This window comes from Chenopodium album, chromosome 21, assembly GCF_948465745.1.
Source record: "Chenopodium album chromosome 21, dcCheAlbu1.1, whole genome shotgun sequence".
In the NCBI taxonomy this organism is placed as follows: domain Eukaryota; kingdom Viridiplantae; phylum Streptophyta; class Magnoliopsida; order Caryophyllales; family Amaranthaceae; genus Chenopodium; species Chenopodium album.
In genome coordinates, this window is record NC_137854.1 from 12,243,755 (window position 1) to 12,313,787 (window position 70,033).

At 34.2% G+C, this 70,033-nt stretch overlaps 10 protein-coding genes and 1 long non-coding RNA gene across 14 annotated transcripts in view; 7 read left to right on the plus strand and 4 right to left on the minus strand.

Annotated features, from left to right (window-relative positions):
- The window catches only part of LOC145602003 (piriformospora indica-insensitive protein 2-like), a 3,363-nt gene extending 961 nt beyond the window's left edge, over window positions 1-2,402 (minus strand). The window contains exons 1-2 of the mRNA XM_081658112.1: window positions 1,801-2,402; window positions 1-463 (exon numbers count right to left, since the gene is read on the minus strand). The exon at window positions 1-463 is cut by the window's left edge and continues 961 nt beyond it. Of these exons, the coding sequence (XP_081514238.1) occupies window positions 1-463; window positions 1,801-2,019 (682 nt within the window). The 5' untranslated portion in view covers window positions 2,020-2,402. The remainder of the gene's footprint in view (window positions 464-1,800) is intronic.
- Window positions 2,403-6,013: 3,611 nt separating this feature from the next.
- On the minus strand, window positions 6,014-14,840 carry LOC145601513 (nuclear matrix constituent protein 1-like). Its single transcript, XM_081657544.1, has 8 exons — window positions 14,373-14,840; window positions 12,849-13,058; window positions 12,282-12,535; window positions 11,875-12,145; window positions 11,711-11,794; window positions 8,740-10,832; window positions 6,597-6,777; window positions 6,014-6,516 (listed from the first exon to the last, which is right to left on the minus strand). The coding sequence occupies exons 1-8, from the start codon at window positions 14,664-14,666 to the stop codon at window positions 6,226-6,228; spliced, it is 3,678 nt and encodes a 1,225-aa protein (XP_081513670.1). The 5' UTR covers window positions 14,667-14,840; the 3' UTR covers window positions 6,014-6,225.
- A 1,303-nt stretch (window positions 14,841-16,143) lies between these two features.
- On the minus strand, window positions 16,144-25,716 carry LOC145601235 (oligoribonuclease-like). Of its 2 annotated transcripts, none has more exons than XM_081657207.1 (9): window positions 25,580-25,716; window positions 25,256-25,369; window positions 23,639-23,782; window positions 21,857-21,933; window positions 20,021-20,102; window positions 19,756-19,811; window positions 18,795-18,881; window positions 17,822-17,912; window positions 16,144-16,743 (listed from the first exon to the last, which is right to left on the minus strand). In XM_081657207.1, exons 2-9 carry the CDS (start codon window positions 25,344-25,346, stop codon window positions 16,631-16,633), a joined length of 741 nt encoding a protein of 246 aa, XP_081513333.1. In that variant the 5' UTR covers window positions 25,347-25,369; window positions 25,580-25,716; the 3' UTR covers window positions 16,144-16,630. The 2 variants fall into 2 exon arrangements, with proteins under 2 accessions (XP_081513333.1, XP_081513334.1); XM_081657208.1 differs by having other exon boundaries at window positions 25,256-25,374.
- Window positions 25,717-25,751: 35 nt separating this feature from the next.
- LOC145601234 (uncharacterized) lies at window positions 25,752-29,866 on the plus strand. Of its 3 annotated transcripts, XR_014104366.1 has the most exons (6): window positions 25,752-26,127; window positions 27,332-27,406; window positions 29,107-29,191; window positions 29,292-29,382; window positions 29,479-29,583; window positions 29,804-29,866. XR_014104366.1 is itself a non-coding variant. In XM_081657205.1 (3 exons), exon 3 carries the CDS (start codon window positions 27,772-27,774, stop codon window positions 28,759-28,761), a length of 990 nt encoding a protein of 329 aa, XP_081513331.1. In that variant the 5' UTR covers window positions 25,752-26,127; window positions 27,332-27,406; window positions 27,769-27,771; the 3' UTR covers window positions 28,762-28,997. The 3 variants fall into 3 exon arrangements, 2 of the variants coding, with proteins under 2 accessions (XP_081513331.1, XP_081513332.1); XM_081657205.1 differs by lacking the exons at window positions 29,107-29,191; window positions 29,292-29,382; window positions 29,479-29,583; window positions 29,804-29,866 and adding an exon at window positions 27,769-28,997; XM_081657206.1 differs by lacking the exons at window positions 25,752-26,127; window positions 29,107-29,191; window positions 29,292-29,382; window positions 29,479-29,583; window positions 29,804-29,866 and adding exons at window positions 26,137-26,458; window positions 27,769-28,997.
- A 65-nt stretch (window positions 29,867-29,931) lies between these two features.
- Window positions 29,932-31,388, plus strand: LOC145600416 (uncharacterized). Its single transcript, XM_081656314.1, has 3 exons — window positions 29,932-29,937; window positions 29,986-30,832; window positions 30,931-31,388. Exons 1-3 carry the CDS (start codon window positions 29,932-29,934, stop codon window positions 31,386-31,388), a joined length of 1,311 nt encoding a protein of 436 aa, XP_081512440.1.
- A 40-nt stretch (window positions 31,389-31,428) lies between these two features.
- Window positions 31,429-34,278, plus strand: LOC145600417 (uncharacterized). The gene has a single exon (XM_081656316.1). The coding sequence runs from the start codon at window positions 31,429-31,431 to the stop codon at window positions 34,276-34,278; it is 2,850 nt and encodes a 949-aa protein (XP_081512442.1).
- A 576-nt stretch (window positions 34,279-34,854) lies between these two features.
- On the plus strand, window positions 34,855-36,492 carry LOC145602933 (uncharacterized). The gene is made up of 3 exons (XM_081659075.1): window positions 34,855-35,132; window positions 35,610-35,871; window positions 36,086-36,492. The coding sequence occupies exons 1-3, from the start codon at window positions 34,948-34,950 to the stop codon at window positions 36,431-36,433; spliced, it is 795 nt and encodes a 264-aa protein (XP_081515201.1). The 5' UTR covers window positions 34,855-34,947; the 3' UTR covers window positions 36,434-36,492.
- A 2,113-nt stretch (window positions 36,493-38,605) lies between these two features.
- Window positions 38,606-44,605, plus strand: LOC145601995 (replication protein A 70 kDa DNA-binding subunit B-like). The gene is made up of 11 exons (XM_081658102.1): window positions 38,606-39,909; window positions 40,016-40,076; window positions 41,458-41,628; window positions 42,410-42,683; window positions 42,791-42,893; window positions 42,989-43,116; window positions 43,197-43,275; window positions 43,361-43,472; window positions 43,586-43,764; window positions 43,852-43,972; window positions 44,466-44,605. Exons 2-11 carry the CDS (start codon window positions 40,065-40,067, stop codon window positions 44,493-44,495), a joined length of 1,209 nt encoding a protein of 402 aa, XP_081514228.1. The 5' UTR covers window positions 38,606-39,909; window positions 40,016-40,064; the 3' UTR covers window positions 44,496-44,605.
- Window positions 44,606-51,496: 6,891 nt separating this feature from the next.
- LOC145600418 (uncharacterized) lies at window positions 51,497-53,412 on the plus strand. The gene is made up of 3 exons (XM_081656317.1): window positions 51,497-51,535; window positions 51,855-53,312; window positions 53,374-53,412. The coding sequence occupies exons 1-3, from the start codon at window positions 51,497-51,499 to the stop codon at window positions 53,410-53,412; spliced, it is 1,536 nt and encodes a 511-aa protein (XP_081512443.1).
- Window positions 53,413-53,466: 54 nt separating this feature from the next.
- LOC145602918 (uncharacterized) lies at window positions 53,467-54,266 on the plus strand. The gene is made up of 2 exons (XR_014104644.1): window positions 53,467-53,735; window positions 53,933-54,266. It is a non-coding gene; the product is annotated as an uncharacterized LOC145602918 (long non-coding RNA).
- Window positions 54,267-57,550: 3,284 nt separating this feature from the next.
- On the minus strand, window positions 57,551-58,237 carry LOC145600419 (uncharacterized). Its single transcript, XM_081656318.1, has one exon. The coding sequence runs from the start codon at window positions 58,235-58,237 to the stop codon at window positions 57,551-57,553; it is 687 nt and encodes a 228-aa protein (XP_081512444.1).
- Between the last annotated feature and the right edge of the window lie 11,796 nt (window positions 58,238-70,033).

The window sequence follows — 70,033 nt, forward strand, 5'->3', positions numbered from 1 at the left end:
TCCTGCTCATATCAAGGATCAAGAGCTCCTTCAGATTGCCAAGAGTCTCAGGAACTCGGCCCGTAAAGTTGTTCCCAGAAAGTACTAGTCTCTTCAAATGCACCAAGTTGCCTATATCTGTTGGCAATGTCCCGGTAATTCCATTTTCGATCAACACCAAGGATTGCAGCTGTAGGAGATTACTAAAAACAGTAGGCATTGGTCCGGTAAGGCTAGGATTCGAGCGAAATTCCAAAGATTCAAGTCTTGAAGCCAACTTCTCCCAGTTGTTACTAGGTAAGGTGATCAAATTATGAGGAGAAATGAAGCAATTGTAAAAAGATAGAGATTTGAGATACTTAAGCTCAAAGATTTGTGGCCTAAATTCAGGGTTTTTGGTACATGCTAGAGAATTGTCATGAAGAGGTCCAATACTTAGATCAGTAACATACCAAAATTCATTGATGAGGTCACATGAAACACCCTGCAGAATAGAATATCAGAAAAAATTTACCAAAAAAATGCATATGTTTGAAATTATTTCAACATTACCATATTTGTATAGCAAGTTCAATAATGTAAAATTGTAAATGTAACCACCACAAGAAATTGACATGTTTCACAAGAATAGAATAAAAACTAGAAATCACCTTTAACTATATAATGAACCAAACTTTGGAAATTTGCATGAACAAAGTAATGGATTTTTTTGAGTTTCAAACTTAGTAAAGATGGAAACTTTTGAAAAATAGCAAATTTTTTACTTTTTTTTTCAAAGATATGAAATAATCATTGCACAATATAATACCCAAATGATGAAAAAATTTGATCTTTTTATGATGATAATTTTGTACCTTAGCAACAAAATTGGCATAAGAGACTTAACAAAAGAAATAGAAAGTAGGGACTCAAATAATATGAACAAAATTGGAAAATGAAAAAAGCATAATCAAGGATGCAACTCCATGTTACAAAACATTGCACATGCGGCATCCATAAACCTTATAATTGGGGTAGTAATTTATTGCCCCTTGTGCATGTCACTATTCTTATGCATGTCACTATTCTTGTGTTACTCAATATCAGCTTCCTAACCACTTATTAAAAGTTAAAACCCTATTTTTTTTTTTTAAAAAAAAAAAAAATCAAATTTTGAAATGGTGTAAGTTGGATTTATTGCGTAGGGATAGAAGGTACTAATCCGAACTTGTTTGATTAGAAGAGGCTATTAAACTCGGTAAAATTAAGGCTAATTAGGGAATGGTTACCCCCATAGGCTCCATCGTAATCGAACTAGTTACACTTTTAATGAAAACCCACTATCAACTTGATAATTAATTTCGGATAAAGTGGTAGTAACATTTGAAAACTCCAAGACACTTTGGGCTTTTGAGATAGTTTGATACAATATTACAATATTTCTATCATTTACAGGAGGAACAAAGATTTAACAACATTTCAACTTTATATGTAAATAATCAAGTGAATGCAGAATTTTCACCCCAAAATTTTACATGATACTCGAGATTATTGAACAAGCTTTCAATAACCTTGCACACTATATGTTTTAGTAAGACCACAAAATTACTCAAATTAGTGAACAAACTACAGTGTTTTACTATTCTAACTCTATTAATGTACAGAAACCAACACAAACTTATCACAACACAGATAAAATCAAGAAAAAATAGCAAGATATGACAACATTGAAGTACAATAATACACATACATATATTTAGTAGGTAAAAGTACATTATACACTTACTGTAAACATAATAATAATGCCATAAAATTTACACAAAAATATGAGAAAAATAATACCTGAATAGGAGTCCAACCACAAGGATCAGGATAAAGATCTGAACCATTCCACGAATTACCCACAAAACCTTGAATTGCATTGTAAAGTGCTTCTTTCTCTGTTTTCTCCATTATTGCTACTTCATCCCCTGTTTCTTCTCCATTGCACCACTCACCTTCCATGGAAAATATTAGGAGAGAGAAAATTACAAACCATAATTTTCTCAAATTCTTCTTCATATTTTTTTTTTACTAAAAACCCAACAAATTTATGGGTTGAAAATTCAAAAATAAATAATTTTCCTCTGTTTTTTATTATTTTGGACCTATTTTAATGCAAGATTAAAAAACCCACATGGGAATTGAAAAAAGTTAACATCTTTATGAAATGAAAATGGAAAATAACTCACTGGAGAAAGAAAAATGCATATAATATGGTTATTATTGAATAAAATGAGGGAAGAAAAAAAAAATCAGAAATTCAGAAAACAGAGGAAGGAAAAAACAGAGGATGTTTCACAAAATGATGTACTCAAATAGAAAAGGTACTGAAGTGTAAGGAAGAAGAAGGCTAAAAAGCAAAGAGAAGAAAAAATGCACAGTTTTCAAAGGATGAAAAAGAAATTATAGCAAATAAATGATAATTACTTTGTAATAAAAAGGGGATAATTAATAGGGTAAAAGAGGGGGTTGGGGCTATGAAAATGAAAGAAATGTGGTTTTTGAGAAATGGAAAATAAACTTTAAAAGTGTACTACAGTGTTGTTGTTTTCTTAGGGCAGACTTGTGATCTTGTTTCAGAATGCCATTTTATCTCTTCATTTATGTTTTGTTACTATTCTCCCAAGAAAATTAATAAGGAGGAGGACAGAGAAGTTGAACTAATTGTCTAATTTGTACGAGAATAGTTAGTATGTATAATTATTTTGTTGACTAGGATTTAGTGGTTGTTATCTTGCAAAGTTATGACTTAAAAGTAAATACAAGTAATTTAAGGTATACAGCTGAGAGTAAGTATACTTTGTTGTATTCTTGATTGTCAATAAAAAAAAAAAAAAAAATTAAATTTTTTTTTAAAAAAAAAAAGTATACTTTGAAGTAATAATTCTTACAGGATTAGATAAGTAGTAACATTGATCGACACGTGATTTTGTGATATAAGAGAAGGAGAGTACCTAATCTTATACAAGTATTCTTATACCAATGTTAATTAGAAGTTTAGAACCAACTTTCACCTTATCTTCTACTGTATGATGTAGTAGAAGTATTAAGGATGATATTTCATTACATTTTTAAGCTAGATCATTAGTTGATTGTTTTAGTAGAATGAGCTTTATACTTTGTTTCAATTTGTAGAATGAGATTTACAAGACAATTGTATACTCATATTTTTCTGCCCAGCAATATTCAACAATTGACCTAGTGATAAGGGTTTGATCTCATAACTTGAAAACTATATACTTCAAAATCAATCTCCTTTACATTAGAAAAAAAAGTAAATTCTTACCATTTTAGCAATAAGTATTATACAGTTGTGTAAAAACTGTACACTAAAGAGTAATCACAATTTAGATTTACATTAATGCAAATTTAATTGTATTAGGGGAGTAGGGAGGTTGTGAGGGGACCAATCGGACCACTTGGTTTGTTTGCCATGCAAAAACAAGGAGATAGATGCAAATGTAGTTATTAGATCTAACACAGGACAAACGAGGGATTTAAACAATGATAAAGATGGGTATTTTCTTTCATTTTGGGCCGTTTGAGTTATTTTAAGATATCAAGGCAGCAGTGAAAACTTTTGGAAACCAGAATCTGGGCATAAGTTGTAAGGATATGGTCCAACCAAACTACGTAGTAGTTTTTTAATGTTAGGTTTTAAGAGTTTTAGGGTGTCAACTATATTCCAACTTCAATTTTTATATAACCATGAAATTTAATTTTGGACCAAAGATATGGTGTGGATACTGTGGAATGTGGACCAAAGGTATGTTTTTTAAGGAAGATTGACAAGAATAATTCTAAATTTAATATATAAATAATTTTAATATATTTGTTAATTAAAAAAGATCTAATAAGCCGTCAAAAAAAAAAAAAAGATCTAATAAAAGATGATTTATTTTATGTCACTTTTCTATTACCTAAGAGACTAAACTACGATTTAAGAAATCATTTTTATAGATGTCAACTAGTTTAGTTGGTAAAGTCTTATGGTTGTTTCTCAAAACCCAAGATCAAATCCCTTTATGGGGAACATTAATTATTACATACTACTATTGGTTGTGAGTTTGTGACAGGTGTGATATATGAAACATGTAGTAAAAAGAAATACTATGGACTGGATCTCTTCAACTTATTTCACATCAAGCCCCGGAAATGGACTTGTTAAACAATGACTAGAGCAACCAGACATACCAGATCAAGCCAGAGACATTTGGACCAGATTAGACCATATCTTAAAATATTCAAACCTAATCATCTTATTTCAGGTAAAAAAAAATATGTAGATATTATTACATACTTACTCATCTAATTACTCCTCTAGTAGTGGTAAGAATTGTACCTTTCAACCTTAAGGTTGGGGGTTCAATCCCCACTAGTGGCACTTTGAGGGTGGGGGATCCCATACCCTTCCTCCCTCACTCTCAAAGTGTCTGACCCGTAAATACCGGACTAAAAAATCGTAAAGATTGAGGTTTGGTCAGGATTCTCCATACCATAAAAATTACTCCTCTAGTAGGTTAGTCTCACTTTATACCAATAAAAAATAACTACTCCGTAAGACCGTAACACATTAACTACATCACAGTTGAGAAAAATTAAAAGTAAATAAAGAAAACTAAAGAAAAAAGTAAACAAAAGTTGGTGTAGTAAATGCAATGTATCGAAGGCTACAAAAGAAAATTAGGCGCAACAGATGGAGGTACTACTAACTAGGACCACGTACGGTTGTTACTATACAAAACGGCATGGCATCGGCGTATGGAAGACGGCCACTGTCACAGGCACAGCCCACACTATTGTCTACTGCTTGCTTAGCAGGCCTATGCTCGTTGACATGTCTTTTTCTTGTCATTTACTTTCCTAAGTTTACATTAACAACTACTCCTCATTCATGTACCTTCTTATTTTGCTTACTTCTTTTTTTACTTGCCCATTTTGATTGTTTTGTGTTGTACTAGATTTTACCTCTTTCTTTACCTTTTAGGGCTGGATTTTGTATTTACCACATAATTGGCTAATTGCACATGAAATGCTTAGTGTTTATAGTTAGCTTAAGCTTGGTTTTGATAGGTGGATTTGAAGATTAGTCATTTCTTTACTTATGGTTATGTGGTTAAGAATTTTGATTTGCATCCTCTCTTGTTGCTAACATGGTTGTGTCAAATAAAAGTTTGTCTAGTTTGTCAATCATGCAATATAGATCTTTGAACAATCATTAATTAGTCATAAAAGTGACGGGTGAAAAGTTTCTTTTTTTTTTTTTTTTTCTCAAAAAAAAAGAAAAGTTTCTTTTTTCTGCTGTGTGCTGATTGACTTTATTTGTTGATCATTAAAATGATCCTGGATTTCGTTGAATAGTCATCAATTTCTCTGCTCATTGAACAATCAATTTCGAGTGAGATAAACAACTTTGCACTCTGCAATCATTCTGTAGGAGAAAGTAATTAGCTTTAGCGATTTGAGGCAGTTGTGCGTATTTTCCAAAATCTTTTATCGTATGCTGTTGAATGTTAGTTATTCGCTATGTCTTGATTATCCTATACTACAATGAATATTATGATCCTATTAGTTAATCTATGTATCTAAGAAACATAAATGACATCTAGCTAGGTCGGTTGTGACCAATTCATTGCATAGATTCAACTATAAGGTGCCCATTTCATATTCATGTGGTTAAGACTCCTATCAATATCTTTTACAAATAAGATACATTAATACAAATTTCCTTGTTGTGATTCATTTGATCAATCAATGTTTTAAAGTTTCTATATATATTAGTATTAAGTAGTAAATTGTAGGTGAACTCTGTATAGTAACAGTACTCTAGTCTTAGGATGTATCATGACATTAGTTCAAATGACTTGAAACCAGCAAAAATGATGAATCCCTTTTATATCCTACCAACACAAGCGCCGAACGGCCCAAGACTCATCATCCTTTGCCTTGTTTTGCCTGCTAGAGGATTGAGAAAAGCTCGTTATACTAGTACTTTTTACCATGCAAAAGGCAATTTGTAAGCAAGAATTGAATGGCTTATGCCCTATTTCACAATATGAACTATAAACCACAGGTGGAGGAATAGCCAAGTATCCATGTTTTATCACAGATTTATGGGACAAAAAGATTGTCAGACAATACCTACTGATAATTATGGTACAATCCAACTAAACTAAGCTGCATGGATTTTGTAATTACAACTAACAGCTACGGACGACATGTGAATCATGATGTAAGGAATTTCCATAGCTTCTTTCCCACTGAGGCTTGACCTGGATGATCATCTTCATCGCCATCATCGTCGTCGTCGTCATCATCATCCATATCACCATCACTGCCATACTCATCTTCGTCATCTTCGTTCTCATTGACCATGCTTCTGCTATCTTCTTCTACATTTTCTGAAGTTCCATTGACCTCATTCAACAATGTATCTTCAGCTGTCTTTTCTTCTACATTCTCAGCCGGTTTTGCAGCATTGACATGATTTTCAGCAACATTGATCGCTGCATTACACTGCATTGAAAAATATATATGAGCATATAAGACTGGCTACACGTGTCGGTCAAATTGAGCAACAAGAATAATATCCTCACCGTATAAGATGAAAACTCAACACTTTTAGTGGTTGAAACTTGCACAAAATGCAATCTTCTGTCACTCTCAGCAGCAACATCCAATGATTGAGCAGGTGTTTCATCACGGTTTTGCTCTGCTTGGTCGGCGTCTTTATGGCTAACCACATCATCATTATCAGGTTTACCACTTGAGGCTGGACTGTTTGATGTTACACACATGTCAGAATCAAAATGCAATCTAAAAAGTGAAGCTACTAATCACTACAAGAACAGTGATACAGTACCACTGGCTACTTCCAGTTTGCATATGTATAATTTTATCATGAAACCTACAGTAACATGTCAAACTGCAGCCGATGACAGGCTTTCAAATGTTTACATACCTAGAATAAAAAAGAAAACCCCTATTAAGGCTTCCAAATGTTAACTTCAGATAAGAGTTAATAAGGACTACCCAAGTTCAATTTAAAACGAAAACAAGGTCTAAGAGTTCATATAATTACCAAGCTAAGTTTGGTCTAGTGGGAACTGGGAAGATTGCACCTTCAACCTTGAGCTTGGGGATTCAATCCCCACTAGAGGCACTATGAGGGTTGGGATCCCTTACCCTTCCCTCACTTTCAAAATGTCTAACCTACAAATACTCGACCAATATAATTGTGAAGGTTAAGGTCTCTGGTTAGGGTCCTTTTATAAGTGAGAATCAAGTAAAAATAATGCACCCTATGAGAAAAAAGATGAGAAACTTCCGTCAAATAAAAAATATAAAGGGGGGGGGGGGGGGGGAGGGGGTGGGGGCTCGCCTATCAATAAATTAAACGGCAAATCTTAATAGATATGCATATTGAAAGCAACTTTTGCACCGTGCAATTGCTCGAATTTGAATTAAAAAAAAACTACCATCTTTTTACAAGTTCTTACATCCTTTTCTTTATGTTTTAGCACTATTCACAAACTCCGCTTTGACCATCGCAAGTAATAATGTACATATGTAAAAAAAAATATAGCCAAGCTTGTCTTGTTGGATTCATCTCAGCATGTATTATCAAAATATCAAATCATTCTAATTTATTAGTTTTTACTAATTCAGAATTAGAGATATACATGCTCAAAGTTTCACATTGGCACAAAGTAACAAAAATCTGTTGAGAACATCATTAAACAAAGGTTGCAATATAAAACTGCATACTAAATCATAATAGCACATTTGAGGTTGCAGAATCCAGATAAAGGCTGGAAAAATTGTTTGGTTTCATGAGATTAATTCTATCAATCAATCAATCTTTCTTTCATGAGACTTGTTATTTTACCAAAAGAATATCTATAAACAAGCATTTTAACCAATTGGTTGTCAGTGTAGTGGTGATTGGGACTACACTTGGTAGGGAGGACTCGTGTTCGATCCCCCTGCAACAACAATTGGGAGGGAACTGGAATCTAACCACCCAGAACTGATCCCCGAATCCGGATTAGCCCAAAGGGTGAATCGGATGGAACACACACACACACACAAAAAACACCAAGCATTTTAAAAGGCAATAGTTTGTTTGGTACTGATAAAATAGGGGTATATACTCTATATAACTGTTGAAAGAAATATCCAATTTTCTGTTTTATTTATTCATAAAATAGATAACACGAAACCAAAAAAAAAGTATACTTGAGCCACCCCCTCATTGATTCATTGCTGATTGAAAGGTCATCAACTCACTCCCCTCACCTAAAGTATACATATGTTTCTCAATATTAAATATAAAATTCTCTTCCCATATGTCTACACAACTCTTGGGAATTTACTTTTCAATGACAAGATTCTTCAACACAAATCAAATAGAAAAGATAGCAATGATATATACCCAAAAAGTCTTAAACCAGTCACTTGTTCATCTATTTGGGAAAAAAAAAGAAAAGATAGGAAAAAGGCGAGCTTTGCTGCGATAGAGATATTTTTACGCTAGAATCTATGTCATACTTTTTCAAGGGCTTTCTTGAAATTACACTCATATGTAAGATTGACATTAATCCCTGGATAGAAGGAATATTAAACTTCAAAGACAGATATTGGAACAAGAAGGTTGCACTACTTAACATCATCACAGGTTTAAACAAGAATCCAGTTGTCAGTTGCTTGCAAAGGAAACAAAAAGTGATAAAGGCTTACACTGCATGACGCCTAAGATTGTATCTCCTTTGACCAGGAGTGGGTAAAGCAGAGTCAACCATTTGTCGCCTCTTCCGCCGACCACCAGTTGTCACACTATCAGCATTTCCCTCACTATGTTCAACATCCTGCTCACTTTCAGTCACTTTAGAAGCCTGAGAGCGACTGCGCTTACGAGCACTGGTAGAATGTGTCATGTCAGCATGAAGAATCTTTCCTTCGTTGTTCACATTTGCAGCCACAGAATCATTTTGCTTCACCTCCATCTTTCCTACTGAGCTATCCTTTAATATAGCCTTCGCTTCTTCAACCACTTCTTTAACAGAATGTGTCCTTCGTACTCCAGGACCACGCTGCCTCCCAGGTGTTTTGCGCTGTCCGTTCTTTAAACCAGATTTCTCAGGTTTCGAAATGTCTTGCACTTCACTGCCATTATCAAACTCGTCAACTGTCTGAGAAATTTCAACGTTATCATCTCTAACATCAGATTGGGAAATATTCATGGCATCGTATACTTTTGCAGCTGCTGGACCCAAATCTTCAACAGAAGAAGTTCCAGCCCTCACATTTACTTCATCAGTAGAAATTTGTTCCCTCACATGCTCATTTGCTTGCATATGTGTAGCAGATTGTGAGGTTTCTTCCATAACATGATTATCAGAATGTTGAATTCCCTTTTTAGGAGATAAATTATAAAATATTGAAGCACACTTCCGGAGCACACTCATCTGCCCACCTAAAAGGGGAGGAGACTCTGCTTTTTTTAAATCTCTAATAGAAGCATGTTCATCCTTAGCATCTTTCTGATCATCACGAGAAGGCCTTGGGATATGAGAAGACTCCTCCACAGTTGGTAGCTGCATATTACCACTAAGAAATGCTTGAGCAGAATCTCCACAGCTTTTGCAACATCTGATCTTCTCAATTATAGAGCCAAAAAGTACCCTCTCACTGACCAACTGTTCTCTCTGTTTCTTCAGCTTTTTACTAAGATCATCAAGAGCCTTAATATCCTTAGATATCTCAATACGAGTTTCTTCAAACTGTTTTTTGTTCAATTCCAGTTCCTCTTTTTCCTTCTCCATGCGACGCCACTCAATTTCCATTTCTCTCTTATTTTTCTCAGCATCTTCCTTTAAAAGCTTCAGATTACTCATATCTCTCACCCTCGTTTCTTCCAAAGCTCTCTCCTTTCCTTCCATTACCTTCTCCCACTCTTCCCTTCTTTTCTGCAAGTCATTATAAAGATCCTGTTTCTGCTGCTCAAAATCTTGATACATGAGAGCCTCCTGATTTTTAGCATCTTCAACTAACATTGACCTCTCTTGTTTCATCGTAGCTTCAAATGATTCAATCTGTAATTTAATGCTCTCTGACTCCAAACGCAGACGTTCCTCATTCTCAGCTCTTTCCCTTTTCAATCTCTCTTCTTCTGAGTTTCGTAACTTTTCAAAATTTGCTTTCTTTTCAGCTAGCGTTTCAAGCTCATTATCCACAATAGATCGTTTCTCATCCAAAGCCTCCCAATCTTTCTCGAACTTCTCCCTTTCAAGCTTCAAATCCGCAGCTTCCTTCTCTATGAGCTCACTCTGACGCCTCACATTGTCTATCTCCTGCTTTAAACTTGACTGCAAGCGAAGATACTCTAACCTTTCTCTCTCTGCATCTTCCAAAAATTTTCGTTCTTCCTCAATATGCAGTTCCTGTTCCCTTGTGTTGATTCTCAACATTTCAATGTCCTTTCTTAAAATTTCCAAATTCTCTTTCTCGGCAATAACTTGTTTCTTCTCTGTCTCCAGACTTTTGGCTTCAGCTTTTAGACATTTTTCTTGTCCCTTCAAATCTTTATTCTTTACTTCGATGTCTTTTTCTTTATCTTTCAACCTCTCAGCCTTCTTCTCCAAAGCTTGTTCTCGCTTACCAAGCTTCTGCTCAAGGTGATTGATTTCACTTTCCTTTTGATCCAATGTCTCCTTTCTGTTCTTTATTTCCTCTTCAAGAGCTGATTCTTTTTGTTTTATCTCTAGCTCAAATTCATGCATTTTGTTATTTAGCATAACCTTATGCTCACTAATAAGCTTCTCTAATTCAACCTGTGACACAAAAAAGACAATGACAAAATTTCAAGGATCTGGCCCATAAACTAGCATAATTATTGAACATGCCTCAAAATTAAAATTACAAGTTTCAGATGTATCCATTCTATCAACAAAAGCAAGCATCACAAATGAATTGGACAGAGTCTCTTATCACAATATCCCCATATTCCCCACTACAAATCTTCCAATAATTTGCATATTATATGTGTGGAACAGTATTCCATTTTATGTACGGATAAACCCAAAAATCTGGAGAGCAACACTTCTGAACAATACACATAAGTTTCTGTGCAAAACTTAATTACAGGTCTTTAAATAGTACATAGCTAAGTAACCTCTGTGAAAGGCACAAGTTTGCAATCTCATAACACTGTGACACTCCAGAAAAATGCCCCTACCGTTGCAAGGAAACAATTATACTCCAACGAGGTGGCTATAACAAAACGGGCAAGATTGCGATTTCTATGGAAAAGAATAACTTCTGAATTTGTTAGTGAAGCAGAAAATAGAATTAAGAAATTTAAGTGTGATTTCTGTGGTTAGAAGCATCTGGGAGAAATAAAAAGGTGTTATTTTCATAGATATCAGGTATGAAACCTGTGGCAGAGAAGAATGTACAAGGATAACTGTTTAGATGAAAGAAAGAATGGGAATTGCCCTCAAAACTTCAAAAGTAAGCAGTTTTACCCCAAGCAATATAAGAGAGGCCATTAAAAAAAAATGACAATTTATCAGACATGCAAAGTTCCCTACTTCAAATGTATACAAAAATTTAATGAACGAGTATTTCTCCTGGGGACTTCATTGGAAATGGATATTATAAAGCAACCAAGATGATAATACAAAATCCACCATTAGAAGTTACAACTTACATTTTCTCTTGCATTTAGCCTTTGTTCCTCTTCTTGCAGCTGTTTTTCCTTTGCTTCCAATTTGCATTTTAGAGCTTCAGCTTTCTGCAATAATGCAGAAGATGAAAATGAAAATTTGAGGATGTCAGGCGAATACAAATATGAATAATGATGATGAAATCCACCTTCTCCTTCATATCCAACTCGGCTGATTTATTCTTTACATCATTTTCTACTTTTTTCAAAGTTTCATTGGCCAAGTCAATCTTTTTTTGCAACTCCTCAAAGTTTGACTCCTTAACTTTGCTAGAGATATCAATTTCATGCAATTTTTCTTCCCTCTCATTAAGGATTCTCCGACTCTCACACAGCCTTTGTTCCCCTTCTTGCAGTTTCTTCTCCCACTCAAGCATATCTTCCTTCTGCTTCCGAAAGTGTAACTCATGGGATTCTCGCCTGAAAAGTTTCATAAATTTTTTTTTTTTAAAAAAAAAGTATCAACATGGACAGGAAGACACAAACCCATCTGGGTGAACTAAAAAAAAAAAAAATCAATTCAAAGCATACACCATCCATTTATTAAACTGCATACTCTTGAGTTAACGATAATTGCTCTCTCTGAAGAATGTTTTCACGAACTTCCAAGTCTTGAAGCTTTCTGTTTAGCTCAGAATTCTTTCTATCTGACTCAGCCAGCTTAGCATCCACTGAGCGAGATCTTTTCTCAACATCCAAATTCAGTATTTGAAGTTCCTCCATACGAGCATTTAAATCAGCCACAGTAGTCTCAGATGTAGCTTTGCCTTTTGCAAGTTCTTCATTCATATCACGCAAAGCTCTCTGAAGCTGGATTAGAAATTAGACAATTGCAGGCCACCAATGTTAGATGCATGATGCAAAAAATTATAATGATGTGAAAAGAGGGTAAAATAAGCTATAAGCTTACAATACACTATGAAAATTAAAATTACAGATTTCACTTGGTCACATTGGTTCTCCATTTGAACTAATAGCTGTCTAACTACAAACATAATCCATCAGAAAGATCCATAAACTAGTATACATATCTTTGGGCAATGTACAACTTCAACCAAGAAAATTAAAACGTCTACTACTTACATACAAGAAAGAGGTAGAGATAAATAAAGGTAGAACATACATCAAGCAAAGACCGTCTTTCAACTTGTAAAGCCTTCTTTAAATTTTCCTCTCGCTTCTCAGCTTCGGAAACAGCAATCAGATGAGCACCCCGTTCGCGCTTAAGAATCTCCACAGCTTCGGAAACTTCATGCCCTAATTCTTCGGTTTTGGAAATTAAATCTTTTTTCTCCAAGAGCAAAAGCCCCATGTTGTATTGGTAGTCAAAAAGCTATTCACAAAAAGTAAAACAAATTAGAAGAGACATTCACACCAAGAATAACACGCCTTCACTAACAGATAGCAAAACAATGACATAATATTTGACCATTATATGCCAAACGTTAAATCAAAAGTATGATGCATTGCTGTCCTAGGTTCTTTCTAAGGTGATTGGGCTTTTTTTTTTTTTTTTTTTTGAGGTGCTAATATCTTTTTCAATTTGTTTTCTTCATCAACTAAATAATAAAATATCAGAAGGTAAAAAATGCATCATTTTTCTGTTTAAATTTTACTTTTTAGTGTTGATTATTTATGATTTTAAAGTTAGTTTTCCTAATTATTCCGTTGTTGAGAATAAATAGAAAATAGTATATAATTACTACGTTTCAAATCAAAATTATAATTTCTTCTCAAACAACATAGAGGATTTAAAATTATGGACTTAGGATTCTTGTTATTTTCAAATAAATTATACGGCATTGAATGTCACAATTAGAAATCAGGTACGGAGTAATTACCATGAAGAATTTGATGTATCCAAACACTACCTTAAACTTCGTATAACAATAAATGTCATATTGTAAATTGTCATTGGATTTACCTCAATGAAGGTTTCCCATATCAACGTCTCATTTTTCACTAACACATAATTAAACATATTTATGGCAATGTGGTGAAAGTGAAACAACTCTTGATAAAAGTACTCGTAGTTTCAAAAATAGCCACCTTTGTCCCCTTCTAAGATGAATTCCAAACTCGATTAATTTGTTGGATAGAGGATACACAATACACATCAAGAAAACCAAAAGCAATACTAAATCACTTTCAAAATGCTACCAAGTACACCACATTTGCCTGTCATGATTATGCACTGAGTTACAATACAAAAATGTAATACTTTCTACATTTTGATAGATATTCACTTAATCTTATCAGTTATCACTTATACATCCTGCCTTAGCCTCCAAGCATTGGCAACAACAGGGTTACTCTCGTATCGTATATTCCTATGGGCGTAGACCACCAGTAGTTTGTTATAGTTATCCATTCATTCAAACACAGTGAATGCTTCATCAACAAGCACAAGTTCAAAACTACAAGCATAAATAACCAAATACCCAGCACTAACAATGCTAATTATTAGCTCATAATGGAGATAAAGCACCAAAAATCAACAAGTTTCAACAAAACCCCAGAAATTCAAAACCAATAATCAAACTTCAAAACACTTAAATACCCAACAAAAATCAACATTCATCAAATTAAAAAATCAACAAAATCAGAAAATCTAAACCAACAAATAAAATTAAAAACATAAATAAACCTCTTTTTCAAGGCGAGAAATCTTGTCAAGCATAGCTTGATGATCCTTCCTCTCCAAAGCAGACTCATCCAACAAACCCACTTCCTTAAACCTCCTCCAATCCTCCATATGACACCCATCAAACTCGACACTTTCCTGCGCCGCAAGCGAATTCGTCGGCGGAGGCGCATCCAAGAACGACGTCGTTTTCCCAGTAAAAGAAGGGTTAAAAGAAGGGGTTTGAAGGTGTCTTGGCTCTGTTCTTGGTGTCGATGTTGACGGCGTCCATGGCGCCTTACGTTGAGGAGTGAACATTGGGGGAAATTGTTTTAGGGTTTTATTTTGTATTGGGATTCAAATAAAACCCAAATTTAATTTCTGGGAAAATTGCAGAAATTTGTTGAAGTGATTTGAATTTGAATAAGAGAGAGAAAGTTGACGGCGATTAAGGGTGGGTTTTAACGGCTAGCCGGTGGTAGTTGTGCAGTGATGAAGTGTGGAGAGAGATGAGTGACCGAGTGTTCAGAATGATTTTGAATCAGGAGGGTTTTTTTTGTTTAATATTTTGCTCGTGAAAATGAAGCTGTTTTTTTTAAAAAAAAAAATTATTTTTTTTAAGGCAGGTAAAGGATTAGTCGAATACTCGAATTTGATCATAGGACCTCCTATCCAATGAATCTGATCATCTAATAACGTTCCATATTTTAATCAACTAAACTATGAATTCATGGAGTAGTTATATTTATTAAATTAAATTAATAAGAACATGTTTTTCCGCATTTTTTTTGTGAGCAAAGAGAGATCGAAATCCAAAGAAAAAAGATATATGCATCCCATAAAAAGCTAAAAATGAAAAGAATTGACAATAAACAAAAGTTATTACACCGATCTACTCGTGAATTGTCGATAAATTCCAAACTTAATACTAAAAAGGAAGTATAGAAAAAGCTCATATGCAGACAATGCAGTCCTTAGGTTGCATATAGCATTACTCATCTAAGAATATAGTATGAAATATTACTTTTGTACTTGTATATAACTTCTAGATGTGTACTAGATATAGAAAAACTTGCATGCATAATGCATTGTTCCATAATTTCATCTCATTGTATGTACTCCCTCCGTTTTTAAATATTTACTCCATTTCTCTAAGTGCGGAATTTTAGGAGAAATTGGATAGTGTAATAAAATATGAAGATAGTGGGGTATTTGAGAAAATAAAAAAATGTAAAAAGCAAAAGTAGTAGAAGAATAAGAGGAGAGAGAGTAATATGTAGGGTCCACTAAGTGTGAGAATTGAATTAAATATTGTAAAAGCTTTCCAAAAAAGAAAATGGAGCAAGTATTTAAAAACTGCCGGAAAAGGAAAGTGGAGCAAGTATTTAAAAACAGAGGGAGTAATACTCGTATTAGGCAATGTTCTCTTCACTTTATTTAGATAATATCGAATTCAATAAAAATAATTTTTATCAATAAAATTAGTGTCTCTAAAGATCAAATATAATAGAGAATCAAAAATTTAATTTAATTAAATTTTTAAATAAGCTGTTTAATTAAATACCTTGTTATGAAAAACTTGGAGAAATAAAAGCTTGATCATGAATTTGTTTTCTCCTTTTCATTTTAGTTGACAGAAGTCTTTAATTGTGCTCGTTGGTGCATAATATAATAGTTGATACTTTAATATTTCAAAAAAAAAATTTGATACTTTAAAATCACAAATAAGCAAAAACAATGCAAAATAAATAAAAAAAACAAGTATTAGTTAAATACAGACCAATCTAACTAAACCTAAATCCTAAATGGCTACGGTTTTTACTCTCAAGTATAATGTAAAAATCAAAAATACTTCTTATAGAGCATATGCATAGTGTCAAAATCAAAATATTTCAAATAGAAACAAAGGAAAATATACGAAGCATTAAAACTTATATCTTGCAGGAACAAGTTTATCTGTTATTGAATTAAAAATCTGTCTTTAAATTACACAGCATACAATCATGTCCATCACAACGGTTCAATACTATCTGGTCCTCCTGAACAGATGAGAGAAAAAAAAATGAGAAAGAAGGCTCAACTCTTTAGTCCTCATAGCCATCTTCAAGCATTATGCAGCAATCATCTCACAGATAACCGTACGATTCAACTGATGGGATCAAAGTCCTTTCAAATATGTGTCTACTCATGTCTGTCAAAAAGCTGGTTTCGAAAAGAAACAGCACTCCACCAAATTGTCTATATGCTTATACTTACATAAACATGGTTCAGAATACAGCTGCTCATTTCCTAGATTTAAATATGGCATCTTTGTAGTATTTGAGTTCAAGTATGCTCTCTCTGATATCATCCAAAGCCCTGTGTTTCTGCTCCTTTGAAGGTGCCTTTCTGTGAGCTGGACAAGCAAAAGACACCGTAAGAACAAATTGTATTACAAAGACCAAATTGTTAATGATTAACCTGAGTTGTTGTCCACAACATAATTATAAGTACCCTAGATCCTGTATATTGTGGGTCAAATCATGATTTGACACATTAAAAACATAGGCTGCTCAGTAGTTAGTTAATGCCAACAGTGAATCTACTGCCAGTGGCACCGCTTATCAATGATGGGCCTGTGACACTACTACAACTAGCCCCCGCACCTCTTTACCTCTTAGGCACTTCTTATCAATGATGGGGATGTGAACCTACAGTTAGCCCCCATGCCTATTTCCCTCTGTATTTTATTGTGTCAGCTGATTTGATTTCCTTTCAAAAAAAAAAAAAAAAAAAAAAAAAGAGAGAGAGAGAGAGAGAGAGAGAAAAGAAAAAGAAAGAAAATTGGTTTGATTTTGGGTAGATTAAGCTACATCTCTCCCTCTCCAGCAAATCACAAGTTAAGTCATCAGGCTTTGAATGCCTAAATGATATCCTTATTGTATTCCGCAATACAGAGTTAATTAGTAAAGTGGCCTAGAATCTAGAGCTACATACAATGATGTTTAGAAGGATTTGTTAAGTGGATCAAGGTAATTACAAAATTACCTCCCTCTTTTATAAACACTATCCTGTCAAAATTGGAGAGCTTTAGAGGAATATTGAAGCTTCACCTACACCCTCCCTTCCTCCTCTTTCCCTCCCCTTCATTTCTCTTCTATCTTGCTATCCAAAGTAAAAGCTTCTTTCTGGTAAAAAGATCAGAATTGATCTTCCCAGAAGGTATGTATTGTGTACTCAAACTACATATAACCCGTACAAATGGTATATTAGGAAACTGAGGCTACTTCTCTTTTTAAAATGGTTACAATTTTGGGTTTACAAATTTATCTTTTCCCTTCAAAGGAAAATGACTGCAAGGCAATTTGATACCAGCACCCAGATAAAACGAAATTACAAGAACATGTTAGTACGGGATCCCAAACCACCATGTACAAATATTAGTTTACTGCAAAAGATGAGCAATTTATTTGAAAATGCAAAGGAAAATTTACCTTTAGGATACCACCGAACGCATAAGGCCTTCACACTGCTAACGTCTACAAGGACATGAGAAAACATACTTGCCAAGTCTGGCATATATTTCTGCAAAGAGAATCAGGTTAGTATGGAAGATGTTTGTAATAAAAAAAAGCCAAGAAATTTGAAAGAAAAATGTGTGCTACAAATGTTATTTAGAAGTAATATATAGACTCTAATGGATACAAACACAGTAAAATGCTCGTCTAAAATACACACAGACACATACACATACACATACATCTCCAAACCTACATGAACTGAAAACTTTGAGCATAGAAAGAAGTATGATTTCTGATGATTCTCCAAAGAGTACCAGAAACACAATGGTATAAATTGGGAGACATATAACAATCATCTCCAATGAATGCAGTATGCTAGGTCTAATATCTAGTCACTACTTACTATCAAAATTCTTATACTACGTAAAATTTCCTAGCTTTTTAAAAAAGATGTTATGCAAGGGTTAACCTGGTATCCTGTGACTACTTATGTCATTATTATCCTGGTTCAAGAGCCACTATATTTGCTATATTCACTCTCAATGTCAAGGTTGGTGGTTACCCTCAGTCGGATTGACAGATTCAACTCAATATCTAGGCTCAAATTATTCTACCCTTAATTTAATTTTGTTCCTTGTCAGATGGGAAATTTAAGTCAAATCCATAAAATAATAACCATGTGTTGTGTAACTAACTAAATCACGATCAGACATTCAGTGGATACATAAAGACATACTCTATAATTCCCATCTACATTAAAAAATTACCATTGCATATTGATAACATTAACGGGAAAGACAATTAAGGAAAATAAAAAGAACCATGCTTAATCATTGATAATATATAGTTGATGATAAAAGGGATGGTAAAATAACATGTTTTATACTAATTCCTTATACAAACAGAGCAAGGTACAAGTGTTTACAGTAAAACCATATCAGAATACCTTGAGAAAAATAAAATCTGTATAAACTGAGTTTCCTGCAAGAAGGGGTGTATATGTACCAACATGTTTCTTGACAAATTCTATAACCTGCATAATTTGTAAAAAATCAACTATAAGCTTCAATAAGGAAATACATAATGCATATTGTGAACAATCAGAAGTAGTACAAACTTGCACTGTTTACTTTGTACAGCTCACCAAAATGTTTTTAACACATTCAATTTTTTTATTCTTAGGTATATTTCTGGTCATGGGATGATCTCATGAAATCTGTAAGCCTTCATACAATCTAACATGCAATGTTAGATTACTGATTACAAGACTAAAGATACCATAGCAAGAGCATGAAAAAACTAGTGGCATGAAATATACTTGTCAAAAAAAGCCCATATTTCGGTACTACTTTCCTAGGTAGAAATATAAATGATATAGCCATTCCTACTCTTTACACCTAAACTTTCAACGATTACTTCATATCTTGGTTTAAAGTAATAGACAAAGTCCTTGCAAAATAAAATTCTCGTATTAATTACTAACATTCAAAAGAAGAAGACCAGTTTTTTCATTCTAAATATTGTGAAGTTTTATGTATTCTCAGGAGTTTGATATACTCACATGAAATCCACTCCACTCCTCCCCCCCTTTTTTTTTTATAAAAAGACCAAACCACATTTTGATGGCTATGCATTGTTCCAACCCCACATATGGGTGAGGTAATTTCAGGAGAAGGGGGGCAATGGAGTTGGGAGAGTTTATCCAAAAAGCTTGTATGTATAGGGACAGTTTACATTTCCAAAAGAAAAAAAGTTATATCCAATGAACCGTCAGTCAAGTCACAATGCTTCCCAGTTCCAAAAGTGACTGTAATCATAATGTACTTGACCCAGTCTAAATATCCAAAGAAATAGCAGAAAAGAAGACAAAAAGAAACATGCTTTACACAATCGAATTTTAATCAAACCTGTTGCTCGGCTTCATGTTCAGTGACTGTACTCTCAAGAACCTTCTTTGTCAACCCTGAATTCAATTTTGTGTCAGTCAATAAGCCCAGCAAATCCAAGCGAGCATTTGAAGCAATATAACTAACTATAGTTGGAATGGAAAATACGATACCAAAAATGGACAAACAAAATGAGATATAATTGACACATAACGAATTGCAATAACATTTCATGCATTACAAGATGGCATATAGGATACAGCTTAAAGGATGAAGCCTATTGTACCACTAGCTGCATGGTGATCTTGACACCATTCGTTCATCTTGTCCAAACATTCCTGTGATTGATGGATAACAAATTCTGGTCCCTGCATAAGTGCATATAGAATCAAGAACAATGAGAAGAGTACATCTATATTCAAACATATTGTGCTGCATACTAAACATTTACATTAAGCAATAAGCCCATTTAAGTACCATAGAATCATAGACAAACTTCTACATGTGAAACTTTACATCTATCTATACCAAAAAGTAGTAATTCCTTGGAAGTTCTAACTAAAAACTTACAGATATTGTTAAGAGAAATCCGGATATGAGCAGATCAAAGTTCAATTAAATAAGTTTTGACAGCAGCCTATTATCTTGAATACTTCGTAAAATATGTAGTCTTTCATTTAGGGGCGGATGGAATACTAATTTATTAAGCAAATATCAATGAATGCATTAAGCACAGAATCGCGGTCCAGAATACAGAATAAGATATTATTAGCAACATTCAAAGAACAATAAAGGCAGGTGGCAACATCAGTTAAAACTTTAAAGTAAATCACATATTCTTGAAATTTGGTCAAAACAGCTAATTGAGGCCAGTATGTTAAACACAGGTTCTTCTAAAACCCCCCCATCCTACTAAATATAAAAAACGATAAACTAGACATTAGCAATATATAAGCCCAGGAGAGCTCTAAGTTTCCACCAAGGATCGATGCAAAAGCCCCTGACAGGCTAAAGCAACTACAAACTGAAGTTAAAAGAAAGACTTAATGAAGAAAAAGAATAAAGAAAAAAAAACCCACAACAATCGAGGCATATATCAAGGTATATAAGAGTACAATGTACAAGATGTTAGATTTTAAAGGCAATACTAAATCAGTCAAATATCATAGTCAATGTCCTGTTCATTGTAGCGAAGTAAAAAAGTACAAAACTATAAGGACCAAGAGTCCATGACTGCATAAAGAGAAAATCTTCTACGCAAAAATTCAAATATTTTGCAGCCTATGTTACCTCCGATCTTTTATATTTTTATTTCTTTTTATCTTCCTACTTACTATACCATGAAAAAGAGAGAGTAAGTGGAAAGTGAGTCTCTTTTTTTGACTTGTTATGCAGAAAAGAGAAATTTAAGTAGAGACAATATATAGTATAATGTGGATAATGTGGTGAAATAAGGATTAAGGAGGGATAAAAATGAATTTTTTTTTCCATAGAAGGAATAAAGCAAAAAGTAGGAAGATCAAAAAAGAACATATCTACACAAAAAGTAGGAAGGAAAAAAAAAAAAAGACAAGAGGGAGTATACAATAATTTTACAGTTTCACAACATAAAGCCTCCATGGTACAGCTAGAACTAGAAGTTTAGAACCCATAAAATGGTGCACTTCACAATAATGCATACAGAGTCACATTCTGACGCAACAAAGAAACAGCCCTACAAACCACAGACAGACAACAGCAACAGAGTTGTTGATTCAATAAAATATCTTTCACCATACAAGGAATCGAACCACAACAGAGGCTGTGTTGTTGTAAACTCCCAGTCACAAATTTATCCCAATTAAGAAGCAGAGAAGGAGAGGGACAACTATAATGCATACAACAATACCTCAACTCAAAAACAAAAAAAAAAAAAAAAAAAAAAATACTTGTAATAAAAATAAAAAATCGAACAGTTAAGCAGGAGCCAAGTACACAAACATACCAAACCACCACCCCCTCCCAAAAAAAAGCGAGATAGAGAGAGAGATGCCCAGCAAGTGGAGAAAAGCAGTTCTGATTATGCAAAAGATGCTACTTAACACAATAATATGAGAGAAAAGACAAACCAAAAAAGTCCTACCTCCACAGATTTAGACAAGTTGCCATCTGTTATGATACAAGCTATCTCTAATATTCGATCAACTTCAACATTTAAACCTGCATAGAAGCAAAGACAATAAAGTCGTGACATTTTGTTATTGGGGAGTGCTACTAAATTGAAATCCAACTTATGCTTATTTTAGGTCTTATTAAGTTGAAGTCTATAAATTGTCATTAGTACTGATCCCCGTAAAGTACACTGTCCAAAGCAATGTATATATATGATCAACGGCTCAACGCGCACCAAGGCGTTTCAGAGTTCCCTGCGCCTTGTTGAAGTGAACCACATATAATATACGATAAAAAAAAATTTGTGAAAAAATTCTCTTGCCTCAAGGGGGTGCGCCTCAATGCGCCTAGCGCCTTAGCTTCGCTTCATCAATATCACTTTGCCTAGACCACAAAAGGCGCATGACCCCTAACGCAGCGCGGTTTTTCAAATACTAGCTCAGAGAAAGACCTTTGCATTCTCAAGGAACTTGGAGTTGCTATTGCAAATAGTAAATGTAAAAGGAGATGTTGATGCACAGAGCCCTTTTTGACTTTTTGTTCTTCACTTTAGGCATTAGATGAAAGGCACTCTCTCCATCCCATTTTCCTCTTATTGCAAGTGTTTAAATAATGTTTCTAGTCTTTTCCCCATAAGCTATGATAACTTCAATAATGTTTCTAGTCTCTACTCCCTCAAACAATAATATATCCAGGTGTTAAGAAGTAATTGATAGTTCAGTATCATGTAAAAGCACTTTTCTTTTCACAGGTCTACTTCCTTTCTTTTCAAAATAATTTTCATAATCCCTTAAGAAAGTCTTTCTATCTTTCTATCTGTCAAAGATAAGCTTGCATAAATCTATCTACCCACGTCTGGGATATCATGAGATTCATATCATGCGCTGATTCTTAATTCTATTTAACATATCAATTAGTCATCTCCCATTGGTCATCATTCTAGTACTGAGTTTGCTAATAATTATGAGAGAGAGACTAGCCTATATGAGATACTGAAAGTTATCTACAAAGAGAGAAAACTCATTTCCTACAAAAAATTTCCATAATGTCTACAAGGACACAACAATTTCTCACGGTCTCACCTTCCAAATCCACTATAAAAACTAAAGGTATGTGCCCGTGTCTGGACTAGGGACTGAATAGTCTTGTGCTTGTCTACATTGTCTAGGTAATACTGGATAGCAGCTTTTTCAGTATTGCTTTACAATGAAATAAGCTTTTTATTTCCTTTTAATTAAGACCGGAACGATAAAATAATAACAACATTATTATCTCATTTTGCATAGATCAAATGGATCATGGTAAAGGAGACAGAAAATAGAAACAAAGAAACAGCACCTAGAAGGCTAGAAGATTTGGAGTTGGCAAAAGCTTCCTGTCCAGAAAACTGGCTACAATTTACTGTGGCATTAATCTTGAGCCTATATATCTTAAAATAATGAATATGAAACCCAGCATTATTCTTTCAGCTCTAAGTCCTTTTTTTAATTATATTTATGCAAAGGCTGTTTGTCAATTTAAACTTTTAGCAAACACCTACAAAGTTTTTTTTTGGAAAAGATATGACTGCATGCAGTTTGACAGAAATGAATAGGGGAGAGGAATTAAAGTTGAGACATATAATATGTCCTAAATCAATGCGTTCTTTGTGCAGCTTCCACACGGAAAGCAAGTTGGATGTACAAAGGCAGAGAGAAAAGTGAGAAACCAAGAAAGCTGCAAAGAAATAATTAGATGCGTCATGGAAGCTTACCAGTCATTTCTAAATCAATCCAGACAAGGGGTAATCTGTAATCTGATACTACACCTAAGTCATGTTCTTTGTTATTTCCATTGTCCACCACCAGCTTGTCATCTGCGCTTTTGCTTTTACTTTTACTTTTTTTACCACTATCCCCTGCATCATAATACATTTCATCAGCAACAAAATCCATATTATGCAATAGGTATAGCATATCACTTTTGTGGTTCTTACATCAGAAGCACTAAGGCCCTGTTATTTCAGACAATCTCACTTGCATATAAGACAATTTCAAACAAAAATAACTTTTTTTCCAGGCAAGTAAGAAAAAAAAAGTTCAGGGAAAAATAAAAGAATCTCAGATGAGTTAAGATAATATAAATCCATAAAAAAAAAAATATGTTAAATCAAAAAGAGTTTACCCTTTGCTAATTTTACAACAATATTAAAGACGTACTAGATGTGAGACAGCAATTGGCATTGATCTAAGCGATATCATTTAAGAAGATAAATCACCCTAATAGATATTCAGCCTCTATAGACAAGAAGAAACATTGCAATTAATTCATTAGCTCTACATTTTAGAAATTATACAAGACAGGCAGGGAGGAAAGATAAGTGTAGAAATTGAGAAAGATCAAGCAAAAGGAGAGTGAAAGATCAAGATATGACAAAGGAGAGGATGAGGAAGAGATAACACATACACGGAAAAGGAGGGACAGAAACAATTTAGAATATTAGCAAGAAAGAAAAGGTCATAGAAAGACAGGCTGCAAAGATGGCTTCGGGAACTTTCAGTAGACCTCAATTTTCAGCCATACAGCCAATCAAACACAAGATGAGTACACAGGACGATCCCTCGAATAAGCCATAGCTCATTTATATACGTAGAATCTGGAAGTCCATGAAACACCAGCTTAGTACTTCAGGAGCTATACAGACTCACTTTCTTGGAGCCATGCATATAACTTCAAGATAAACTAAGGGGGGAGAGAGGAGTATTATCTTTCATCATCTACAAGAAGACTTCATAAATTAAGAAACTTTACAGTTTTCATCAATGAAAGACAAAGACCATTATCACCACCACCAATCCTTTACGCGAACTGAACACTAGTTACAACCCTCATATAACCTCATGTTCAAGATGCGAGATATTTGGTCAGCCAAGACAAAGGTAATTGACCAAGGAGACATTACCTAATAACATTAATGTAGATAGACCCTTTAAGCTCATTCACCGAGTATCATGATCTCAGAAGTCTCAAACAGAAATGGAAGTTGATACCGTAAATGTTCTAGTAAAAACAACAAATCCCACTACCAATTAACTCTAATATAATTGACAAGAATCACAACCTTGAGCACAAATTTAGTAAAATTAATTACATGGAGACAAATGGGGGTATGCACAAACCGATCCAGACCTAAATTGGTCCGGGTTTAGACCGATTTTAGCAAATTGTATCACACAAGCCATAATCTTTGCTTTTCATGGTTCACCATTTTATACTAATACCAAGTATATCATTACAACTCACAAACAAGTAAATATTAAACCCTTTGTTTTACAATTAACCCCTATGAAATAATTAAAAAGCAAGTGCTTTCAAGAACAAGAAAAGCTACCTGCTTCGGAAACGCTAGCCGCAAGCAATTTAGAAGGATCCTCGCCATCATCAAGCGCTAAAACTGAGAAAGCATTTGCAACAAGGTCCATTTTGTAATGCTTTTTCAAGTGAACTGTTCTTCAATTTTACAAGAATTAAGTTAGGTTTACAATCAAATGTGGCATGAAACTAATAGTCCAACAAAATAAAACGTATATGAAATATGAGTAATAATTTTATGCACAATTAGTATTTATAATTGTATCAATTGCGAAGAAAAAGGTGTGCAGAATTGTAAGAAGCTAAATAAGTGAAATTCTTGGAGATGTAGAAGTGGGTTCACCTGCTACTATTTCCTCCTCAAAGAACCGGAGGTCGTTGATAGAGTGCTGGTTCCGACGGAGAGGTCGCCGGTGGTGGTGGAGGTGGACAGGTGGTGGTTTGAAGAAAGGATTAGTACTCTTGGTAACTTGTTAAGCGCAATTTTCCTTTTAATATGTCCTTTAGAAAACAAACCCTTTTTCGCCTATAATAATAATATAATAAAAATGCAAAAGTTGCTACTATTCCTTATGAATAGTGTTTTTTGGTGCTATTACATAGGTGCCCTTAATTTTAATGAATTGCCTACTTTGCCCTTGCTTAAGCATTTGCGTTTTGTTTGCCATGTGTATTGGGGAGTACAGCTGGTCTTTATGCCTTTTGTTGTAGTGATAGCTGGGGTAGCATTGTTCTTGCAAGAGATGGTGCTGACTTTTGGGGATTCGGTTTGTTTTATTGAATTTGGTTTGGTTTGGGCTTTCTGTCGCTCTGGTTTTCGGAGGCTCTGGCTGGGATGATGAGGTCTGGAAGGAAGATGGCTTCGTCTGGGTGTTTGTTTGAGAATGGCTGGTATATTTTTCTACTCTTTTCGCTTTTCTGGTTTCCTATTTTACATTGCATGTTAGCTTTGGTTAGGATTGCGATTAGTGTTTGATGTGTTTGAACTGGAGTAGCTTACTTGGGCGCTACTTCAATGTCCTTTTTCAGCAATTTTAAAAAGACTTGGGGATGACTTTGATGTACTTAGTTTGTCACATATTTCTAGGGTTATGAATGAGTGCCCTGGTTTACGACTGCCTATATATAGAGTAAGGGGGGTTCGTTTTGGGATGTAGCAGCCTGTTCATCCTCAATGTCACTTTCTCTCTGGTTGTGAATGATTTGAGTTTGCTCTGCAGAGGTATTCGTTTGAGAGTTGGTGCTTTCTTTTAAATACCATTAGGTTGCCTATTGTACAATCTTGCAGATGTAATTTTGGACTACATATTTCAGATTCCCTGACAAATTGAACTCTAAATTCATAACTAACTACTAAATCAAGATAATTAAATTGGGTCAATTTAAGAGTGTTTTTTGGGTGAATGAGTTGTGCTCTTGTGAGCATATATATGGCGATTCCATTTAGAATTGAAGTCAATTATGATTTAAGTTCATATAATTGATTAAATTATTTGCATGATTCATTACCTGTTCGTTGTATTTTGTTTATCATTTGACAGATACTTTATATTCTGTTTATCATTTAGAATTGAAGTCAATTATGATTTAAGTTCATATAATTGATTAAATTATTTGCATGATTCATTACCTGTTCCTTGTATTCTGTTTATCATTTGACAGATACTTTATATTTTGTTTATCATTTAGAATTGAAGTCAATTATGATTTAAGTTCATATAACTGATTAAATTATTTGCATGATTCATTACCTGTTCCTTGTATTCTGTTTATCATTTGACAGATACTTTATATCTGCTTTGTACATGCTCTAATACAATGACATTGTAAATTTTATCTACACAGCTCTGACAGCTATTCTAGAATTAGGCTTTACAATTTTTATTACTTAGAATCCATTTTGTGTGATAATTATAATGGAATTAATGAATATTATTGTTGATCTGATTTGGTTAGTTGGTGAATTGCCTTTGCATATAATTTCCTTTGGTGAATTGGCTGTGTATAATGTTCATTTTTGTTCTAACAATGGTGAATGTAATAGCTAGATAGATGGATTTATATATTTTTAACTTATTTCTTCTTGGGGTTACAGGTTTGCTGGTAGCATTGTTTGTGGTGTTGCTATTGGAGTTTTTCCTGTTGTGCTGTTCGTAGAAAATTTGTTAAGGTAATTTCTATGATTCCTTTTAGGTACTACGTGTTGTGTAGTGATTATCATGCTTTTCACGTGTTCATTCCATCCTTTTAAAAGTTTATGATGCCTTGTTATATGGAAGTGTCTTGTTTTGATGTGCATTTACACTTGTTAGTAGTAGCGTGTATGGGTTCGGTATTCGATTTATATGTATTTATTTTTCATGTGTTGTATGCACTGCTGTTAAGTCGCGTGCTGTGATTAGGTGCTCTCTTTGCATCTTTTTTTCCTATAGATTTTGTTACGTGGTATAGCTAGGCTTTAGTGGTGTTCCTTGGGAGGTGAAAACCTGTGTTGTGAATACTTTGTCCTGAACAACGATTTTGCCATTACAGGTTATGGCTAGACGTTCGAACAGAGTCTTTGTTCCTTTTCAGCCTCTTTTGGAAAAGGTTGTCGCTTGGCTGCAGTTTCCACCTCCGGCGTATGGATTCATAGATACCACTAAGAACAATGTCTTTGTACGGGTTAATAAGCCAAACTCCCGTGCACGTTTCATTTTCTACGGTGGAGATGCGATTTCAGTTGAAGAGTCTCGTGAAAGAACGGCTCACAAGGCTGTGAAGAGATTGATTTGTCGCTTTAGTGTTCAGGTGTCTGATTTCACATATGAGCGCATTAAGATGTATCGTTTATGTGTCAAGTTATATAAGAATCGATGCACGGAATTAGTGCAGGACAGAGAAGACTTGAGTCGCATTCGTGCAGAGTGCAGCACAAGAGAGGCTGTGACATCTAATGATGTTCATGTTTCGGTTGATTTTGCACAGGTTTTGGGGGTTTTAGTAAGAAAGACCGGTGTCACTATAACTGCCATTGAAACTACTAAGTTAGAAGGACATGGCTATATGTCTTGGCTAATGGTTACCTGCCCTCATAATAGTATTGCCATGGAGTGCATTTTTAGTGAACCTTGTCCTGAAATAGACATTGCTGAACAAAGGGTTGCAAAGAAAGCATGCTTCTTCATAGCTTCTGTGTTTAATCTAGAGATAGTTGATGCTAACTATGGTGCAGCTGTGAAGATCAGTGAGGAGTGTTCCTTAATAAGGGAGAAGTATTTACTTTTGAAAGGTCATCTTGACTGTTTGGAAAGGAAATCTAGCCAACTTGAACCTGTTAATTGTTTGGTGAACGATGAATGTGTTACACCAACTGCTGAAGCAAACCAGATTCCAGTGCTAGCTCTTCCACCGACTCTTTCAAATAAGCGCAGGATTGCTTTGAATGAACTATCTAAGACTGGTGTGGAAGTGCAGACTTCTGAACACCTTGTTACTGATGTGGCAGATTTAGAGACCATTTACAAATGCGCTAGGCTTGATTAGTTGTTTGATTAGCTATGTACTGTGACGCTAGCTGCCTTTTGGATTTAGGTATTTAAGGCCATGTATGTAGTTCCTATGGTTGTGTTTATGGTGTAGCATCTCTATTAGTCAGCTTTTGCCTATTAGTTATTAAGGTATCATGGACATGGAGTCCTTTTTGCTGTAATGAAACTGCTGTTATGAATGTATTGCCTAATATGGCTTTTTAAAATGAATGGAATTATTAATTGTTTGTTGTTTAATGTTGCATACGTTCTGTATGTTCTGGTTTTCCTTTTTGCCATTAAAGAGTATACTTTGTTTATTGCTTTATTTTTTTTTTTTTGGGGTTTTCTGGTTTCACAGCTATGACAGATTTCACCTGAAGTTGCTATTTGGAGATTTTACTACAGTCCAGCTTTTACAAATTGATCTGAGGGTGTGAGAATGGGTATTGTCCTAATTATAATTGTTTATATTTAAATATGTTCTATGCAGCTGGTACTTGCATCTTTTGCTATGTAGGGTGATTGTTACCTGTTGTATAATAGATTGTCGATATGGCATAGCTCGTCTATCTCGGAAGAGTTGTAGCAGATTAAATAAGCTCACACAGAGGGTATCACAATCAGCATTTGCTAGGTATATATGTTTGTCAGAGTTACATTGTTTAAGATAAATAAATAGCATTGTGTTTAGGGGGAAAAAAAACCAAAATAACTATAGCTTTACATACAGCCCTTCTTTACCGGATAATTAGTGCGCTGCTACGCAGTCTCGACAAAGCCGAACATCAAAGCGGCAGAAATGTATACAGGAACTGCCCACATCACAGCCAACTAGGTATACGGTGTTACTTGCTTAGGTGCATTTATATTTCCTTTTGCTATAATGCATGTTTATTTTGGGTAGTCGCATGCTTGCTTTTAGACTGGTGATTCCTTGTGTCCAGGCTGTGCTGCACATAGAGTTTCTTTATGCTTACAAATAGTTTAATGTTTGGCATTATTGATTGTCAGGATTTGTATATATGGTTAAATAATATATCCTAAGTTTGGTGCAGGGAAGTGCAAGCGATACCAACTGCTTTTTCCAAAAAAACTTCTACACACTATCCTACAGAAGGTAAAAGGATATAACAATAATAGATATTGTATGTTTTCCTATCGTTATTGTTAGAACTTAGCTTATATGTTTGTTTGGTTGTATTTGTTTTCGATTTAGATGTTCTTGGTGCTGCTATAGGCCGACAATTACCAGCAGCTCCTTTCAGGCTTTCTGTGCCTTTTTACTGTGATAAATGTGGTGCAAAAAAGTTTATGTTTGAATTGTGGAAATGGGGACATAGAGATAGCTGCATCTAAGTATCCTTCTGAGCTTGTTTACCTGTTCACTTCAAAGGACGAAGTTGCTGTGCATTTTAGGAAATATGCTAGATTGTACAATAATTTGTTCGCATACAGTTCTCTTGGGGGTCACTATTATGCAAGCACTTACAAAGGAATTTATGTGTTCAAATTGCATGGCCAAATGTATCATTTTGTGTCGCACTTATTGGCTAATGATAACAATCCCAAATATCTACAATTGTACTTCTATGATGGCCAGCATGAAGCACAAAATAGGTTGGGTTGTTTCCCTGTAATAAGAGAGGATGTGGTTAGTATCCTTATGCAAGTATCCGAACGAAATCCTTACGCTATGTTCTTTCGGTCTTTAAGAGACAGAGTTATTCATGCGGATACAACAATTGTTCTTAATAAAAACCCGGTACTTGATCAACGGGTTTATAATGCTCCTTCTGTTGATGATGTTGCTGTAATATGGCCAGAAAATGCTTCATCTAGCCAAACCTTGGGTCCTCATATATTAGTAACTGGAAAATCTGATGAGTCTCATCGAATTTACCATAATTATGGTTGCTATGATCCTCTTCAGTATCCTTTGTTATTTCCTCGAGGAGAATGTGGCTGGACTCAAGGTCTTAAAAAGAATTCTCATCCGAACAGGAGATTGGCAGACTCGATCCCATATCCTATAATGTCTTGTGCCGTTCATACTGCTGCAGATTTAATAACCGAGGAAGAAACACGTAACTAGCTTTGACTTTATATGTCCGATTACGCTTATAGAGTTTGCCTTTGAATATTGCTTTCATTTATTACTTATTTTATGGCCTTTTTTATACAGGTGCAAAGAGGCAGAACACTAGAGCAGACAAGTTTATTTCTCCCAGAGAATATTATGCGTATAAGTTGCAGATTAGGCCAAATAACATGCTTTTGCGAGCAGGGCGATGCTTCCAACAATATATAGTTGATATGTATGTCAAGATTGAAAATACAAGGCTTGATTACTTTCGTAACAATCAGGAATCAATAAGGGCTGATCTGTATAAGGGTATTTTGGATTCGCTAGATTCTGGGGAAACTCTTGGTTATAATGTTGGTCGTAGAGTTATTTTACCTCCGACTTATATTGGTGGCCCTCGGGATATGAAGAAACGGTACCTAAATGCTATGGCATTAGTGCACAGATTTGGTAAGCCAGATCTTTTTGTTACGATTACCTATAACGCTAATTGGCCTGAAATTAAAGCTGAACTAGCTACTGGTGACAACACAGGACAGACCAGATTTAGTTGCTAGAATTTTCAGAGCAAAAGTACTTGCACTAAAGAAAGAAATCATGGAGAAAAAAATATTTGGAGAAGTTGCTGCAATGGTATATGTAATCGAGTTTCAAAAGAGAGGTTTGCCCCACGCTCATTTCTTAATTATTCTCAAGCCTAAATACAAGTTGAAGTCTCCAGATGACTATGATCGGTTTGTTTGTGCTGAAATACCTACTTCAACTAATCTTACCTTGAGAAGAATTGTTCTGGCACATATGGTGCATGGTCCTTGCGGTGCACTGAATCCAGAATGTCCATGTATGCGCAAGGATGGCCTAAAGCTAAGGTGTAAGAATAAGTACCCTAAACAGTTTTGCAGTGAAACAACTAATAATAAAGATGGTTATCCTATCTATCGCAGAAGAGAAACTGGAGAAAAGGTAACCATAAGAAATGCAGAGCTAGACAACCAATGGGTTATTCCTTACAATCCCTATCTTTCCTTGCTATTTGATTGTCATTTGAATGTTGAAGTATGCTCGACAATCAAGGCAGTTAAGTATTTATACAAGTATATATATAAGGGTCATGATAGAATTTCATACAATGTTGTGCCTTCTACCGGTGATTCTGTAGATGAAATTGACCAATATCAATCAGGGAGATGGGTATCTCCTTGTGAAGCTGCATGGAGAATATTCAGTTTTGATCTATTTGAGATGCACCCTGCAGTTTTACCTTTGCAGGTTCATCTACCTGATATGCAAACTGTTCATATTCGTCCTCATGAAAGACTACGTTCTGTTGTTTCAGACTCTAAACGGTCAAGAACTCAGTTAACTGAATTTTTTGCAATGAATGCTGCTTCTAAAAATGGATTAGGATATTTGTATGGTGAATTCTGTGAGCATTACACATGGCATCAAGGTGATAAAAAATGGAAGCAAAGGGTCCAGAACAGAATTTCAGTGGGAAGATTAGCATTCGTCTTTCCTGCAGAAGGAGAACGGTTCTTTCTAAGATTGCTTTTGTTAAATGTGAAAAGCCCTAAGTCCTTTGAAGCTTTGCGTACTGTGAATGGTTGTCTTTACCCGACTTTTCAGGAAGCTGCTCTTAAGCTTGGCCTTGTAGAAGATGATGATGCAGCCAATTCAACACTGGCTGAAGCTTGTGAGACTCATATGCCGACTGCCTTACGCCGGGTATTTGCAACAGTGCTGATGTTTTGTCAGCCAAGTGATCCTGCAGCTCTATGGAATACCTATTATCCTTTCCTTGCTGAAGACTTTTCTCACAAGTTTCCAAATCAATTGTTGAAAATACAACAACTTACAGTCAGAGCAGTGGAGCAACACCTTGAGGCCATGGGAAAATCTCTTGCATTCTTTGGTTTGGAGGAACTGAATTCCCAGGTCAGTGATGAGTTCAGACGTACAAAAGACATTTTAGATGCTCTTGATGCACCGATACCAGAAGAATGCTTAAGCTGTCGTTCAAAGCTAAACCTTGCACAGAATGCTGCTTTTGAGAGTATAATGGAACATGTTATGCAGCAAAAAGGTGGAGCTTTCTTTATTGATGGCCCTGGAGGTACATGGAAAACTTTTCTGTACAATGCTTTATATGCACAGATACGACAGTTGAACAAGATTGTTTTACCTACAGCTACATCAGGAATTGCCGCAGCAAACATTCCTTCGGGCAGAACTGCTCACTCAAGATTCAAAATTCCAATTAATGATGAAGGTTCTTTAGCGTGCGATGTTCCCAAACAAGGTAGTTTAGCAGCATTGTTAAAGGAAACTACCTTGATAATATGGGATGAGGCTTCAATGGCTAAAAAGCAAAATCTTGAGTCTTTAGACCTTTTATTACAGGATATATGTGGGAATAAGTTGTTGTTTGGAGGAAAAGTTGTTGTTTTTGGAGGGGATTTTAGACAGGTTTTGCCAGTGGTTCCTCGGAAAACTATGAAGGAAGCAGTAGAGGCAAGCATTGTGACTTCATATTTGTGGCCCAAGTTCATCAAATTTAGTCTAACAGAAAACATTAGAGCAAGGGAAGATCCGTTCTATTCTGCTTTTCTGCTTGCTTTAGGTAATGGTGAGCTACAGCAATCGGAAAATGCCTTTATCGAGCTCCCAGAACAGATTGTGCAGTGCAACAACAATTTCACAGAATTAGTGGGTATCGTTACAGAAACAACATTTCCAGAGATTGTTCATGGGCAATTTGATTGTGCGGTTTTTGCTCGAAAGGCTATTCTCACACCCATGAATGACGATGTGGATTCTATAAACACATTCATGATTGAGCAATTCTCTGGACATGTTGTTACATACAAGAGCTTTGATGCAATTCTAAATGATACATGTAGTATATATCCTACAGAATTCATTAACAAGCTATGTCCTGGTGGAATGAGTCCGCATGAGCTTGTTTTAAAGGAAAATTGCCCTGTTATACTGTTAAGAAATTTGCTGCCATCTTCAGGCTTATGCAATGGTACCAGGCTAATTTGCAAGAAGTTTTTCCCGAATGTGATTCAGTGTATTATAGCCGTTGGCCATTACAAAGGGGAAGAGGTGTTCATACACAGAATCAACTTAAGGCCTTCTAGCTCTGTCAACTATCCATTTTTGTTTGAAAGGAAACAGTTCCCTATAAAGCTAAGCTTTGCTATGACAATTAACAAGTCTCAAGGGCAAACTCTACAACAAGTATCTGTTTATCTCCCACGACCATGTTTTTCCCATGGCCAACTTTATGTTGCATTATCACGAGCTAAGAAGGCAAAAGATGTTTGCGTTTTTACAAAAAATGCTGGAATTCAGTGTTCTGCAAATGCTGTTAAGAATGTAGTGTCCTATGAGCTTTTACGTTTAGCAGGCATTATTGCAAATAATACAGACCAGTGTAGCTAATCTTTTGCCTTACTCAACGCATATGCAATTGGATCGAAGCTGGTGTTAGCAAATCTCTATAGGTACACTTTGGACTAAGTACATTCTGTTAACCAATTAGTTTTCCAGATTGTCACATCAAAAGCCTGTTACCATTCTAAGCACTTTGGACTAGATCTATTATTGAATGGTGAATCCAAGACTAACTGATTTTTGTTCTGTGTGCAGTACCATGAGCCTGAAATTGATAGTATCAAAAAGTACAAAGTAGGCTTTGCTTCCATGAGAAATGCCTTTTCCTGAAATCGTCAGAGATAGTTGGTGGATTCGTCGCTCAGAATTTCATTTTAATATATGTACATGGTGATTGTTTTTTTTCGTTAGCATGCTTTATTGTGTAAAGGAAAGCATGGTGCTTCCTGAATTTTATATAAGTAGGACAGATTTAATATAAGAATATATGAAAATCTAGGTGATCTAAGGCCTGACTTGGCAGAATATACGTTTCAGTTTTCTAATGCACCAGAGGAAAAACAAGAGGAAAAACACACACACACACACACACATAAATGAAGCAGAACTTATAATAATCTTGAATGTATGATACAATCAATTGTTTGTTTGTGGCAGGATTATCTTGATTTACAATGATTTAGTTTTCAGGGGCTAATCGAAGAATTGAAGATATATATGCTGCTATATGATAGAGCAGGCTATGCAGATAGTGATCCAAACCCTGAAAGGTCACTCAAGAGTGAAGCATTAGATATCGAGCAACTCGCGGATCAGTTAGAGTTAGGACCCAAGTTCTATGTGATTGGGGTGTCAATGGGATCATATCCTATTTGGAGTTGCCTCAAGTATATACCACACAGGCAAGTACTACGCTTTGTTAAGAGTTGCATTCTATGTTAGGAAACCATATTTCAATTCTGATCCCTGAATAGTTATCCCTGAATTGTTTTCCTAGAAGACAGTAAATTTTAGTAGCTTTCAATTGATATACAATAGCCTATATGTGATCATAGTGTTCATGGAAAAGTGAAATAAACAAAGCATTAGTCTAAAACTAGTTGAAAATGGAATCTTGCTCGTTTCATTTTTTGCCCTTTCATAAGTCTTGACAATCAGGTTGTCTGCCACTCTGCCCTTATTGGAACTGATATAACTGGCTTAAAATTTGATTAATAACCAACCTGTATGGCGCAGTAACTTCTTATTCTTATACGTCTGTCAAAGCTTGCTGAGAAATTATCGATGTTTATCTCTTTCTTTTTCTTGAGCATTGTTTCCTGTATTGGCTGTACCAAAACCTTATCTCACTTTAAATTTGTGAAATGATATTTGTGCAGGCTGCAAGGTGTAGCTTTGGTGGCTGCAGTTGTCACTTATTCCTGGCCCTCTCTCCCTAAAAGCCTAATCAAAGACAACTTCAGAAGAAATCTTGTTAAATTAACTCTTTTTGTTTTGAAACATATGCCAAGTTTACTATATTGGTGGATGAACCAGAAGTGTCTCCCTACGGCAAATGTAATGGAGAAGAATCCTGTGTTTTTCAGCGAAAGAGATCAGGAAGTTCTGAAAAGAACTCCAGGATTTGAGCTGCTCAGTGAGGTACATACTAATTCAGAAGTTAATATTTCATATACTAATCATGACCCATATTTTTTGGACTTTTCATTTTACCTCAAGTAATCGACCAAAAAACATGATTCTTTTCTTAAAATAAGAAATAAGTCTAACACCCATGTCTCAATGATGCACACAAGTCTGAGAGTGTTCTAATGGTGACTATGGTGCTTTTGTCTCTCTGCTTTCCCCCCAGCAGAACAAAATAGAGCAGAGAAGTATATTTGATAATCTTCGAGGTGACGTATTGGTGGGACTTAGTAAATGGGAGTTCGATCCATTTAAACTGAGAAATCCATTTCCCAAAGACGAGGGATCAGTTCATCTATGGGTAGGCTATGAAGATAAGGTTGTTCCAGTTGAACTTCAAAGACATGTGATGGAAGAATTACCTTGGATCAAGTACCATGAAATTCCTCATGGCGGCCATTTGATTGTATATGACACTGAAGTATGTGAATCCATCGTAAGGGCACTCTTGCTCAACGAAGAACCTGCAAAATATATACCGTTACCTGGTACTCCAAAGCTGATAACAGCATCATAATTTTTTAATTTTTTACATTTTTTATCAGTTGCACACTTGCACCTATTCTCAATACTTGAATTGGTGATGATTTGTGAAGAAAAAAGTTCATGATTTATGCTTCAGCTTACTATATTGTGTTCAACCATAATACTATCTAATACACCTTAGAAAGTGATTTGTGAATTGAATATGTAGTCACTTGTAAACTGTTCATCTTGCTGCAGCACACTAAGCACATTGTAGATTAATTTCGTAAGAATGTACTGAATAGCTAATTTATTAACCCTGACCAAAAAAGACACGAGCTTGCGACCTAGGGAAAAAATTTCATGCACAGATTTTTGTTGATTAGGCTCTATACTTATTTGCATTATCTTTCTAACTTTGCATTCTGCTGCTCATATACTTAACGCTATTAGTGCCTTATGTGCTTTTACGTTAAATAGGCATAATTCAAAGCACTCATATGTTGCTTTGCTAAAGGCAGAAGGCGTATAGATACACGCTGCTCTTAGTAAAGCTTTAAAGGTACACTAAAGTGAAGCTTTTATACCTCAATTGATAAATGCATACCTTGACTCTTTTTCCACTGTCTTTTTTTTCAATGAGATCACCAATCTTTGCATCATATTGCAGTGTTTGTTTTGCAGAACTAGGACTATTGCCTCAAATAATCGCAAGCTTTGGGTGAGTGTCCGCTGCATAGCCCAGTGAGGTTTCTTGGATTTTGTTTTTCCTTTTTTATTCAGCTTGTGAACTACAGATTCTTGTTGAGGGTGCAGCCTAACAAAAACAGTAGGGTCTATAAGTCTTGGAAGACCATCCAATAAAGCATATGTAGTAGTGCACTATTTTGCTTATCGTCTCTCTCAGATGCTTGATTACAGCTTCATTTCTTTTCCAGATCTCTTCCTTTTTTCCCTTGAAACTTACATGCTGTCATTTGATTATGTATCTAGATTGTTCTTAGAACAATTTTATAACTTGGGTTTGATCGAACTTTTTAAACTACATGATACATAGCTAAAGCGTTTGTGTTCCTTTGTTGTCGCCCATGCATATCATCCATGGAGCCAACACAAAGTTTTCATTTGGCTTGTAAGAAGAATTCTGCAACTATTTTTCATTTAATTGGCCTTTCATGCGTACTATTTTTCTTTTCCTCTGATATAATTTGCTTGACATACATGCTAACTACTAGGAAAGTAAAGCAGGAACATTGTTTAAAACTGTGTGGTACATGGTTGGCAATTCTGAACACCTGTTATGCAGTCATTTTATAGCTACAAATAAGTAGAACTATCTTAGTGTGTAGCTTTGTTTCAACTGCCAATTTTGGAGTTCATTTAGCAAGTCTGATAATATTGCTCTGCGATTTCAGTTTCTTACTGTAAGTTCTCCAATTGTTCCAAGAGACATTATCCTCAATCTTTTATTAATTTGTCGGACATTATCCATTACTGACACTAAATTATCTTCACAGCAGACTCATCACCTTTCATTGTCCTGCGATTTTTCCAATTAGATGATCAGCAGTATGGATGAAGACTTTCAGGATATTGTTGGTATCAGGTCAATCTTTTTTATAGCTTGAAATATGCAGAGTTGACCTTTCTGATCATCCTTTCTTCAAATCTGATGTCTTCTTCAGTAAAGGCTATAATTCGTAGTATTTATGATTAATTGTTTTAATATTGTTAGCAAATGAATTGTTTTGAATAGGAATTAGATTATTATAAGCTGCATATAGTAATCATGTGAATATCTGCTTAATATTGACCATAAATTTTTCTGAAAGATATCCACCATTCTAGAAAGAGAATTTCTGGATATGTTTGTAACCTATCGACTCAGACCTTCTGAAGCTGCTCATTTCAGTTGTTATATGTCATACGCTAGGCCGTGTTACCAGCAATATCTCTTTTTCTGTTGTTGCCTACACTATTAAAAGTGACACTTTAACTCTGATTTCTCTTGGGCAGACAGTACGCTACAATCCTTCCGTGTATTGTCTTATAAACTTCTGAACTACCAGTTTGCGTCTATATTATCTATTGTGATAAGCTGGTCTTTAGAATAGACACTGAATGCGTAAAATATAACTATATTTGTATTGATTGTCTCTAATTCTTAATATGTGTTTCTCTTTCCTATCATGCAGCCCTGGAGCCCTTTTTCAATGGTGCTGCTATTCAATTCATGCTTGTTCTGTGCAAAGTAGGTAATTTATGCTTGTTCTGATACAGAAAAAGTTGAATTTGAGTAATTTATCGTGTTTTTTGGGTTGACATTTTATTTTATTAGTAGCATTATTGTCTGATTTACAGGTTTACAAGTGCACTTCTATAGTTTTATCTCCCCTTTCTCTTTCTTGTTCTAATTGGATCAAATTTCATCTAATTTTTAATATGAATAGCTTACTTGTTATTTTTCCCCTAACTTTGCATTTTGTCCCAATATTTTATCTTTAAAATTTACTTATATGCATATGATGTTTGCTGTTGAACTTTATGTTGTGAAGTTAGATATTGCTATTATGAGTGACTAGAGGGTAATTGTTGTTTCGTGCTGTTGCTGCTGTCATTTTGGTGCTGCATGTTACCGCTGTTCTATTCGTTCAAAAAAGTCTACCTGAAGTTGTTTTTGGCTCATAGTCCCTTCATCAATGTTTTAGATCTCAAAAAGTTATTCGGTCTAGGCTCAAGAATTTCTTGATTTGGAGTTGTGTGGTAGGAGTTATGCCTTCTGGAATTTACTGTGGTCTGCTGCTTTGGTTCTATTGCAGTGGCCTGTGTTGTTGTGTTGAGTTGGTTGGGGTGCTAACTCCTATTTATTTTGTCTTCCTGTCCATTTATCTACACATTATTTATAAAGTTAAAATGTGGCCGCTTTTGATTAATGATTATGTGGATAGTGACTACTTGGTAATTTGCCAAAGCGATGAGGATTAATGTAAGTGTACAAAATAGAGATTCGCTTTCTCAATATTCTAAAGCTAGGACCTTATTTATTTTTTTGATTAAGATAGTTAAATGTCTGAGTGATTATTTTCTTAGTGAAGGTTGCTAAATAATTTGCTCTGACAAGCAAAGCAGTCAAGAACCCTCGCCTTACGTCTTTATCCAGCGGATTCTTGTATACAAACTATTACGAATATCAAATGGTAACTTGCTGAGTGCAGGTGTTTCCATGGCTTCCTTGACTGAGTTATCATTCAACTGGCTTGACTTCATCAGCACTATGATTTTAAATATGTCCTTCACCTACAGGAGTATCTACTCAATGAAGGCCAGGGTTATACGTCTACTGCAACTTCTTTGTATCTGCATTTGGCTTACACTTTCTAACAAATTAATGTATTTGGCTTTCACTTCCTAACAATTTTTCTTTCCTTTTTCAGACCAACATGGACAGTACTAATCTCTATGCCTACATTTCCATAATTGCTCCTTTTGTGTGCCTTCCCCCTGCAATAATTATAAGTACACCAAAATGTGTTTATTCAGCAAACCTTCTATTCTGTTTTCTTTTGCTATATTTGTGATATCTATCATATGCTGCACACCAGTACTAATCTTCTTCTCTTGTTTATTGCTTTAGTAACAGTCCCGGCTTGTTTCACACGGGTTGCAAAGGTTTCAGTTGTACCATGTCCTGTACAGTAAGCCACTTTCAGTCTTCCTTACTCATGTATGCTATATTGCTATACAAATTCAGTACTTTGATGCGTGACAAAAATGCACCGGAATAGGATATGATCACTTTTCTAGATTTACCACGTGTAAATTAAAATTTTAGTCGATCTAATATTATTAAGTGTGAAATTATACTGCTACGTTCATTACATGTTAGTTGTACGTGTGATGCTTATTTTCCCCTGCCTAACACGTAGCATGTACAATTTGAAATAATATATAGCAGATATTCTAATAACATCTACTACCTAACAATACCAATTGTGTTCTTGATTCTTCTCTTGATTTAAAAGTTGGGCTGTGTTAGGTATATAAATAAAATAGGAAAGGCTTTATTGGGCCCAGCCCAAACTAACATCAACAATGCTAAAATAGTTGAACGAAAATATACAATCAGTAAGTTTGCAATAGGAGGACAGCTCACTTCATAGAAAAAAGATAGATAGTACAAGTCAATGCTACTATTCATGGTAAACTAATTAATTAAATATATCAGTTGTACTTTGCTTCTTTTTAAGCCACAAAAAAAAACTGTTATTATGCATTAACCAATAATTGCATTTTATCTTAGCCATAAAATCTTAGTTACTTTTTACTTATTATCTAAGGAAAGAGTTGCTTAGTGACAACTGAATGCTTGCTAGCTGTACACAAATTAAAAATAAAAACAAAAAATCACTATTTAGAACAGTGAATATGTAAAAAGACCTAGGTTAACTTGCTCACCAACGCTGCCTATATATACCAACTTAGCTTCTGCTTTTTGAAGCATCAAATAGTTTTCTGTGCTTTCATTCCTTAGTATGGTATATTCTTCTTCCTTTCTGAAAATTCTTTTCTTAGCTTTGCATCAAGAGTTGTTAATATCACTACAATTCTTTCCTAATTTCCTCTGAATAATGGATATGATTCAATTTTCTAAAATTCTTTTTCTTAGCTTTGCATCAAGACTTTGCATGATAAAATAGTCTCTAAAATTCTTGTTTCATTATTATGATATACTTCAAATTTGCATGTATAGTAACGTAGTCTTTGCTCTAACTAATATTTAAGGGTTTAACTTACACTTTTAACCTTACATTCTCACACTGTATTTGTGGATTTTCTCATCCTATTTTATTTATTTTACTGCTTTTATTGCTTTATTATATATTCTTCATGCTTATAATTAGTAATAAAGACAAGATAAAGTTTTGTGCTGCACTTAATTATTACAAGCTTTTACATTCAATTTGATAGTAGCTTCTTCAGCTTAAACATAAATCTAAGTGCTGGATCTACACCTATACTATATTCTATTTCTTGCTTATATACATTTGTTTACTATTTTGCTTGATATGTACACAGACCATGAATACACCTCCCAAAATGAAGCTTGAGCCTGTTTACTTGGATGAGCTTACTACGCAGAGTAAGGATTACAAGGTGAAAGTTACTGTGACTGAAAAAGGGAGGGCTCAACCTTCACCAAAAAAACCTGGTGTGATATTTCAGACAATTATCTTGGAGGATGAGAAGGTAATTATGCTTCTTTAGAACTTGTCAACAGAAAATATATAAAATATGCTATTACATTGTAGAGATCTAGCTCTATTGTTAGATAGACATCCTGTTATTGCTATAATCTTTTTTGTTGCTAAGGAAGCAATGGCAGTATTCACGAATATAGATAACCTGTATTAAAACACATAAAATTGGTAAGACAAATTATCATCATGCTATTAAAATGTAGTCAGTTAGTTCTACTGTTAGATTAGCATCTTATTATAGCTATACTTTCTTGTTGTTAGTTTAGCAATATAAATATTCAAGAATACAGAAAATCTGTTGTTGAAAAAAAATATGTGTATCATATTTTTATCAAGTCACTAATATAAACTGAATTAGACTTTTTCTCTCCTCTTCCATTCAAAAAAAAAGTATTGAATTTGGTATTATAACACAACAAAAAGAAAGTAATTAATCTTGCTGTCAAATGGATGAATGACAATGTTTTTTTTTTTTGATGAGCATTAAGAATAAACCTTAGGATAATAATAGTCTAATTAGAGGCAATGGTGCAGTATTGCCTACTGCTGATATAAAAAAAACTCATCTTATTGGCCACCATTAAGCTTGTCACATAAAATTGATTTCACATTCTTATAAATAAGCAGGTTATTTGATAATTCTATAAAGCTATGGATTTCTATGTCATAAACTTGTCATTAATTAATATGCTAAACATGTACAAAGATGCATGATTATACTTTGTACACTTTTATCCTGTCACTAATTAGTATCCTTAATCTATGACCAGAAAAACAAGATGCGTTGTGCTCTCTTTGGAGACCAGATTGAAGCATACGAAGATGTTCTTAAGCCGTCTGGTCAGTATGAAATATCCAAAGCTCCTATAACTGCTGTGGATGACCAGTACAAATCCAACTTCAACTTGGAAGAGCTTCCTTACCAAATGACCGTTGGACAGCAAACCATTATCCAGCGCCTGAATCCGGAAAGTGGTCCCATCGAGCCTAAATATCAGCCTTTGTCAACTATTCTGAGATCACCTGATCCAAATGGCAGATTTGGTAATGATTATTATACATCTTTTAAGTAAACTCTAAAGTATTTATACTACCTACAAGGCTTTTGCTATTTTCCATGTTATCTAAACTCGACTTTTAAAATGAACCAGATATTGTTGGTGTGGTCCTGTTTGTTGAAGAAGCACCAAGGATGATACCTAACATTCGTGGTCGTGATAGTCCAGTCCGAGAGATATATGTTACTGACACAAGGTAACAAAATACTTTCAAGTGTCAGCTTGATATTACATCTTTTACTCAACAAAATGCCTTACATAACTTACAATATATGATGTATGATTAATCAGCCAAGACCATGCTATGACAATCTCAACTTGGAACGATCTTACTGGAAAACCTTGCAATGCTTTAAGTAACTGGGCTGAAAAATTCAATGTCATTGGATTCACTGCACTTAAAACCCGGCATACAAGAGGTCAAGTTAATACTTTTGGTTTACATATTCTAATTACCATCGACTACCAAATATCTAACCTATCTACTGTTTGCTTATAGGATTTACTCTGAATACTACTATGTCTACTAGGATCATTATGAATCCTAAAGGACAGAGAGCAGATATGCTTCGGGAATGGTAATCGGTCCACTACATTTACTATGAATATACAATCAAAGTTTGTAAGAATAAGAAACTTATTAACGCTTACTTTCTGTTTCAGGGTTAAGCTGTACCAGCATGTCTTGCTAGATAGACAAGAAAGGATTTTGAATGTTAGATACCCAGGGACTGAAAAAAAAATCGTAACAGTTGGTGAACTGAGAAGCAAAAAGGTTTTCCCTTTACTCACTACTTTAAATCAGCACAAATTCTGCATGCTAAAAAAAGTTTCAAAAGATATAACAGTCACAGGACATCTTATATACAATTACTTATATTCATGCAGGCAGCTAATGCAACTCCAGATGAAACAGCTTGGATCAAGGTGACTATACCAGAAGCTGATTTGCAAAGAGTTAATGCATACATAGGCTGCCTTGGTTGTGGGAAACGAACACATCTTGCTTTGGGAACTCACTTCCCTTGCATTTCATGCAAAAAAGGAGATACTATGGCTGCTCACAAGTATAATTCTAAAACAATGCAAATGTTATATTTGATATTGTAAATGTATTTTAGAAATCCACTTCATTTTAGTGTATGTGCTTGCAGAGTTACTTTCAAGTTCGAAGCTGCTGATCATAGCGGAGCTATGTCATTCACAACCTTTAACGATGATACAGAAAAACTTTTCCGAATGATAGCATCTGAAATCTGGAATATGAAAACCTCTGTAAGAATCCATATCAATGGCATGCTATTTCATTCTTTGCAAGTCTATTTGAACTCTGTCTATTCTTATTTGAATTGCTATACTGAAATTGAGTATAAATAGTTTGCCAAACACCGTAATTGCTGTAATAATAAGCCTTTACTAATAAAAGTGAAGTCACTTTAGTTTTAGCTTACTCTTATGCATTAGCTGTGGCTTTTGTCAAGAAATATTCAGCCAAGTTTAAACAGGCATTCATCATATATCTGTCCACATTTGAATAATACTGCAGTCTTAAACAGATATTGGATAATCTTGGTGTCACCACTTAGTCCTTAGTATCTACTAAAACTAAGATCATGTATAGAATATATGGTTTAGCCCACTGCTTTGGAATTAAATCAAAATGAAAACCACTTACCAACTTACCCTTTTCTTTTATACAATCTATTTGTGCAGTATACATATTCATTATCTTGCACTTACTTTTTTTGAGACATTTTCAAAACCATAGGGAAATTTGGAAGCATTCAAGGCTGTATAAGAAATGCTATCGACGAAACCTTTCTTCATCCAAGTAACTCCGACCCTAGAATTAGCCAGGAATAGTGTCCTGTTATGGACTTTGAAAGCCATAGAAGTAGAAGATGCACAACCTGAGGGTCAAGTCCTAGGTTCATCATCTGCTAATCTTAACAAGGACCAGAGTACCTATGCAGCTGACAAAGGACACATAGCAGAACAAGCATTCATGAGTGAGGCTACAGCTTATGCCAGGAAAGACTTCAACATCTCACCAAGCACAACTAAGGCTCATGGCACAACATCTCACCAACTCAATGCTGATTACAGTCAAGACAATACAGAAACAAGTGATGAGGCTCTTGCTGAAATAGCCCAGCTTCATGAATTTCAGCTAGCTTTTCGAGCGTTTGACACAGATTGCTTTGATATTCCAATTCAGCAATCAAATAAGGGAATTACAATTTCAGAGCCACTAGCTTCAGTCACCGAACTTCCTACATGGAACAAACTTGCTCGCACAAGAAGCAATGTCAAGAACAAGGAACCAATGGCTGTTGATGAGACGGAAGATTCAGAAGATGAAGACCCTGTTCCTAGAAAGAAGTTGCGAACAACACTGTTTAAAGAACCTGCTGAGAAGGAAAGTTCTGAGGACAAAGAGTAATTTGGAAGCATCTTCAACAACTCATGAATGAAAATAGCTTTAAATATATAAGTATTAACCATATTTTGCTTTAAGAATATTAGTGCTAATCAATCTATGAAGAAGCTTTTGGATGTTTAGAAGGAACATTTTGGGCATCTTATGTTCCCTATAAACATCAGATATGTATATAGTGCTGGCCCTATGTAATAAGACTGATATGAAGTAGCAATAGTGTCTTAGACACCCTATCTTAGTAAACCTTGAATCTTTTGACGTGTACAAAGTAATGGTGGCAGTTAAAAGCTAAGAACATTGTAAGGTACCTATATTGTACTTGCTTGTATCCTTAAATCAGGATACCTATTTATAATATAAACTAAGTAGTTATGATTTCTTGCTGTCAAGTTTTTCTTTACTGTTATTAACACACACCTTTCTAACATTACAGGTTATAACTTAGGCTATAAATTCATTACTTAAACGCATTGCTTATTCCTTTCCTATTATAGCTGATCTGAGATTTACAAGCATGTAAGCTCTCACAGCCTAGAACAGAAATCATACCAATGTACAGTTTAATGAAAGTAAGCTTATGGAATAGACTTTATTACGCATCACCAAAAAAAAATTTCATTTATTTAACATGAAGGCCAATATGTCATCACATCAAACACAAAAAGTTCAAATACACGCAACATAGAAGCCTTGATCCAAATAACAGGGTTCAGATTCTTAAATTAATCTAATTCCACCAATATGTCAACAGAATCATTCCAATGAATCATCCAAAAGCAAGCTACTTAAATTAATCTAATTCCACCAACTACAATAAAGAGTGAAGGTTGGTAGATTTAAAATTTATTACAAAGATGTAACTCTGTTTGTAATTAGGCCACATATGTACTTGACAATCAATGTTTTATCTAATAGACATTTGCCAAGTCAATTAGCAGTCTTTGGAAACTAAAATACAAAGCACATGATTATATAATCACTATTTTTTCTCTTTTAAACATCTTGCTTCTGGCATTTTAATTATAAACAACAACAACATATATGTTATTACATTCCCTCTATACCAACGCCACCTAAACAAAATCACGAATATCACAAAAAAAGAACCATTTCACGCGGCATACTTATCTTGCCGTCGAGGGAGCACGCGCATCGCGCGTGCTCCAACGACTAGTGTTTCAAAATAAATGAGTTAGGCCTTGTTTGATTCACCTTAATTTTGCTGAACTGAAATTATTTTTACTGAACTAAACTTATTTTTACTGAACTGAACTTAATTTTACTGAATTGAAATTATTTTTACTGAAATTAAATTATTTTTACTGAACTGAAATTATTTTTACTGATTTTCTATTATAATTCTTCTTTAAGAAAACTGAATTTTACTAAACTGAACTTATTTTTACTGAACTGAAATTATTTTTACTGAACTGAATTAATTTTACTGAACTGAACTTATTTTTACTGAACTGAAAATATTTTTACTTAATATTATTTTTTTAAGATGAAAAGAACATGGCTTAAAAAAATAATATTAAGTAAAAATAATTTCAGTTCAGTAAAAATAAGTTCAATTCAGTAAAATGAATTTCAGTTCAGTAAAAATAATTTCAGTTCAGTAACAATAAGTTCAGTTCAGTAAAATTCAGTTTTTTTAAAGAAGAATTATAATAGAAAATCAGTAAAAATAATTTTAGTTCAGTAAAATTAATTTAATTTCAGTAAAAATAATTTCAGTTCAATAAAATTAAGTTCAGTTCAGTAAAAATAAGTTCAGTTCAGTAAAAATAATTTCAGTTTAGCAAAATTAAGGTGAATCAAACAGGGCCTAATTCCGCAAAAATTACCCTAATTCCTCTACAATACAATTCACCCTTTCATGTATTATTGTTCATTCGAGTCAACAGTTTAGACGGGCGGACATCTACACTACTTGTATAGATTTATTGAAATCTAAAATGCAAAGCTATAGAAAAACTAGAGAAAAGGTCAGAAGAAATAGTCTAATTTCTGAATAAATTCGATCAAAATGACCAAAAATTAATAAAATCGTAGAAGAAAGGAGAGAAGAGGGGTTGGTCAAACGTTCAACATCAATGGAAGCTAACTGTATGAAAGACTTCAAATATACACATAAATTGGATTAGAGCAAAAGATGATTACGTTAACGTTCAAATATTGGGATAAACTACTCGGGAGCTAATTAAGTAGTCACCTATAATACCCGAGAACTTATATATTTTTCTGATCTAATTTAATCTGGTCATCTGCAATTAGTTCTCTGGGCTGATTTGATCCAAACTTATCAATTTTGATTTGTTAAAAAATAAGGTGAACAAAACATGGGGGTTATCTTACGGCCTTTCCTCTCTCCATGTCCAAAAATCAATGCCCCCTATTCCACTCCATGTTGATTTATGAGAGGTTTTGATGGATATCTTTAACTGAGCGATTTTCATAAAAATTGTTAAAAGAAACTAAAATTTCATAACTTCGCTACATTTTATCAAAATTTCCTACATATCGTCCACGTTACTTAAATATACAGCCTATTTGTTTTTTAACTAAAGAATACGAAACCGCTATTTGAGGGCTTGTTTAGCATCATTTTTTGTTTTTAGTTTTTTATCTTTTTGAAAACAAAAAGACAAAAACAACAAGAAAAAGGTGTTTCCATTATAATATTGTCAATTTTCAAAATTATTATGATTTTAATAAGTTTGACAAATTTTTGATTCATTATATGACATATTTCGTATGTTATATGGTTTTACAAAACAAAAATAAAAAAATAGAAAACCATAGTGATACCAAACGAACCCTGAATTAGCATGTTATACTTCCATCTATCGTATGCCCACTTTAAAAAGACCATATTCTCTTCCTCCAAAAAAAAAAATGAAGAGACAAAATCATGTACCACTAATTGAATTAGCAGTTTAGTATAAAGTTAAAAAAAACAAAAATCAAGAAGGTTGTGATTTGTTTTATTACGTAGCATTTGTTTGGATTGGGGGTAATAAAAGTCAAACTTGAAAAAACAAAAGTAATTACAAGTGTTGTAGAAGACATGTGATTACAAATGAAATAAGGTAGTTATATCACGAGGAAAAGAGAGAGATGGAGGAATTATTACTCTCATAATGAGGGTAATAATTACCCACCCTCCCCCTAGTGTAACTATTACCCCCAAAGTGAGGGTAGTAATTCCTCTTTCTTCACCTCACACCATACCATCACTACATAATCTTCTTACAATCACACCATCACTATCTCCTTCTTCCCTATTTTCACATTCACTTTGCTTAATTTGACTTTTATTACAATCTTAATGTATTACCTCCAATCCAAGCATTAAAAAAAAAAAAAAAATACAGTAGTAGCCAAGTTGATGACTTTTTTTTCCGGAAAAAAATAGGCGACTTGGAGTCAACCATTAAAGGCATGTAAATATGTAATGCATGTTATGCATCTTTCTGAGCGAAATTACTAAATAAATGCAACTTACCTAAGAAATACAAATACAGAACTTAGATAATTACTCTGAAGAAGCAAAAGTTGAATGATATATATTCCATATATAATCAGCTAATATCATTGTTTTTTCTACCAGAAATCTATTAACTAAAGCTTAATTTCATTTGGTTTCAAGTTTTCTTTGTTTATTGGATCATCAGATGTGCACTGTTCGCTGAGGAAATTAGAGAAGAAGATTGCAACACGCTAATTTAAGCGTAATCCTGATGAAGGTTAGTCGGCAATTAAGCTGTTAAAAAGATTGAGCGGTGTTATTGACTTATTGTTACTCCGTATCTAATTTTTCTTCTGACATTTTGGTTTAGCATAATTTTTTAATTTTTATTTTCTTTTTTGATGACGGGAATTATGTTTTTGTATTTGTGTTAGATGTAAATCAGATTTTAGTATATATATATATATATATGGGCATGAAGAATGATGTTAGCCTGTTAGGCAATGATTATTTCAGTATTTGTGTTTTATTTTTATTTTTAAGAATGATGTTAGCCTGTTAGGCAATGATTATTTCAGTATTTGTGTTTTATTTTTATTTTTTTTTAAATGCTAATTACGTAATGAAAAAATTATGAAATTACATTTTTAATATGTAATATACAAATTATCATAATCCCCTCAAAAAAAAAAAAATACAAATTATCATAATCCCCTCAAAAAAAAAAAAAAATACAAATTATCATAACCAGGTACAAATTTTTTAATAGATTACTATAAGGTCAAAATTGAGTCAAATCAAACAATCAAATTACATTAGAAAAATTAAGTTTAGATTAGAAAAAATGATTTATAAACAAAAAAAAGTGAATATATTTAATTTGATCTAATATGAATTAGTTGTTTGATTTGATTAAACTTTAACCTTATATGATCTTAATCTATAATGAAAAAATATATCGATTGAGTCTTATTTGATTTAAATTGATAGGTTATTTACTAATATGTAATTTTCGTAAGATTTTTTTCAAAAAGGAATTAAAGATTATAAACTTTTAAATAAAACGGATGTTCAGTAAATTACTGAACATCCGTATATAGTGACAATAAAATACGCAAAAGTTACACTAAAACGCATAAAAGTTACCCTGATATATATGAGTTATTTATGCTTCATTGATAAATTTGACAAAAGTGACACTAAATTTGACAAAAGTGACACTAAATTTGACAAAAGTGACACTAAATCTGACAAAAGTGTACCCGATGTACAGTAAATTACTGAAAACCGGGTGTATACAAAAGTTTTTCATTAAAGATACTTAGCAATAAACAGTCGTAAATAAAAACAATAAAGGACGTTCATGACTTATGTTTTCTAATTCCTATCTAAACTTATTTTTTCTAAGATCTTGAAATTAAAGAAGGTAAACTAAACATAGCCTAAGTCGCTACCTTCTATTCTTATTCTTTCCCTTCAAATTATTAATATTATGTTTTTTTTATTGTTTGGTCTTCTTGAAGAATGAAGAACATGGGAGAGAACACTTGGGGTTTTGTTAGTTTGAGACGAATACTACAAGAGAGGGGTGAATTGTAGGTGAGTTCCTAGTGACTACTTTTTGCAAAAATAAAACAGAATAAAATAAGAACTTGCAATGCACACAGAATTTTACGAGGAAACCTTCTAGTGCCCAGCTAGAAGTAAAACCTCGACCCTACCTTAGGGATTTCAAACACAAACAGCTCCACTATAATAGGGCAAACACCAAGTTATAACCTATTATACTCAAACCTCTATTCACAAGTTCCTGAATGAACTTGCTACAGAATAGGATTCTATCCTACCCAATCTAAGTCCCACACTTAGACTCTCTTGTACTACCTAAGTACAAATCTTCTCAACTTCTCACCAGAAGCTTTCTCTCTGTATGCAATGATTACAAAAACACTCTTACCCAAATAACCCAACCAATTACAAGTATTATACCTAGTATATGATAGGCAAGCTATGTATGAAACCCGAAATTAATATGAGAAGATTATAAGCTTGGCAAACTTACACAATTAAAGCTCTGCAAATTCTTCACGTATAAACTCACAAAAACCTAAACTCCTTTTGTCCTCTACTATTTATACAAGTATTACTCGTATAGAAAGTAGGTTTTCTTAAAGATAAATAAGTTAAACTTAACTTATCTATGTACACAGTTTTTTAAGTAAATCAAACTTGAAGAAAATCCTTTTCGAAAAATAAGATAGAAAGATTTAGTTAAAAAGCATAATATCTTTTTAACAAACTGATTTAAAGAAATAAACATTTAAAGAAAATCTTTTTCGAATTCTATCTTTTATCTTTTCCGATTTTAATATATTTGCCAAGCTAACTTGCCACGCTTTTAATAGATTTCATGCATATCCTACTTAACTTATTTAACAATGAATCTAGAAGATAAAATCTTAACTAAGTCATTGCTGCGCTGCGCTTCTGTACAAGTAGGTTTACTTGGGCTCCACGCTTACTAAGTTCCACCAAAGATCTTAGCCAGCCATCTTCAAGTTCCTGTGAAGGAACGTTCAGAACTCTTCTTCTATTTCGAATAACCTTCTTGAATAAAGAACTCTTCAAGTCTTCTTAGTTTCAGTTACTTCTTCCATCTCCAAGATCAATTTCACCTAAACTAAACAAACACTTGAAAAACTTTTATTAAATGAGTTTGCTGTAGTTTTAAGTTCCTTGTCAACAAAACCTTTAAACATCAACAGGTTTGGTGGGTAGTTTATGGAGGAATGAGTAGAACATACATGAAGGCTTTGAGAAAGATGAAAATTTTGGGTGAAAATGGAGGGGATAAAGAAATCTAAAAAGGGCAATAGATAAAAAGTCAATGCCGGCAAATAGTCACTCTCTCAAAATTCGGCAACAGGTACCTAACAGGTATCTTTAAGAAAGTTTAATTTCTACTGTGATATTTGTGAAAGGTGTGAAAGGAACTGAGATATGACTTTTGTTTCAACATGCTCCTAACTTTCTATGGATATGAAGCGTATGGTCTAACTTGTGGCAGATATTGGGAGAAATAATACAGTGTAAAGATGCATTGTATACATATATGCAGAGAAAATGGATTGATGCACATCTCATATGATTCAATTATTTTATATCATCTAAGGTTGAGATATGATTCATCGTATGGTTTATGAGAATTGTCATTTATTTACGTCATCTAAATTGTATGTATGCAGAGAAAAACGGGTAGAAGGAAGCACCAAATATGGCAGCATGTGGTAGAAACAGAGGGTGGATTCATTTGTAGCTACTGCCAAACATTTTATACTGGAGGAGCTTCAAGGATTAAAGCACATTTATCAGGAAAATCCGGAAGTGGTATTAGTCCTTGTCCAAATGTGCACTCTTCAGTAGCTGAACAAGTCGTCGCTGAAAATTGTTTTAATGTTACATCTAACACCAGAGAACCTCCAGAAGGGCAGCGGCGAATCCATGGTAATTCAGCTCTTCCTCCTGTTCAAACGTCATTGCGTGTTGGAAGTGACGTTGAAAAGGATAGCTTGCTTGCTAAATTTTTAATTTTGAACAACATTTCCTTAGAGACTGTTGATAAACCATACTTCAGGAACTTTCTATGTGCAATTGCGAGTTCTGGAACTAACTATGTACCTCCAACTTACCCAAGTCTGGTTGCATATTCTCTTCCAATTCTTGAAAAGGAAGTTGAGCATTATATACAAGATGTCCGCGAGTCATGGAGCATCACTGGCTGTACAGTCAAGATTCATCTAAAGGAAAAGAAGATTAGCAATTTTTTTGAACAACCTGACATTATGGGCTATACAGTATACTCTCCAAAAGGAGTGATTTTTTTAAATGCGTATGATCCATCATATAGCTCTACCAGTCAGTCAAGTCTTCCGCAATTGCTCTATCTAACCGAAAAGGCAATGAAAAAAGAAGCATTACAAATTTTATGTGATGTAGATCAAGAAAAGGATTCACATGATAATCTGCTCTTATATGCTGGTACTATATTATATTCTGAAAAAACTTTCTTCAAATCTTGTGCCCATATTTGTGCTCCTACTGAGATTTTGAAGCTCTTGCGCTTGATTTGTAGTAAAAGTAAATGGCTCCTTGATCTGTTTACGGATGCAGAGTATGCTTATGAGTATCTCAGTACAGCTGAACCAGACTGTTTAATGATGGGAATGAAAAAAAAGACTGGTGAGGCATCGATAAATGAACATCCGTTTTTGAAGCTCCAAAAAGTTATGCAACGTAAGGCTAAATTACAGAGCACTTTCATTAATCCATGTGAAAGTACTGTAATGTCAAACATTGTAAATCGAGAGAATTTTTGGCAACAGATGGAAGAGGTTTTGGATGCAATAGGACCACTTGTGCAAATTCTCAATGTCTTTGATAGCTTTGTCCCAAACATTGGCTACTTCTATGGAGCTATCGAAAAGGCTGAAGAAAATATTGATTATTACTATGCGATTGAGCCATCTAAGTATGAGTACTTGAGGGAATCGTTCAGAAATATTAAAGGCTTTATAGTCATGCCTATGCATATCGCAGCTGCTTATCTAAATCCGGCTTACATATTTTACGAGACTATTGAGGCTGACAAAATTGAAATAGCTATGGATTACATGAATGATCACTTAGTTGAATCAGAAAAAGAGGCATTCAAGATACAATTGGAGATATACACCCTGAAGGACCCATCTTTGTTCACCGATACAGCGATATCAGAGTTGGAAACATGTCACCCTGGTATGCTAATCTATATTTCTTGTAAAATGATCATGTTATGCTATCAATTTTATTTTATTTTTTTCTTTCAAACTTTATTAATTTTTGCTCAGCTTAAACAGTTACATGGTGGGATAAATTTGGTCTTCCTGTTCCTGTTTTGAGAAAATGTGCTATTCCGCTTCTCAGCCAACCTTCTAACTGTATGTCACATCTGCTACACAAGGACAAGTTTGATGGTTCAGACATGCTTACTATAAATGCTAAAATGATGGAAGAATTCAAGCTGTTAGGAGAAACAATACTCAAACCTATTGATCTTAGCCAAATTGATGCACCAATATATTGAACCGGTACGTATAAAACATACCTACTCTTCTTCTTTTTTTTTTTTTTTTTTTTTGACATGTTTCATTTATCATGTTTGACAATCTACTTCGTATCACTTTAATCCATCAATATCTTTAGCTTTGCTAATATTAGTTTGCAACTTTGCATTGCTCTCCTTGTGGATTAAACATGTGACGGCCCAATAAATAATGGAGAGCAGAAGTTTAAATGACATACAGAAAATAACGGAAATGGAAATGCGATGCACTGAGGACTTGATAATCTTTAACAAATTCATTGAATCATGCAACAAACTTATGTACTTGAAGGGTATGATGAAATACTTATATTTTAAGTAGATCATTGCAGTTCATCACATAGCAAACTCCTTTGCAAACACTGGAAATTTCTCTGTTACATTATTGTTTTCGTTGTGACTTGTTGATCTTTACATTGGCCTTAAGTATTTACACTTTCAATTTGTGTGGCTGTAATGCCCTGTAATAATAATTGGCCTGGGATTGATTTATGATTATGGATGATTATTTGGACTAGTGATACATCTTTAAAGTCACATCATAGAAATTTTTAAAGTATGTCAGCTTCATAAAATTGACTTTTGTGAAGTTCATTCTCGTTACCAGTTGATCAATTTTTTTTTCCGCTTATAACCGGTCACTTGATTTTTCATAATACTTGGTGCAAGTCGGTTTTATTAATTTACAAATTTTTATTGGATTTTTCCAAGTATAGGCATAATGCTAAGTGTCAGTGTCACACGTCTTGCTAAATTTACCTTTGTTGGGACTTTTATTGCCCTCTAGACCTCTTTGGTTTCAGTAGGAGTTTTGGTATCTAAAGATGGCTCCTCGTGCGTGACTTGTGTTGAGCCCACGTGCTTTGGGGTTAAAATATAGGGTAGAATGAGTGAAAAAATTGAAAATATTATAGGGTAAGGAGGGTTATAGTATAGTAAATTAAACTTTTTGAAATGCCCTTACATTGAAACAGAGCTGGCCTTTCATGAACGATGAGGTAATATTAATTATTTAGCATTCAAAGAGAAACAAGGAGAAAATTTTACAACCTAAATGGGTACTTGGTAAACTTCTGGTGCATCGTGATGATAGTGTAACACATTCAATAAAGCAAATGCTTCCACTATCGTGCGATGCATAAAGCTGTGAAGGTAATTGCGGATAGCCCAAAAAACGACCATCAAGAAGCTAAGGAACCAGATGATTAGTGCCAGCCATCCAAGAGATATATCTAGCATATATAAGAGTATGCTATTTGCTAGAGCTCCCAATAGACAAGTAGTGTAGTTTAATATTAAAAGGTACTTATTGTATCTTGATTCATGACTAGCTAACATTGCTAAAACATAGAAAATCAGAACAATTATGAAAGAGTCCACTATTATTGGGTGTTCCTCGAAGATGTTGATGACTTCTCCTTGATATTTCACTTGTAGAAGCATGCCTAGCACTTGTATAAGAAATGCAAATGCTCCAGCAGTCCATGTCAGTCGGACTGGACTATTGTTATCCTCACTACAAAAACACAAAAAAAAAGAAAATGAAAAAAAAAAAAAAAAAAAACAAAAAACAAATTAGAGTGGGTGTCATATAAAAGCAAAGGATTATGATGGTAATTGAAAATTTAAGAGGTAAAAGTATAATAATAATAATAATAATAATAATAATAATAATAACAATAATAATAATAATAATAATAATAAATTTTTATTTTAGAACATTTGTGTATTAGTAATATAAATGTTATCTTGTTTTTTGTAGTATATTATATTCCGAGTTCAATAATAATCTCAATTCAAACGAATAAAACGTAACATTAAGGGTCTGTTCTCATTGACTGAACTGAACTGAACTCAGCTGAACTGAACTGAACTGAACTGAAATGAATATTTTATAAGAGAAGGAAATTAGGAGCTGAACTGAACTGAACTGAACTGAATTGAGCTGAACTGAACTGAACTGAACTCAGCTGAACTGAACTGAACTGAATTTCAACGTAAGAGAACAGACCCTAATTATGTTATTTTTTTTGTCGATTTCGAGCTCAATTTGGATTCTTAAAGGCTAAAATGACACATAAAAATTTACTTGAGCAAGCAATTTTTACAACAAAAAGAATTATTGCACGTAAATCAATACATTTTCAATATGCAAAACGAGACACGTAAGTTAATTTTTGCCAATTCCGAACATGATTTGTTTCCTTAAGGTCCAAATGGCCCATTAAAACCTTAACAAAACATTTTTTTGGCACGTAATCGAGGTAAAAAATTTATTGGATGACCACTAACGAAACCCTAACTGAAACTAAATTCATATTTTTGTGTTTTTGGTGGTAATAAAATAAACTTAAATATTAGATAAACAGCAAAATGCAAATTAAGTAGTAAAAATCAAATTAACCTTATTTCTATTAAAAAAAACAAAAAAAAAATGAAAACGAATGGACCCTCAATTGTAGAACTGATCTATGGCGGGCTGGCCTGGCCTGGCCGGGGCATAAAATTATGGCCATTTCTTGAATTGGGTCGGGCCGAGCCTAGCTTCGGGCCAAAATTTCCATTTCAAACCAGCACAAAATGGTCGGGCGGGCTTTTCAAACAATTTTCAGGGTGGGCTAAAAAAATGAACTAAAAATTAAATGCATTCTCAAGCCCGCACAAAAAAATTTTAAAAACTGTTTCGGACTGTACCCAATTTGATTTTAGGTCGAAAAATGCTGCCTAAATCCCGCCCAAATTTGGGCTAACTTTAATCAGCTCTACTCAATTGTTAAATTTTCGCTTTTTACTAAGTGGAATAGTGGAATGAAAATGAAAATAAAATAATTGAAAATGAACGGACCCTCAATTTTGAAGTAACATTTTTGTATTTGTAAAAAAAAAAAATAAGGAACATTTTTATAAAGGTGTAAAATGGGTATGGACTATGGGTAGGTTGGTTTATGGGCGGGTATAACCTAAGATCTACCTACGCTCCAACACCATGAGTAACATTTATACCTATCAAATCTTAATCCAATTCGGTATGTAATCTGATTCCAAACTCGAGTTATTGAGACAGGATCCAAACTCCTCTTGACACAAATGACCTAAAATACACTCGATCGACTTAACCCATTTTATCATATGTTGTAATGACCCAAACAACTCGAACGAAACAACCCAAAATCTAACCCAAATCTGATTCGTTGACCGTATTGATGAAACATCTCACCTCTCCGTAAGTCAACGTTATAACCATATTACCGCCTTTATTTGACCCGTCACTCCGAGATACTCCGTAGATGTTTCTTTCGACAAAGAAAGAACTATCCCTGTTTCACTCTGTTCTACCATGAAACAGGGTGATCTTGCCACTCCTAAACCACGATTGCAACAAGTAAGCCACTAAGCCTATTAGCCTAAGTTATCTATGAACTTGTTTCCAAAACTATTAAGAGTGTAATCCATTTCTCTGTTTTCTCACATTTGACATAAGCACATAACCATTCAAAAACTATTGTAATTTGTCGAAAATTTGATAGTAATAAATTAATGTGCATACACAAAATCTGAAAAATGCAACTTTTGCTCCACCTATTGAAGCACCCAAAAATTAAATTCAAGGAAAAGTAGCATTTTCGACTTAGTAAGCAATGAAAATAGAAAACACTATAATTTTCTTAATTACTGTTCAAAGGTTAAAAATAAACTTCAATTATTTGAACTTACAAATCTTGATTTTATACACCAATACATTACACTTAGATGATTTATACTCTGTACTCCGTGATAGAGTATAAAACATATTCCTGGGCCTCAACCATCATCTTGCGCCGTGGCTATCAAGGCAGATTCCATGGCTGCCTCCTTGGCCATGCCGGCCTCCTCTAGAGTCAACATTGATCGGGCCTTATAGAACGGTGGTAGAGGATTACTCTGCCTAATTAGAGTGCCTACACCACGGTAAGCCTTGGTAAGTCCACCAACCATTTGCAAAACCATACGGCTGTCAGAAACCGGAGCTCCAACGTTCTTTAATTGATCCGCAAGGGTCTTAAGACGCTGGCAATATGCAGAGGCATTCGGAAAGTCTTCCATAGCAGTGGATGAGAACTCTTGTTCTAGAGCAACGGCACGGGAATGTTGATTGTCTTGGAATATATCACACAATCTATCCCAAGCTTCCATGGCCGTGGCATCGGGCTCGATTATGGTTTGCAATAGGTCCCTAGAGATTGTAGAATAAATCCACGATATAACCGTGGCATCCAAGGTCGCCCAAAGTTCCTTCTCTTCATCAGTTGAAGGAACCTTACCCTTGCCGTCGGAAGGGGGAATGATATGTTCGAGGACCTTGTGTTTTCTGGCGTGAATCTTGAAAAGTTCTGCCCATGTAGAGTAAGAAACGTTCTCCATTTCAAGAACAATAGGAATACATGTTAGGTTATTATTGACGGTGAAAGCAGGGTGAAAAGAGGATGTAGAGGATTTGTTTTCCGCCATAGATGATAGCCAAAACAGAACAGAGGGAAGGAAGATGAAGAACAGAGCAGTGGGCAGAAGCTGATGCAAAGGGCAAGCGGAAGCGAGAAGAAAACCCTATGCGTCTGATACCATGATACCAAAAGCTTAAACTGATGGTTGAGGCCCAGGAATATGTTTTATACTCTATCACTCCGTAGTTAAGGAGAAATATATTTATGTAAACAGTTTTATTCATTGATAATTAAAGATATTAATGGATGAAATTATAAATTAGCAAACCAAGAAATATAATACTTCGTACAAGTATTTGGTAAAAATCAATAATTTCATTGTAGCCCTGTCTTACAATAATGGATTAGTAAAATTAGACGTTACTCAGTTATAGATTAAACAATCGGTTCAAATCTTTTAATCAATTAAACAAAGTTTCAATCAATTAAAAGTTGAGCAAATCAGCAAAAATAAATACTAGATGAAGCTATTTATCGGAAAACAACTAAACAAAAACCAAATAAACTGCTGAAGTGGATACTAACCTTTGATGATCTCCAATGTTGTTGATGGGATTTGCAATGGCTATTATTTCAGACATTTTACTCTTTTTATTTATTTATTTATTTTTTCTTTTTTGTTATCTACTCACTTTAATTTCTTCACGAAGACGAAGCTTTAATGCACATACATGAAACTTGAAACAGAGGAAGATTAAGTTTCTTAGCCGATTTGTACATTCGTAATGTGGACACATATATAGTTATTATTTGAAAATCCAGTAGTACTAACAATATCTTATATTATTTGAAAAATTGACTAACAATATCTTATATTATTTGAAAAATTGACTTGTTATGAGGGAAGCATATTGTACTCCATTTAGTAGAATATGTTTTTCTTACTTTGTTTGCATTATAGAACGTATATATACAACGTAAAGTCCACCACTGCACAATGGGTGTAGACTGTAGAGTACGAAGCTAATTACACTAAATATAACCCGTAACAGAAGTACTCCAGTTTATTTTAATTTCCAGATATTAGATATATCGTCTTTTCAAAGTATTAAACGAACGAAACGATTTTTTTTTATTTTCTTTAAATTTTTAGCAGCTAAATTAAATGAATTGATAAATCTTTTTACGTTGAGACGTTGACGGCTGCTTGGCTGGTGCATAACACTGTACGTTTTATTCGTTTCATTACGGGTCTCTTTGATTGTTCATTGTGGTCCTGCGCTTGATAATCCTTTAAACCGCAGATTACGTAGTCTATAATTAAATAAGTTAACAACAGCAAAAGGAAGTAAGGCACCCATCAAAATATCCCATTCTTTCTAGGGAGCTCCCATTCATTTTCATGATAAACAAAATTTGTTTATCTAATGACATTTTCGTAAATATATCAACAATTCACTCCAGTCAGCATGATATTTTTGTAAATAAGTTAACAACTTTTATTAATATGCGGGTCCCACAAATGTTAACTTATTTACGAAAATGTCATTAAGATGAACTTGTATTTTCTCCATTCTGAGTCGTCATAAGAATTGTGAAGAGTGTTTACCAAAAAAAATAATCGTGACATATATTTTCTTTGGTGTTTAGAGAGCCACAAAGTGGGGGTGATAAGAATCGATCTCATGATCTCTTGGAATCGGAAGGAAATCTTTAACCACTTGAGCTATCCCACACTTTCACTTTTTTTTGAATGGAATAGGGAGGGGGTGATTTCATTAAATAATAATAATCATTCGGCACTAACAACTTAAAAGATCTTGTTAAATACGGGTCTGGGTTGTACCCGTCACGGGAGAGTGCAAGTCCACCACTTACAAGACCAAGGAGGTTCCACCTCAAAACCATATGGCAATGAGGGGAGTAACCCCTTGGTATTATATATAGTGGTGGTAACTCTTGAGTTTTTTCAATGTGGGATTCCATTACCACTACATTCCCCCTTTAGTGTTTTTAGTGTGGGACAAGAGAATGCTCACATGTGGGTTGTTCGCGGGCTCAACATATCTAAATTCTCAATACAAGAATTAAACACCCCTAAACTAATGGCATCGCTTCTGAATTACTCCTAGATAATTTTAGATGTTTTTGCATTGTTTTTGACGGAGCTCCATTGATGTATAGTCGCAAAAGTGATAAACTTGATTGGTTATCAAGATCTGCAAATTTGCAAGACGAATCTTCTAAATCTGCACCTCTATATCAACAAAGACGAATCTTCCAAATTTGCATCCCTGCACACACAAAAAAAACAAACAATACTAAAGCCTACATGGAGGGACTGACTAAACTTTACATGGAGGAACTGACTATAATCACCATGCTGATAGTGATTTTTACTGACTAAAAACATTAAAATTAAGAAGAATCTGGGGCTCACTTTCTTTATTTTTTTAGTCGCAACTTTTAAGCACAACATTAATTTATTTAGAAAGTTGTACTTCTTCAATTAGTATAAGGTAGTCCTAGAGCACCATGCTCTTAGACTTTGAAATATAATATAACATATTAACATGAAATAACATATGTTTAAAACAAAATACCATGTATAGGTGAGATAAAATTATTCCAAATTTTGCATTAACTACTACTACGAACAAATAGCACAAAATTGTTCAATTGAACTTGAATATTCAATTTAACAGCATCAAAATGGTTTCATAGTCAATACGGAGTAATTCATAGAAAAAGGATCATACCATGCACAACAATAAAGTTTGAAACAAGATACGTAAATATATTTGATTTTGAATTCAATTATTATTATATTTTACAAAAATCATTCAATTAAAACTTTGATTTTTATATTTATAATTTTTATAAACATGTGTTATTTTTTGAAGGAAAAATTGATTTTAATAATCCCAAATTTGGCTAATTCGCTATTAATAATTCCACCTTTTGATTATTATTTAATAATTTCACCTTTATAGGGGATCTTCTTCTATTGGTCCTTAACCTGTAGGCAACCGGTTTTGATAAGTTAATACGCCACGTGTCATTTTGTAATTGGTTAGAAAATAAAAAAATTAAAAACTAAAAAAAAACGAAAAAAACCCACCGGCCACCCCAACCCACCATGAAACTCTCACCCTCACCCTAGCCCCACCAAAAACCGGTCGGCCGCCACCCTACACCCCTGAAAACGGCCGGCCGGAACCCCCAATACAAGAACCCACCCAGCGCCGATCAAAAGGCACCCCCAAAATCACCCCTAACCCAAATTCCAACCCCGAAAACACCATAACCATCACCTTGAAAAACACCGAAAATCGCCGAAAACCTCCTCTCACTGACAAAAAGCCTCTCTGATTTAATTGCCGAAACTTCTACCCAAGCCATCTCTTCCTCTCGAAGGGTTTTCATTTTTTAAATTTTTTTTCCTTAATTCATTGAAATAACGGGCTGGTTTTTGCTTTCGTGGGGGTGTGTATAGGGGTTTCGGCGCTCCGACGGTGGGGATGGGGGTTCCGGCACTCCGACGGTGGGTATGGGGGGTTCCGGCGGTGGGGATGGGAGGAGGGGCTGCCGGAGATTGGGGGTTAGGGTGGTCGTTGTGGGTTGGCTAGCTTTTATTTATAAAAAAATTTGATCAGAATTTTTTAATATTTTTTTTCTATTTGACCAATTATTTAGTGACATTATCATTCAAATTTTTTTTAAAAAAGAGTTAACATAATGTACAGGTTACCGGTCACAAGGTACCAATAGAAGAAGATCTCATATAAAGGTGGGATTATTAAATAATAAGGAAAAATTGCCAAAAATAACACTACCTTTGGGCGATCTTCCAATAATAGCATGATCTTTTGATTATTCCAAAGTAACACCATCTATCACATGCATTTGCCAAAGATAAAACAAAAAATCGGTAACCTGTTTTACAGGTAACCCTGGAGCATGTGTCCCAATTTGACTAGTCAGTTTATATTTTTATATTTTTGATTCCCAATCTGACTGGTCAGTTTATATTTTTATGTTTTTGATTTAAAAAAAAAACCTAAACATTTAAAAAAAAACTTAAAAAAAATTATAAAAAAAACCCCTCTTCCACATTCCCATCCTCCCTGCCCACCTCTTTCACTGGCATCCACCAGACCACCACCCCCCACCAAGACCACCCACCTGAAACCACCTTCTCCCCGGCCCTCTTCCCAGTTTCCGGCACCCCCCTCCCTTTCCCGATCCACATTTTGGCACCCCTCCCCTTCCCGACCCATTTTTGGCACCCCCTTCATTCCCCTTTTCTGAATTCTGCCCCTAAAGATCTTTCTAATAAGATTCCTAAAGATCTGTCGAATTGAAGGAATTCCAAGCGACCAAATTCCAGAAAAAGCAAAAAAAATGCGCTTAATTGTCGAATTGAAGCTTCAATTTGATAACTTGACTGATGCGCCTACTTCAATGGAGAACATAACGCTCATAACTTCATAAGTTGCTTCAATGGAGAATTTAGAGTACGACTTCAATCGGGTTGGGAAGGGAAGGGGAGGGTTGTGCGCAGTGCGTCTACTTTGATTCTTGAGCGAAAATGGAGGAAATGGGGAAGGGAAGGGAAGGGGAGGGTCGTGCATCGGAAATTGAGAGACGGTGGTGTTTTTCAATGAAGTGAGGGGCCGCAGATGGGGGCTAGGTTGGGAGGCTGGTGTTTTCCGGTGAATTATGGGGCTGGCAGTGGAGGGGGGCTGGGTTCGAAGGGTGATTTTCTTTCTTTTTTTTTTAAGGTTTTTTTAATTTTTTTTATGTTTTTCTTTTATTTTTTAAATCAAAATTAAAAATAAAAAGAATTAACCAATAAGATTGTGACACATGTCATAGGTTACTTGTAAACCAGGTTACCAACCGGTTTTGTACCATTTTTGGCAAATGCATATGAAAGGTGGTGTTATTCTGGAATAATCAAAAGGTGATGCTGTTATTGGAAGACCGTTCAAAGGTGGTGTTATTTTTGACAAATTTTCCAAAGTATTAAACGAACGAAACGATATTTTTTTATTTTCTTTAAATTTTTTAGCAGCTAAATTAAATGAGTTGATAAATCTTTTTACGTTGAGACGTTGACGGCTGCTTGGCTCGTGCATAACACTGTACATTTTATTCGTTTTATTACGGGTCTCTTTGATTGTTCATTGTGGTCCTGCGCTTGATTATCCTTTTAAACGCAGATTACATAGTCTATAATTAAATAAACAAGAAAAACAGCAAAAGGAGGGAACCCATCCGGCCTTCCAATTCTGAGTCGTCGTAAGAATCGTGAAGATTGTTCACCAAAAAAAATAATCATGAGATATACTTTCTTAATTTTTTCAATCACACCTCTTTTTAAGCACAACATTATTTTATTCGAGCTGGTCCCCATTGATATTGGATATCAACATATCCATGTTAATATCATGGCACAATTGTAAATACTTGTACTTGGAACTTTTGCTGACATGTGTATGACTAGACTCCGTTCCTACAATTTTTATTTCCAATATTGGTTACCGTTCTGAAATTGACGTTAGTTTTGACGCCGTCTCCTCTATTCATGTATTTTGGGTTTAATTGGAATGCAGGAGAGAGAAAAACAATCTAGGTAAGGATAGAGAAAATTTCAACGATGTTGTCGTTGGTCGGCGTGGATAATTCGACCGGAATACGATCTGCTAAACCATAAATTCAACTCCTGCGACTTGATTTCTGAACTGGAACTCGGAGGAGAGAGAATTTGCACAGTTTTTGATTTCTAAGACCTAACTCAATTATGTTATTCCTAAATTTCCAGGTATGGTATTGTTTTTATTGTTTAATTTGGTTAATATTGTGTAGAATTGAGAAATGATAGTTGTTTAGTTTCCTCTATCTGGTTATATATTGGTGTAACACCACCAAATCTCCCTCTACGGAAATACCAATATAATACGTATAATTATACCGTAGAGATAGACTTGGGCGTATTACCACCGCGTGATTACGTAAGGCTACTCAAACTTACTAAAATAAATCAATACTTTGCAGCGGAAACTCAACTTTCTTTTAATAATACTTATAAAAATAGTAACATTATTATGAGTACTCAAAATAAACACAAGACCAACATTCCTAAACTAGGTGAAGCAAATCCCGGGACTCCCATATGCTCATTCATGATTCCACCTGAAAATAGTAACACTACTTACCATTACGGTAAACAGGGCGAGCAAAAACAAATAGGAAATACGGATTAGCAAAATATGCTAAGTACGATAAGTGTAAGATAATGTAAACTCAATTTATTCGCAAGCATGTTTTAAAACCAATTTCCAATAAATAATCCAATAATTCCAAAACTCATGATTCAAAACCAATTCCAATGATTCAACATTCAAAATAATTGATAAACCAATTCCTTTAAAATCCAATTCCTTTTTGAACCAATTTCTTTTAATCCAATTCCTTTTTGAACCAATTTCTTTAAATTCAATTCCTCACCCAAGTATGCACACCCCCAAGCTAGTCTCCTTATATTACAAGGCTATTCTTGAGGAAAGACTAGGTCATACAAAGTCCATAGTCTTATCAATAAACCAAATCCGCATAGTGGGATTACCAATCATGCTTATAAAGCATTATTAATAATAATTCAATGGTTCAATAATAAATCCAATATAATTCAAACTCCTTTTTAATAATTCCACATACTTTCAAAATCAAAACCTCTTAAATAAATACTTGAGAATAAAATCTCATATTAATAACATTTCAAAATCAATAACTCTTCAATGAAAAACCTTTTATTTAATTCAACAAACCTTTTAAAATCAAATCCTTTATTTAAACGCGATAAGAAATTCAAACAATTCAAAACATGATATAAAAATCAATCATTCAAAATACTTTTATTAAAATCAATACCTTCAAACATAATTTATTTCAAAATCATAATTCAAATCAATTTAATTCAATCACCAATCAAATCATATAAAACATGTTATTCAAACCAATCACTTTCAAAGGTATCTAGCCACCTAACGTACCTTGATCCTTGCTTAGCTATACACATCAAAAGAACCTCAAGAATCTTGGTTGAACACACCCTACAAATAAATATAACCTTAATCAATATAAGGTTAACAAATAATTAAAAACCCCCAACTGTATGTACATGAACCTTTTAAATTATTTTCATAAACATCATTAAAATATGATTTTATATAATTAAAACTACTCATAATAATTTTATATTAATCTCCCATAATAATAATTGAATAAGAGAAGAGAAGAAGAAAAGATGAGAAAACAAGAAAGAGAGAAGTATTGGATTTGCGTTGGAAAGAATAGGCAGAACTTGCAGAGGCTATAACTCCTTTGATATAACTCCGAATTGGGTTATTCTTGAGCCTAACCTCAAGGATTTTTCGAGAGGAACAATCTTCTGTGATACGTCAATACTCCAAAAACTGACCAGAAGTGCCCGAAAATTGGCTTCAAAGATAAACGGGATGATTTGTGTAACATTAAGGAGAAGAAAAGAAGAGAATTGGTGTGAAGAATGTGAGCGGTATGAAGGGGTATTTATAGGCTAGTATGAGCATGAATTATGGTAGGAAAATGTAGGAAGAATTATGGTAATTAGGGTTTAAGAGATTACTTGGAGAAGTGAGTAAAGAATTAAGGAAAGTTTGGATATTAAGGTGATTGTGTATATTTGAATATAGAATGTATGTATGTCATGAAAAATAATAAGGAAATTAGAATTACTTGGGGAATAATCAAGAGGAACAAAAGGCAAGAGAATATGATGATTGGATACTAAAAAGATGGAGAATTAGAATTAAGGAAAATAGGAGATTCCCTTACTAGTATTTAGGAAGATTTTGCTCGGTTAAAGGAATAAAAATAATTGTGTAAATAATATAGAATGATTAAATAAATAATTAATTAATTAAATACCAATTATTCACCAATAATTAACTAAGAAAATCAGATTTTCTATACATAGAAAATCCAAATTTCCTAGCTAAATAAATGAGAATTTACGGCTATTTAATATAATAAATAAAATATAATTTTGCTTTAATTAAAATATCCAAAATATGTAAATAATCCGGTTTTTAAGATAAGATAAATGGATAATAAATCTTATCCAAAATAATGATTAGTTTTCAAAATGCTTTTGGCGCCAAAATTCAAATATTATTTTGACTCCAAATAATAAATTTACTAAAATACCCTTTTTATAAAATACTTCTTAACTAATTAATTAAAAAATACGTATGAAAATACGGGGTATTACAATTGGTGATTGGAAATTCTAGTTTGATGAAATTGGGGTTGTATGTATGATGTTTGAGAAATAATAGTTGTTTTGTTTTCTGTATTGGTTGTTAATTTTCATTGTTCTGGGAATTTTGATTTTGGTCCAAATTGTATGGTCGTAGTTATTCAGTGCTTGTAAGTTGGATATTACGATGTTGTGATGTGATATTTATTTAGGAGTCAAAGTCGTGATATTTGTTTAATGTTGGTCATGAAATGCTTATATTGGTAAATAATTTGCGATTTCAGTGAATTTGTTGTATTGATTAAGAAATTGGCTTTTAATATGGTTTTGTGAAGCTGTGAGCTGTCGACCCTCAAAAGTTGGTGTACCATGAAAGATGAAATTGTTTGCCCGTAGTCTGGTTTGGTGAATGAGGTCAATATGTCTGATCAGATTCTTGTACATGATAGTCATGTTGAAACTGAAGTCCCATCATCTTTAGATTGCTTAACACCTTATGTCCAGCTCACCCAATGTAGTCAGTATGGCCTTTCTTTAACATCTCCAGTGAAAACCTTGAGATTGTGGAAACTATTGTGTCCACCAACAAGATTTGTGCCTACTCTACTGTTGAACCACCGAGAGTTGGGATGGTGTTTAAGAGTTGGGAGGATGTTGAAAGCTATTATAAAGAATATGCAGAGCAACATGACTTTGGTGTAACTCGTCAATCAGGGTCGTACACCAAGGATAAGGAGAGGAGCGAGGGCGATTAATTGGCGATGTGAGTGTTGGGGGCCCCCCTGATATGAGGGCTAGGAGGAAAGCCAAGAAGAGGGAGAAAGCTATGGAAGTGTGTGGTACGGGAGTTGTAGTGAATGGGGAAATTGGAGAAAATGAACTAAATCGGGGGAATAGGACTTCCAAGAAATGTGAATGTGAGGCTAGAATATATGCAAGTGTGAGTTCGCAAGGCGATTGGAGCTTAACTGAACTGAATAAAGCTGAAATGAATTATTTATGAGAAAAGGAAATTAGGAAGTGAACTAAACTGAACTGATTGGAGCTGAACTGAACTGTACTGTATTTAATTGAATTGAAATTAAGCTGAAGAGAACTGGCCTTTAAGTCCACTTTTATCATACAACTTGGTGAATTATAAGCTCTACGACCATAGCCCTTAATCAACTTAGTGGCAAGAAGGATATTGTCCGCAATATGTTGTCTGCCGAGAACAAACCCAACCCAGCCTAACACCACCTCAGTCCTCAGTAATCACTCTCTGAAGTTTATTATTGATAATTTTAGAAATTATATTATAGATAGAAATTATCTTATAGATAACCGAGCAGCAAGCAATTGACCTAAAAGATTTCACGTGAGAAGCATTCATAATTTTTAGAACAAGAGTGACTGTTGTGATATTAATATTTCGAGCCAATTGACTAGTAGCAAAGAAATCCAATACAACACAATAAACATCATGCTTAATGATATATGCCAAGTCTTTTGTAATAAAGAAGACAAAATTATATCCATCAAGCCCATGAGCGCTAGTGTCATCAAAGTTCTCGACAATATTGTCAATTTCAGTAGTAGATAGAGACAGGAGCAGAAAGAGAGTCGATCAACTACAACTTTAAAAAGTCATAAACCAGACCGAAGGACAGAAAAATAAGGCATATGGATAGCATCAGCAGCAAATTAAAGCCTAAGAGATTCTTATATAAGCCAATAATTTCAACTGATCAGATGCATGCTAATAGTTTATGAGAGTAAAGTACCAACATCATTATACAAAGCTGAGAGAGTGAGGGATAGCTCAAGTGGTTAGAGCTCCCTCCCGGTTTCAGAAGATTCTGGGATCGATTCTCACCCCCGCCCTTGTGGCTCTCTAAACACCAAAAAAAAATCATTATACAAAGCTGAAATAATGATCCTGTTAATATGCCTTCTTTGCTTCACAGAAGCAAAAAATAACTTGCTATTAGAATCTCTTGAAGCAAGCCTTCTTATACGAGATTTCTGTCTCGAGGCATTCTCATCAATAGACATCCATTTCTTCTGATTCTCAAGACATAGCTTCTCCTAGATATGCAAATTTAGTCTTTAGAGTCAGAAAGCATAATGAGTTGACTTTGAATACCATCCAAAATCCAAATCCCGCTGAGCTTGAAAAACTCTCATCTCAATACTAGGCTACCAGCAAATTCAGTAGTTTGCATATTAGAAGATGGCACCTTTCTTTTATCAAGTTTGACTATGCACAAATTCAATCGTATATATATATATATATATCTAATTATCAATAAGTAGTAAAAATTTAGAAATTGATAATTTGAAAACTGCATATTAAGGGCTTGTTTCTATTCACCTTATAAAAATAAGTTTTAGGTCGGTTTAATAAAATCTAATAAGTTCAATAAGGCTTAACAAGTTTTTTTTATAAGGTCTAATAAGTTCAATAAGGTTTGATGAGTTTAATAACACCCAATAAGTTTAGATAAGTTTTGATAAGATAAGTTCAGGTCTAATAAGGTGAAGAAAACACACCCTAAGAGGATTCCAACAAGATCTATTATTTTTTCTTATCTATAAACCACAAAAATTAGTCAAAGTGTAGTTTGTGTATAGTGTCAATGATCAATACATACAAATTTGTTCTATTCACCTGATTTTTACTTATCTGATCTTATTAGACCTTATTAAAATTTATTTTAGTTGTAATTTGAACTTGAGCAATCCTTACTAAAATTATTTTTTCTGAACTGAAGCTATCTGAATTTATTAGATCTATGAATAAGTCAAAATAAGGTGAACAGAACAGACCCTACATGTCATCTAATTTGAAATAAAGGAAGTATCAGAGAAAAAAAATTGAAGCTTGAGAAATTTCAAAATTACGAATCACTCGAAAAGGAGAGAACTTGGTTTGCCGGTACTGATTTGTAGTACTGGTACGTTTCCTTCGATAGAAAGTGGGAGGGAGAAAGCGACTTGGTCCACTTTTTCGTTTATAAAAAATAAAAAATAAAAACTCTTTACATATATGTCGAGTAGATTTTAGTTATAAGAACTTTATTAATCGACATAAATAAGGTACACGTATTAAAAAGTGTAACATATATTTGACTATTTGAGTTTTAAAAATTTGAGATAATTTTCATACAGTGTAACATATGCTTCTATTTTATACTTCTTCCATTTCTTTATAGTTGCAACACTTCCCTAAAATGAAAACATGTCAGATTAATTAGGGCTCAAAGCTTAAGCCTCATTCATTGATTGATCATCCAATATACAAAGTACATAGTTTCCTAATATCTAGCAAATAATATTCTCAAGATACATCTTATGCCTATAAACTAGGAAACTAAGTATTTTATAAATATCACAAAGATATGATATTATTACTAACACCCCCCCCCCCTCAAGTTGGAGCAGGTGGAGTGAAGATGCCCAACTTGCCAAGTAATAGATCAAATTGAGTTTTGCCGAGAGCTTTGGTAAAGATGTCGGCCAGTTGCTCACGTGTAGGAACATAGGATGGATCAATCAAACCTTTTGTAATAGCATCTC

Excerpts from the sequence above, each read along its gene's own strand:
- LOC145601513 (XM_081657544.1), bottom strand. The coding sequence starts at position 14,666 with ATGTTCACTCCTCAACGTAAGGCGCCATGGACGCCGTCAACATCGACA. Across the intron at positions 13,059-14,372 it reads TTTCTCGCCTTGAAAAAGAG|CTTTTTGACTACCAATACAA; the intron begins GTTTATTTATGT and ends TTTTGTGAATAG. Across the intron at positions 6,778-8,739 it reads AATCTTAGGCGTCATGCAGT|TCCAGCCTCAAGTGGTAAAC; the intron begins GTAAGCCTTTAT and ends AACATCAAACAG.
- LOC145601235 (XM_081657207.1), bottom strand. The coding sequence starts at position 25,346 with ATGGACCTTGTTGCAAATGCTTTCTCAGTTTTAGCGCTTGATGATGGC. Across the intron at positions 21,934-23,638 it reads GATTGATTTAGAAATGACTG|GTTTAAATGTTGAAGTTGAT; the intron begins GTAAGCTTCCAT and ends GCTTCTATGCAG. Across the intron at positions 18,882-19,755 it reads AACATGAAGCCGAGCAACAG|GTTATAGAATTTGTCAAGAA; the intron begins GTTTGATTAAAA and ends CAAATTATGCAG.
- LOC145601234 (XM_081657205.1), top strand. The coding sequence starts at position 27,772 with ATGGCTAGACGTTCGAACAGAGTCTTTGTTCCTTTTCAGCCTCTTTTG.
- LOC145600416 (XM_081656314.1), top strand. Across the intron at positions 30,833-30,930 it reads AATAACCGAGGAAGAAACAC|GTGCAAAGAGGCAGAACACT; the intron begins GTAACTAGCTTT and ends TTTTTTATACAG.
- LOC145600417 (XM_081656316.1), top strand. The coding sequence starts at position 31,429 with ATGGAGAAAAAAATATTTGGAGAAGTTGCTGCAATGGTATATGTAATC.
- LOC145602933 (XM_081659075.1), top strand. The coding sequence starts at position 34,948 with ATGCTGCTATATGATAGAGCAGGCTATGCAGATAGTGATCCAAACCCT. Across the intron at positions 35,133-35,609 it reads CTCAAGTATATACCACACAG|GCTGCAAGGTGTAGCTTTGG; the intron begins GCAAGTACTACG and ends ATATTTGTGCAG. Across the intron at positions 35,872-36,085 it reads GATTTGAGCTGCTCAGTGAG|AACAAAATAGAGCAGAGAAG; the intron begins GTACATACTAAT and ends TCCCCCCAGCAG.
- LOC145601995 (XM_081658102.1), top strand. Across the intron at positions 42,684-42,790 it reads TGATCCAAATGGCAGATTTG|ATATTGTTGGTGTGGTCCTG; the intron begins GTAATGATTATT and ends AAAATGAACCAG. Across the intron at positions 43,973-44,465 it reads TCTGGAATATGAAAACCTCT|GGAAATTTGGAAGCATTCAA; the intron begins GTAAGAATCCAT and ends TCAAAACCATAG.
- LOC145600418 (XM_081656317.1), top strand. The coding sequence starts at position 51,497 with ATGCCGGCAAATAGTCACTCTCTCAAAATTCGGCAACAG. Across the intron at positions 51,536-51,854 it reads CTCTCAAAATTCGGCAACAG|AGAAAAACGGGTAGAAGGAA; the intron begins GTACCTAACAGG and ends GTATGTATGCAG. Across the intron at positions 53,313-53,373 it reads TAGTTGAATCAGAAAAAGAG|CGATATCAGAGTTGGAAACA; the intron begins GCATTCAAGATA and ends TCACCGATACAG.
- LOC145600419 (XM_081656318.1), bottom strand. The coding sequence starts at position 58,237 with ATGGCGGAAAACAAATCCTCTACATCCTCTTTTCACCCTGCTTTCACC.